Genomic DNA, 72,089 nt, shown 5'->3' with positions numbered 1-72,089 from the left:
ATCTCAGATGAGATACGTGGCCAATGACATTGATATTCTTATTTTAATAAATTTTCTAAGAAAACTCATTCATAAAAGTATCTCGTCTGAGATAAACTCATTCATAAAAGTATCTCGTCTGAGATAAACTCATTCATAAAAGTATCTCATCTGAGATAAACTCATCAATTGTAAAATGGACGTATAAAATCTGTATTTGGATCCTTTTGCATTAGTATTGCACCAACTGCATGAGAGCTAACACTAGGACAAACACATAAAACTAAATCCCACTAGGATTGCATGATGAGACTGGTAAAGAACTAAGCATGATTTTTACCTCATTAAATAATTCCTCACTCTCATCATCCCAATATGTGAAAATACTCTCCTGAGTGAGTCTTTGCAATGGTGAAAGTATTTGTGCAGGCAAGTGAATAAATCTAGCAAGGTACCTGACTTTTTGAAGAAATGTGACCAGCTGCTTTGTATTTGATGGAGATGAGAGTGCTAAGAGATCTTGCACATTTGACGGATCAACCTCAATACCTTGTGAAGAAACCAAGTGGCCCAAGAGCCTTACCTTAGCCTGGGCAATGTGGCAGTTCTCTGGATTCAGTTGTCCACCAAGTTGGAACAATATTTTCAAGCCTTCTACCTTTTGGCAATGTAAAGACCTGTTGCTATATATGCAAAAATAATCTGTGAAAACTCTAATGGATTCAGTTGTCCACCAAGGTGGAACAATATTTTCAAGCCTTCTTCTACCTTTTGGCAATGTAAAGACCTGTTGCTCTATATGCAAAAATAATCTGTGAAAACTCTAATGGATGCCCCAAAAAAGGTTGGAAAACATAGTTTATGAACCTTTGAAATGTGGCAGGTGCATTCGTGAGACCAAATGGCATAACTCCATAAGAAAAACAGTCCTAAGGGGTGATAAACGTGGTCTTCCTTTGGTCCTTCTCTACTATTCGGATCTGGAAATATCCTGAGTATCCATCACAAAGAGTATATCGTTCATGGCCAGCCAACTCATTCAAAATTTCATCCTGGAATGGTAAAGGGAAATGATCTCTTTTTGTGGCTATGTTGAGGGGTTTGTAGTAAACACAAACCTGCCACTTTCCTTTTTGGGAGTCACCACAAGAGATACCCATTTGGAGTTCTCCACCACTGGATTAATGAATTCAGCCTTCAACATCTTATTCACTTCTGTTAACAAGGCATCTCATTGTACCACACCTAACCTTCTTAACTTTTGAACCACAAGCTTTGCTTCTGTCTTTAACCCAATATGATGATCAATATCACTTACTCCTATGATTTTGAATAACGAGTTGATGAAAAGAGTGGGATACCTTTTAAGCATGTTGATGTAGGCCTCTTACTCTTCTGGTAGGTCTAAGGCAAGCATTTGTTTCAATTTATCTTCAATTCATGCATCTATCGATATTGTAGTGTCCCTAGCTCTTGTTTAGCATCCTTCCCTATTTTGAAAAGTAAGGCCCATAACCCATAACATCAAATGAACTATGATTGTTAGTGCTAAATGTTTCTTCCTCAGTCTGTGTGGTCGAGTATTCACTACTCTCTTCATCTACTGTGGTATCATACCTCAAAACCCTTGCAAATATCAAGGTGATTTTCTGGCTAGAAGACCCTTACATCCATATGGATTTAGCACCAACATTCATGTTCCCCACCTTTGATCTACATTCATGGCTGTGAGCCAAGGCCTTCCTAGTATAATCGGGTAGCCCTCCCCTTTCTAGAAGTCACATACATGTCAACTTCTACCTCCACTACACAAATAGTGACTCTCATGTCCTTAATGACACCCAAACACTTTACATTTTGGCCCCTCCTTGTACATACACCTTGTATATCTTGTGACCCTTAACCCAAGCATCCAAAATTAGGAGGACATCTTTGTGGATATTGGATTTGATTAAATTGATAGTCCTAACATGATTTTTCATAGGGATCCTAGTGCTAGATAGTTTTGCCCATTGCTTCCTCAAAAGGGGTGATAACTCCAAGAGTTGTGTATAAGTAATAATAGGCTTTTGTGAACTTAAATCAATGGAAAGATTATACTATTTGAGACCCTTACCCAAAGGAAAGTCTGCCATAGTAATCTTTTTCTTAGTTTGCTTGGTTTTCTTGACTCTCTTGCTGCTCTCGCCTTCCTCCTTTGCTTTTCTTTTCTTCACTCTAAATGGTTTCCTCTCAATCTTCTACTTTGTCTTCCATATGTTGTGCTCTGGCCATCTTGACTGCTATACTGGCATGGCCTCCAGTTCTTCTATGGGTTCTTTTTCAAGTGTGATGAGGCCTAACACATTGACCACTAAGTTTTCCGCTACCACAAGTGATTGTGGTGTTGATGGAACTTGTGGAATCGTAGGCTACCTGTTGTGGTGAAGTCACATCTCTCAGAAGCGTTAAGGTGGTCGACACATTGGGTACATACCTCCTTGATGTCTTCTTGGATATTGTGGGCAGTTATACGTCCCATGCCTTGGTTCATTACAGTTATAGTAGCAAATGAGCTCATGTTCTTGTCTTCTTTGGTCCTCTTCCAGCCTCTTGTGGTGCTTGTGATCTAGGGTTTTGCATCAAGAGCTTTCCAATTGTTGAGTTAATTTATAAATAAGATCATTTTGTGAGGTCTGAACAGGTGGTGGTGGTGGTGCTCCTAAGGCCACTAATGCTCTTTCTGCTAAGTTTTAAGTTTACTGATTGCCGAATTCTAAGCGAAAGACGCTCAAAATTTTGAATCAAATTTACCTATCCTAAAACAAAAGTCTTCCAAGAGGGCCCCTTCACTTTTGCATCTTTACTTGGAATATTCTTCCTTAGTGATCACTCACCACAAAAGAATAAGGCATATGAATACACATGGTGTATGGACTTAGCACTTTAATGCAAGGTAAAAGTAGTCCCCACTTGTAAGAGCACGTCACTCCCTTGTATCCATCTTAAGCAAGACATGCATGCACCTCCCAATAATATTATAATATTAGAAAATATTGACTTATTCACTTACTACATAATAATGCATATCAATAACTAAGGTATATCTCCCACCCATTATTGACTTCATTGGTGTGTACTTGGTTTGTTAAGAGTTCTACAAATATTTTCCCTTATAGGTTGAAACTTATTACTCTAGATAAAACTACCCAACAATAGAAATTAAAATAATTAATGTAAATATATATACATAGATTTTTGTTGCTCTAATCATGACATCCAATTGTTGATTTACCAATGCATCTACACCCCTATTTTTGCTTCTAGACACATGCTCAATTTTAATCATTTCAAATTCCTTCATTAGAATTTCGATTTGTCTCAACAAACCCAAGAGGTTAGATTTCTTACATGCCCAAACACCTTGGATTGTAGTCAACACAAACCTGCCAATTTCCATTCTTTTTGGGAGTCACCACCAGAAGAGATGCCCATTTGGAGTTCTCCAATGGATAAATGAATCCAGCCTTCAACAGCTTATTCACTTCTGTTAACAAGGCATCTCTTTGCACCACACCTAACATTCTTAACTTTTGAACCACAAGCTTTGCTTCTGCCTTTAACTCAATATGATGTTCAATATCCCTTACTGCTATGATTTCTGAATAACTAGCGATGAAAAGAGTGGGATACATTTTAAGCATGTTGATGTCGGCATATTACACTTCTGGTGATAGGTCATGAAATGTTAAGGAGTGAAGGTCTTACGCCGTGAAAGGTTAAGGCATGAAAGCTTAAGACCTAAAATGTTAATTCGTGAAGTGTTTAAGGCATTAAGGGCTTAAGACATGAAAGTTTAAGCCATGAAGTGTTAAGGCGTGAAAGCTTAAGCCGTGAAATGTTAACTCGTGAAGGGCTTAAGGCATGAAAGCTTAAGCCGTGAAGTGTTAAGGCGTGAAAGCTTAAGCCATGAAATGTTAATTTGTGAAGGGCTTAAGGCATGAAAGCTTAAGCTGTGAAGTGTTAAAGCGTGAAAGCTTAAGTTGTGAAATGTTAATTCATGAAGGGCTTAAGGTGTGAAAGCTTAAGCCATGAAGTGTAAAGGCATGAAGTTTTTTTTTTGCATTACATTAAATTTTGTTACCACTATATGAACAACTAGTTCTTGTGGCTACTCTCCTTTTTGAGATAATAGGTTCTTATGTCTACCGTGTAGCTTTTGCACTCATGTTGCTCATGCAAAGGGATGAAAAGAGCATTTTTAGTTTGTCCTTGATGTGCTCATAAGTCTCTGTGGTGCAGACGTGGAAATTGATTCTTGAATTTGAGGCTCAATAGTTGTCGAGGTAGTAGGTACAACTTCCGGTTGGTTGCCATTGGGGTTGACTAAACATACAAGCTCTTATGTACGTGTTATGTGCACGAGAGGGGTTGAGTGGCTTGCTTGGTTTTGCATGGGCCTCCATTCTTGTTGTTGAACTTTAGGTGAAGCTATTGGGTTGAAGGTGTTGATGAAGGGTTCCTTCCTTTGTTAGATCTTGGCAACCATATGATGGGATTACCATCATAATATCCTTGTTCCTGAAGCTTGTGCATAGGAACCCATCTTTGATGAACTTTAGGTGAAGCTATTGGGTTGAAGGTTTTGGTGAAGGGTTCCTTCCTTTGTTAGATCTCGGCAACCATATGATGGGATTACCATCATAATATCCTTGTTCCTGAAGCTTGTGCATAGGAACCCATCTTTGATGAACATTAGGAATTGGTGGCTGATGCTTTTGGTGCTGAGGGCTCTTTCTTTGTGCAGGCTTAGGGGAGTTTTTGATGCACTTGGAAATCTAAGATTTGGTATTACCTTGGTAGTATCCTTGTTCTTGGAGTAATTTTTTGGTACCCACACTTGTTGAGTTTCCAGAGTTCTTTAAGGAACTCGCTTAGTCTTTTGTGGAAAATTTTGTGAAGTGCTTTTATTCTTCCTTGGCCTTTGAGTTTTGGATTTAGGGTGGTTTTGATAGTGTGTTGTCCCTTGTTTTTCTTGGGTTTAGAAGGTTTTGTTTCGTCTTTTGGTTTCTGCTTTAAAACATGCTCTTCTATCCATTTTAAAGTGTTTTCTTTTACATTCTTTTTTAATGTTTCTCGTGCCTTGGGTTGTAAGCATGCAAGCACATTTAAGGGTACCGTGGAAAATTACCCATTTTTCACACTCAAGATGTTAAGAGTTGTATTCTGTGAGAGAAGTTGCATTGAAGCAACTCGTGTCGAAAAATATTGTAATATGTGATCAATGCCATATCATTCATATATGGGTTGCAAAGTGTCAATTACTGTGGGCATGGAAGTATGCTAAACTGTCCAATGTGCCACTTTGCATGGTCCACAACAACATAAACACTCAACTACTTCCTGAGCAATTTTTACCCTTTGGACTATTTCTGTTCAGGGCATGGGAGATGGAGGTTTTGAGTTAATTGTAGGTGCATTGGGAAATTACATTGTGTCATGACCAAAGGTTTTTTAATATATGCAGTATAGACATATAGTCACATTATAATTACATTGGGGATTAGGATGGTATTTTGTCCATCACTTTGAGAGGCATTAAGGATGTTTGGTTTTGAGGGGGCTCATCCTCTCTTGGAGATTCTAGTTAAAAGCTTTTAAGCAAGGTTATGTAGAATTCAGACAATGACAATTCTGAAATCATTTTTCTTTAGCCATTGCTTCACTTGGTTTAGATGAGGAACATCTCATATCATGATCATTCTCCATCATGTTGTCATGTCAACGTATTGCTTCTTTACAACATTGATAGAATGTTTTCGAGTTGGAGACAATGATCAAGTTGTGTAAGTTGTTTTGCTTTATGCCCACCATGAAACATCTCTTCAATTGAGCATCGTTTAGTTTCTCACATGACTCACATTGTGAGTCTAGTATTTTTATCTAAAACATAAAATCTCTAATGGTTTTGTTTTGTTTACGCTCAATTGAATAGAGCTCTTTTGATGCACTCTACCGATCACCATGTCTTGAAAAATCATGGATAATTTAAGGTTGTTTTCAAGGTCCTGAAGTTTGTTTTTTTCACCCGACATCAATGTGATAAACCATCTTTCCCATGTGACTAGTGTGACTATACTAAATTGTCTGCATATGATTGTCTCTAAATTTTTTGCATATTAATTGCTTATTTGTATATGATTTTTTTTGTTAAATATAATAAAATCAATTATATTTTTTTTGTGAATACAGATTAACCAAATGGTGGCTTAAGTAGCTAACGAAGGATATAGATCTCCGTAGGTTGAGGGATTAGATCATATGTAGAGCCCCAATGCATACTACAAGAGGAGACTCATTGATTTGGCGAGAAAGATTTGTCAAATTTCTTTGAGTACATCTCAATTGAAGAAGGTTTGAAGGGAGATCTTAAGGATGTGAAGAAGCTATGTCCTTCCCACTTTATACATGACACTTTGTTCTAGATAAGTGGTCGAGCAAAGGAGGGGTCCCATTGAAACTCTCTGATCTTCAAGATGTGGGATTGTTGGCCAAGGTCTTACTACTACTAAGGTTTATGCAGAAAGAGAGAGCAATGCCAAACACCAATTAAATGGCATTATATTTTATTCAACAGGTGTTCGTCTGAGATATCCTAAAGAGACGAGTAGATTGGACCTCTCATCCAAAGAATGTACAAATTGGTCTAGGTAGATCTAAGGAACGAGCAACTACCAGAAGAGAAAATATTCCCTTACCAGCATCATGAAAGCATCTCGTTATCTTGTTACACAACAAGCATGAGAAGATCGCCGAGATAGCTAGCCAAGGAATTGCCCTTGCAAGCCAAGAAAAATAGCAGAGAGTGTGACTAAGAGGATTGCTCAACTTGAAGCAGAAGTTGCATCACTGGGTGTAGAGAACCAAAAGCTCCATGCAGTGATTGGACGCTATCAAAGTCCAAGAAATGTGTCAGCTAAGCTATTCAACATTGATGATCTACTTGGTTTATAGTGATTTATCTCGATCAATAACTTTATTAATTGATAACTTTATCGATATATTATCGATCGATAAAGTTAGCGATCAAAATGTAAGTGCCTAAACGTATAACCCAGAATATGTAAGTGCCTAAACGTATAACCCAGAATATGTGATGTGTCACCGTATAATACGCCCATATAAAGAGGGCAAACATATAAAACGGACATTATTCGTGTATAAAACAAATCTCATTTACCGTATAATGCAACTTAGGAATCAATTGTTCCATCGTATTTTCCCATGATTTTGGAAATTTATACGGCCGTGTTTTTGTATGAATCACTGAAGCCATGTGTGGGTGCTAATGTGGTTAGGGATTCACTTAGTCCTTGGGCAACCCCCTTCCTAAATTAGTCAATATATCCAAGGTGTGGGCATCTAGAGGTTGGTACCTAGCCCTCCTAAAAGTTTATGACTTGTGGTAGTTCTAGGCAAGGGACTAAATCCCGGAGGAATTGATGTGACAGGGGGTGTAAAACCCAATGACACGCTTATTGTTGGCATAGAAAATGGTGTTGGGAGTTGCATTTGGGGCATGGATCTCAATGGCTCCAAGATTTCAGCCATTAGGTTTAGTCTGGGTGTAGCCCACATAATCCCTCTCTATCATAAGGTTTAGTCTGGGTGTAAGCCCACATAATCCAACTATCATTGCCATATCGTAACATTCTCCTTAATGAGAAAGCACATGTGTTTTTTTTTGTTAGGTTTTCTTACAGCTCGTTATAGCCTCAAGAGGCTTGGCGCACCCTTTGCTGCTTTGAATGAGTGTCCATTTACCTTAATTAGCTTAGGTGCTACATGCACATGAACGACCTCTTAGAGATATTTTTCTAGAAAATGTACATACCAATAGCATCCCAGATGGAAGAGGAGGTCTCAAAATGTATTTTCCATCACTGTCTCAATATGAATTTTTTTTCCAGAAAGTTTTTTCATGTTTCACAACCCAAAAGGAACTTGAAAAAACTATTGTAGTATTTTTAGAGTACTACAACTTTGTCTCTCTAATTTTTTTTACGATTTCATTGTTTAGACACTTAAATAGTAGCCCAAATATGGTTCGCAATCTTTTTTAGGCTGTTTTGGGTAATTTTTAGTGCTATAAGGGCCGTTTTGCTGTAGTTTTTGGGTTGAATTTTTAGGCTACTAGTCCGAAGCTGAAACGATGAATTTTATCCCTAGACGGCTTTTAGACGAGCACAAGCATGTGTTCATCGGACTCACGGTCTAGGAGATATATGAGTCTCCAAACAAGGCTGTTTTCTAGACTGTAGGGTTTTTTTGCTGATGGACCAGCAAAAAAAATGACGTGAACCAGCAAGGTTTCACGACATGAAGTAGACTTCACACAAAAATTAAATAAAATGTTCTTTTTTAGGCATGAAATGCTTAATCCGTGAAACACTAACTCGTGAAACTTCGGATTTGTATTTATTTTTTTTACCGCAAAGATTATTTCACATCGTCAAACCCTTATGTTTCATGCTGTGAAACAGGCATGTTTCACGAATTGTTTTTGGAGTATAGTGGGAATTTTGAATTTCCTTGTGTAGAGGGAATATTTCTTAAATATTAAATTGGAAAGATATGGGCATTTTTCCAAAAAGGCAAGTGGGAAGCAAAAAATTCCACACTTTTATGACACCCCTTACACCCTTCATTAAATGACTTCCAAAATGGACAATTTGACAACTCATTGGCATCTTCTCATTCAATGTTCATTAGCCTTAATGAGTTATGAAAAAAAGTGCTTAGGAATTAATCAAAGATTAATCCTTCTGCTAATCTTTTTCCCTTTTGGACTAACTGAGGGCTCTAATTAACCATGAATAAATTAATTCACAACATTGAGCACATCATTGGATACAACATGAAATTGCTAATCTATGTGTATCAACTAATGTATAAATGACTATATAATTAGAGATTAATTAAACTCTTAATTTTAGTCTCTTCTTTATGCAAAATTAAGTAAAATAGAGAGAAATCTCTCTAATTGATGTAATTAGGTGTTTTGATGCATCTAGACGCTCTCAAAACACTCAAAAACACTAATTTTGACCTTTTACATGATTGAATTTGATCCCAAAAAACACTCAAAAACACTAATTTTGACCTTTTACATCATCGAATTTAATCCCAAAAAACACATTTTCTAATCTTTTTGCCTCTTGAACTAGATTAATCACCCTTATGAAATTTTTGAAAGGATTAAGCTACTCCTAACACTCTAATGCAAATCAAACAAAAAACACACAAATTAAACAATGATTCTATGTCTAAGTTTAATTCTAATGGAAGCAAACAAAGCCTAAAACACTCTATGTGTAAGCCCTAGGAACATTAAAAACTAAATTAACAACAACAAAAACAATGATTTTAGCTAAAAATTAACCAAAAGGCATTCTTGATAAAACAAAAAAGTGAGCTATTCTACACCAATTCACACACAATCACCATTAAAACCACATCTTTTTCATGGACAATCACTAATCAAGACAATGGGCAATGGGTAATGTGTAGATTAGAGGAAAACAATGAAAAAGCCAAGGGGTGATTTCTCGGCATTGGCGCTAAAAATGTTATGGCTCAACTAATGTATAAATGACTATATAATTAGAGATTAATTAAACTCTTAATTTTAGTCTCTTCTTTATGCAAAATTAAGTAAAATAGAGAGAAATCTCTCTAATTGATGTAATTAGGTGTTTTGATGCATCTAGACGCTCTCAAAACACTCAAAAACACTAATTTTGACCTTTTACATGATTGAATTTGATCCCAAAAAACACTCAAAAACACTAATTTTGACCTTTTACATCATCGAATTTAATCCCAAAAAACACATTTTCTAATCTTTTTGCCTCTTGAACTAGATTAATCACCCTTATGAAATTTTTGAAAGGATTAAGCTACTCCTAACACTCTAATGCAAATCAAACAAAAAACACACAAATTAAACAATGATTCTATGTCTAAGTTTAATTCTAAAGAGAGCTACAAACTTAAAAACTACATTTTTTAATGTAATGGAAGCAAACAAAGCCTAAAACACTCTATGTGTAAGCCCTAGGAACATTAAAAACTAAATTAACAACAACAAAAACAATGATTTAAGCTAAAAATTAACCAAAAGGCATTCTTGATAAAACAAAAAAGTCAGCTATTCTACACCAATTCACACACAATCACCATTAAAACCACATCTTTTTCATGGACAATCACTAATCAAGACAATGGGCAATGGGTAATGTGTAGATTAGAGGAAAACAATGGAAAAAGCCAAGGGGTGATTTCTCGGCATTGGCGCTAAAAATGTTATGGCTCACCAAAACCCCCCTTAAAACAAGAGATTACCTAGTGAACCGCAACTATCGTATGAGGATCTTTCCAATGGCTGAGCTCATAACCATTAAGGTCTCCAAGCTCTACAACTCCTTGAGAAGCCATTCCACCGCATGTCCTGCGAGCATTGTCACACCACCACGTTGCATTACGTGTACTCATCCCTCCTCTCACCTCAGTTGAGTCGCATACACTCACTAGTATGCATTAGAGAGAGATTAGCAAAGATCTAGCTTGAATTTGAAAACCCCATAGTTTGTGTTGTAATGAAAAGTTGTAGTATCTCTAGCTTTTGATGCATATATATGCAACGTAGACTCACCTGCGACAAAGGATCCTAGAGGGTGCTGACCATACGGTGCTCGGGCTCTGGGTCACCGAAGATACCCACACGTGCGTCGTGGAAGATATTGGAACAAGGAGTAAGTTGTTTTCTGAAACCAGGCATGGATCTGGTTGATTGACCTTGCTGGTCCTCAACGGATGAGTCCATGGCTTTTTTATATGGATCTGTGGGTTGATCTAGCTGATCTTCCACGGAGATTCCATTCTATTATATGAATATATTGTCGGTTACTATGAGCTAGGAACTATGGAAAAGGCCCCTGAGCGAACAGGTGGTGAGCGTTCTGGTTGCCAATGATGCCATAAGTATACCAATGAATGAATGACTGGAAATAAGGATTCAACCAGAGACTTTGAGGATTGTCATCAGTGACATAATGGTTTTATTAAAGGATTGTTTTAAAGCTAGTTGATGCTAAGAAAAAGGCAATTTCATATTGGGTGTGTAAGTGGTGTGACTAGTTTTATGTTTGTATGAACTTCCGGCTAGGGGGCCTTGGAACTCTTTTCCTTGGTACCCGGGACAAAACCTAACCAAATTCTTAATTGGATCCCATCACTACAGTGGTTGGGCAGTTGGCTAACCCATGGGATCGGATGGGGTTAGGCTGGACTGATGGATCCGTAAATCGAGATTTAATTTCTATTATTACGATAGATGAAGTAAATCCCGGATAGAAATTGTTCTATGGATAGGAATCAACGGCTGTGCCTCTTGATGGGTAAAAAAGCATTGATCCCAATGATCCAAGTGCAAGTTTCTTCCTTGATTTGACCAAGTACCGTTAAAGGTGCAGTCAGATCAGTTTGATCAGTAATGATCTTGACTACGTTAGAGTAAAGAGTTATCCTGGTGGAATCGCCCATGCTTTCCGGGTAAAGGAAGTTTTTTCGGTTTCGGTTTTGGACAAACCGACGGATTAGTCTCTTATCCGGATATCCGTGGGCGAGGCACCGAGTGTGGGTCCCTGCCCCACGCATGAAGTGTTACTTCCGCTGCTATTACCTCGAATCTGTCGCATGGTGGGGACAGGGATCTCACAGTTGGTATCAGAGCAGGTTTAAAACTAATACGGATAAGCAAATTCTTATCATAAATTGATAATAAAAATTCAAAAAAATATTTTTCATGATGTATTTTCATTCCGTAAGCCTCTTTAATGAAGAATTTTTAATCAAAGGATTTTTTTATAGATGGAAGTTCCCTACTTATCTGGTATTCCCGACCTCACCCAGTCTCAAGATATGACTGCGTTCGCCTTCGAACATCTCATCTCTTCCGCTTCAACTCAATCAAGCCGAGCAAGACTCGCACGCCATTTCGCAGATTTATTTTCCTACCCCAGCGGAGAGAATACAGCATAAGTGGTTTGCAGGGCAATATGTCCACGCCCCTTGCGACCGCCGTACAATGCTGTGGCAGAATCTCTCATTGACTATGATTCTGTTAAAGCTGAAAATGGTGCGTGGTGTCATTCTATATCATTCGACGCCTCGAAATTTCAGACTTTCATGTCGAATTTATAGACTCCTTAGTCGATTTATCCCTAAGGAGAAAATAATAACTCCCTTCGCAGTTAGAGAACTTATGTAACAGGGCATGACTATGGCCCAGTATGGTCCTCTTATAGGTCTTCCGAGGAGATTTTGAACTCAGAGCCGAGTTGCTCTATGTACATATTGCAACTTTTATATAAATAAAGAAACGTTTTTCGGTAAAAAAAAATTCCTGTTGGATAAATGATTGTTTATGGGCGAACGATCTGCTGCTGTGCTGAAAAAGAAAAAAAAAATCTGTTATCGGACATATGTCATAGATCTCCATTAAGATCTTGTCTTGTATAAGAAATTGTTTTCCGAACTCTTAAGTCTTAGAATCTCGTGAATAATATCAAAATAAAAATTTAATAATATATAAATTTTGGCAGAATCATGAGACGAGAAAACCGTGGTCATCAGCCAGACCCTGTCTCTGAAGATGACGAGCTTGAACTTGATGTTCGCAAGGCTCTTCATAGGACTCAACCAGAACCCTTCAAAGAAGAAGGGGAGAACCTGGGCGAGGCTGTGGAGAAATGGGTGGAAGCCTTGGAAGAGTATTTTAACGTCACAGGATACAATCATCAGAGCAATTGGCTAATAAAGATCAACTGAGAAGCCAAATATGTCAAAAATTTATCAAGAAACACAAAAAGGTTGTAATTGTGTGATATAATTCATACAATTTGATATTCAAACTGAAAAATTCGTAATTTAGTAATTGGGTCTTCAAATGGAAGTACCGCAATTATATAGAATCCCTGACTTGCTTGAGGCCTAGACATGATGGTAATTACCTTATAATTCCAAGGGCCGTGACTACCCGTCTATACCAAGAGTATAACTGCAGCTCTTTACTGACAGTATATACGAGTAAATCTAAGACTTGAAATTATAAGCGTTAATGCTATCTAGAGGATGATTTCGAATATGGTTGATATGATTTTTAATTCTGTTTGAGAATTGATGAATTGATTTGGATTCTGATTGAAAAATGATGATCCCTGAAAATTGGTTGAAATGTAATAAGCTGAGCGAAACCTCAATGAGGATGAACGAGACGAGTCCCTATGATGATATTCATAACTGGAATGATGATAATGATTTCAGCAAATCACTATGAGATTAGTGGATTGTGCTGTCATAGTGCTACTGTTAATGCTTGACTCGGTATATCAAGTTAAGGGATGACAAATTGAAAACTTGCTTGACTGAAATTCCCGTGGAGGAATGTTCAGAAAGAAAAATTTTCGATTTGATGGACCATTATCGTGTTAAAGATATGAATGATATGATCTGAAATGAATTGTTATTTAATGATGAGTTCTATATAAGGGATATTTATCCCCGTATTCTGTTGGGTTGACCAGAATATAAGGAACCCCAGAATAAATTGGATCTTAAGAAAAAGAGTTGTCCTCTACTTTACGAGATGAGGACATCTCGCACTTTTTAAGTGGGGTAGAATGTAAGATTCCTCCCCAGCCTTCGAGGTATGCAGGATTAAGAACCTCCTTTTCTGATCTTATAAATTATGACTCTGTTTAAAAAAGGAAGACACTTTACCCAGAATACCTTCTCAGGAGCCCACTTGTTTTAAGGATTCAAAACAATGAGTTCAGAAGTGAAAATCGGTGTTTTGGATACCAAGGTTTTGGTTTCATTCGAGTATGGCCCAAAAGAATTCCTTTATCTCTTGGGAAGTATAAGAAGTTATCCCCCAGATATTATGAACCTTATATCTGAATTCAATGAAAGTAGGTGACTTAGCCTACAAGCTTCTTTTACCTCCTCATCTCAAAGTTCTTAATGTATTTCATAGAAATATGTGCCAAACCCAAATCATGGAAAGACGGTAAAACTTCAGTGACAAGATACCGTTGGCTTCTAAGTTACGCTAACTCCTTCCTTTATATAAGTCGTAACTTTTACCTGTCGCTCACAGTAATCTTACTTCCATCGATATCCCTTCTTATTAATCTCCTTCATGGCTTGGCAACAGGAATTAGTTTTATCCATGATGATTTCTCACCTTCAAGACGCAAGCGAGTCTGTGAAGAAGGATTTTATAGAACAGTATGAGCACTCACTTTTTCCTCACTTAGGAACTTCTGTAGCTCAGACTAAATGGCGGACCTATCAAGATATAACTAGGGTAAAACCCTGGGGTCAGCAGCACTTTCGTAACAATGTCCGCTTGGCCATGGTTATTGAAGCCTTGGGTTTGGGTCCCCGATACTACTGCGTCATGAGATCAAGACATCTTGGGTTTTCTGAGCGGGTCTTCTTACTGGCGTGTTTTCTTCCTCATCAGAAGATATGCCTTTACCCCGTTTTTGGCTTGCCTCTCAGAGGTCCTTTTGTTAGATCACGTCATACCACTGAGATAGGTGCCGCAATAACCAACAGAATTATTCCCATAGGTGAGTTACCTTATACGTGCGCAGCCTGTGAGTGCTGCTTTTGTGATCATATGATGGACGCGCTTATGGAAGTGTAAAGAGTTCTTCTATCTTTACTGTATATGTTCCAAGAATGAATAAAGTTTAAATCTTGTTCTTGTCTTAACCCTTACTCTCTTTGAGACTTTTTTAATTGGTGGTTAATCTTAATTAAAAAATTTCTCTCAGTCTCTTACTTGTGCATCTTGCGAAATTATCCCCAGTTTGCGAGATGAGGGCATCTCGCGTTTTTTAAGTGGGAGAGAATGTAAGATTCCTCCCCAGCCTCTCAAAATGTCCAGCATCTTCCCTTGTAATTCAATTCCCTCTTCAGAAATATAAGAGATCTCGTCTCTACCTGTTTTGTCATAGAGAGAGAAAATATTCTAGAGAGAGAATATTCAGATTTTTAATATTTTTGGATAGAAAATTATCTCATCTTATTAAAATAAGTTCCCCTGAAACAGAAATTCAAAAAGAACTTTCCAATGTGCAATTGGAATTAATTAGAAATGGGTATAAAGGACCTTAGCCTAAGGGTCTAGATTTTCAGAAATTTTTGGATTATGGTCCAATTAAGGTTCCTATGGGCCAATAGCATCAATCCATGTGTAGGGAGGAGATAAATCCAATTTGTAAAGAAGATACCCAAAAAAATGAGTAAATGCTCACATAAGATGAAGAGTTGAAAATGTACAATGTTTATTAGTAAAAAACTATGAGCAATATTAAAAATATGAGATATGTAAGGAAGGGGAGTTCTTTAAAGGAGGTGCATATTTCACATAAGATGAAGAGTTGAAAATGTACAAGGTTTATTAGTAAAAAACTATGAGCAATATTAAAAATATGACATATGTAAGGAAGGGGAGTTCTTTAAAGGAGGTGCATATTTCACTTTAGAGTTGAAAATGTACAAGGTTTATTAGTAAAAAACTATGAGCAATATTAAAAATATGACATATGTAAGGAAGGGGAGTTCTTTAAAGGAGGTGCATATTTCACATGCTTGAATGAGTTTTAAACTCATAAAATTTGAGATATTTCATCTCTCCTCTCTCCTAATTCAAGTCTAGTTCCAAAAAGTTAGCTTAACTGACCTAAAAATGGTCAAAAATTGACCAAACTGATTTGGAAAATTCTAGAATCAGTTTGTTTGGTTAGGAGCTCAATTTTTCCTATAAATAGAAGCCTCCCCCTTGTTGAAAAATATATAGTGTTTATGCATCGTTACTCTACTCCACCTAAGCCAAGAACTGTGAATTCATTTAATAATTCACTAGTTTTTGGAGCTTCCCTCTTTCTTCAATCCCCATTAGTGGCTCCATCAACATACTTAACCAATTGATTGGTTGGGGGCCTCTACCGTGAACAAAGAATCAAGCAAATTGTAAGGTAATTAGTGAATTTTGATCATTTTCTATAATTTCTCAATGTTTCTCTCTTCTCAACCCCTCTCAAGCTTGAGAAGCTTAATTGGTATGGTTTTTTAAATGCTATTGAAGTTAATTGGTGAATAGTAGTGAAGAGTTACATAATTTGATGAATGCTATTGAAGTTAATTAATTAATGATAGTAAAGAATTACATGAATTTCTAATTATGTTTAAATTCTAATGGTTTTTATGTAATTTCTCTCTCTCACTCAAGAAATGGTCATACTCATGACCCATTCTCAATCCAAATGAAGCTTTTCATAAAGCTTTTCCTTAACCCAAGATTAAGCTATGCTTGAGGCTAAATTAATGGCTTTTTTCTATGCTTTTAGTTTATGTATATTGATGATTCAATCCATTATGGATTAATGATCCAATTAGAGATCATTTTAATTATTTCCTTAATGATAAGCTTTATCCCTTAAAAAATTTGAGATTTATCAGTCATCATAGTAGCGGAGCTATGGCAAAATTTTTATAAAAATTACGCATAAAATAATTTCATTCAAAGCATAAAAAGAGGACTTCCTACCATATTCTAGGAATTATCATCCTAGATTAATTGAAAGAAATTCATTATAATCATGGAGAAATTAAATTTTTATATTATGCATAAAGGATAAGTTTTTATATCAAAAGTGTTACTTTTACCATTTTTATTTTCATGCATAGAAGTATGCATAATGGATAAATTTTTATATCAAAAGTGTTACTTTTATTATTTTTATTTTCATGCATAGAAGTATGCATAATGGATAAATTTTTATATCAAAAGTGTTACTTTTACCATTTTTATTTTCATGCATAGAAGTATGCATAATGGATAAATTTTTATATCAAAAGTGTTATTTTTATCAATTTTTATTTTCATGCACAGAAGTATGCATAAAGGATAAATTTTTATATCAAAAGTGTTATTTTTATCATTTTTATTTTCATGCATAGAAGTATGCATAAAGGATAAATTTTTATATCAAAAGTGTTACTTTTATCATTTTTATTTCCTGCATAGAAGTATGCATAATGGATAAATTTTTATATCAAAAGTGTTACTTTTACCATTTTTATTTTCATGCATAGAAGTATGCATAATGGATAAATTTTTATATCAAAAGTGTTATTTTTATCAATTTTTATTTTCATGCATAGAAGTATGCATAAAGGATAAATTTTTATATCAAAAGTGTTATTTTTATCATTTTTATTTTCATGCATAGAAGTATGCATAAAGGATAAATTTTTATATCAAAAGTGTTACTTTTATCATTTTTATTTCATGCATAGAAGTATGCATAATGGATAAATTTTTATATCAAAAGTATTACTTTTATCATATTTGAATTTCATGCATAAAGGTATGCATAAAAGTTTATTATTTTATTATAAAAGTGTGACTTTTATCATAATTGAATTTCATGCATAGAGGTATGCATAAAAGTTGATTATTTTATTGTAAGAGTGTTACTTTTATCATATTGGATTTCATGCATAGAGGTATGCAAAAAAGATATTCTTTTTATACTAAAAGTGTGATTTTCATCATAAATGGATTTTATGCATAACTTAGATGCATAAGAGAAATTCTTTTATTCTAAAAGTGTAATTACTTTCAAATTGAATTTATGCATAAGAAGATGCATAAAAGATTGATTTTAATTTCGAAAGTGTTAGTCTCCTTAAATGGAATTTATGCATAAATAAATATGTAGAGAAATCTTATATCAAATATAAGAATTCTCTTAAAAAAAGTATGAAATGTGATAAGATGTGATAAGAGGTGTATGAGATGTGATAAGATTTGATAAGATGCATATGGAAAGTGATAGGATGTGATAAGAGGTGTATGAGATGTGAAAAGATGTGATAAGATTTGTATGAGATGTGATAGAATGTGTTAAGATGAGTTAGGATGTGTTAAGATGTATATGGGATGTGTGTAGGACGAGAATGGATGTAATATGGTTGTATGAATGTGATATGGATGTATACATGTAGATGTATATGTATGAATGTGAATGTGGATATGGATGTGGATGTATGGATGTAGATACGGATGTGTATGTATGTATGTGGATGTGTATGTATGAATGAGGATGTGAAAATAGATGTATGTATGTAGATGTGGATATATGGATGTAGATACGGATGTGGATGTATGTATGTGAATGTGGATGTATGAATGAGGATGTGAAAATGGATGTATGTATGTGAATGTGGATGTATGAATATGAATGTGAATGTGTGGATGTGGAAATGGAGGTATGGATGTATGAATGTGGATGTGGATGTATGCATGTAGATGCGTATGTATGAATGTGAAATTGGATGTATGATGTGGACGTACGAACATGGATATGTATGTAGAATAATGAATATGAAGGTGTATGTGAGATAATGTGTAGTCTATATGAGTGAATGGATGAGAACGAATACACATTGAATGGAATGTGGAATAAGTAATGTGGTCCGAGAGTGGATAATATGGAAAGACAAGAGTTCGTTATAGAAACTGTATTGTGTGACTGTTTGTAAATGACTGTTTTATGTCAAGAATGCTGGAGAAACATTTTGACCGTCTTAAGGATTAAGGTCATGAAGACCGAACTGCTAAAGTTGCAACTGCTGACGGAGAGTCAATGGAGGACGTCTCGCGTACCAAGGTCGACCGAGGTCTTGACCAGCCTCGGTTCGATTTAAATGGTGAGCTTTCGGTACGGTGGATGAGGGACCAAGGAAGCGGCCTATGAGTGAAGCGCTAGGTCACCCAGACGAAGGATCCTAGAGGGTGCTGACCATACGGTGCTCGGGCTCTGGGTCGCCGAAGATACCCACACGTGCGTCGTGGAAGATATTGGAACAAGGAGTAAGAGTTGTTTTCTGAAACCAGGCATGGATCTGGTTGATTGACCTTGCTGGTCCTCAACGGATGAGTCCATGGCTCTTTTATATGGATCTGTGGGTTGATCTAGCTGATCTTCCACGGAGATTCCATTCTATTATATGAATATATTGCCGGTTACTATGAGCTAGGAACTATGGAAAAGGCCCCTGAGCGAACAGGTGGTGAGCGTTCTGGTTGCCAATGATGCCATAAGTATACCAATGAATGAATGACTGGAAATAAGGATTCAACCAGAGACTTTGAGGATTGTCATCAGTGACATAATGGTTTTATTAAAGGATTGTTTTAAAGCTAGTTGATGCTAAGAAAAAGGCAATTTCATATTGGGTGTGTAAGTGGTGTGACTAGTTTTATGTTTGTATGAACTTCCGGCTAGGGGGCCTTGGAACTCTTTTCCTTGGTACCCGGGACAAAACCTAACCAAATTCTTAATTGGATCCCATCACTACAGTGGTTGGGCGGTTGGCTAACCCATGGGATCGGATGGGGTTAGGCTGGACTGATGGATCCGTAAATCGAGATTTAATTTCTATTATTACGATAGATGAAGTAAATCCCAGATAGAAATTGTTCTATGGATAGGAATCAACGGCTGTGCCTCTTGATGGGGAAAAAAGCGTTGATCCCAATGATCCAAGTGCAAGTTTCTTCCTTGATTTGACCAAGTACCGTTAAAGGTGCAGTCAGATCAGTTTGATCAGTAATGATCTTGACTACGTTAGAGTAAAGAGTTATCCTGGTGGAATCGCCCGTGCTTTCCGGGTAAAGGAAGTTTTTTCGGTTTCGGTTTTGGACAAACCGACGGATTAGTCTCTTGTCCGGATATCCGTGGGCGAGGCACCGAGTGTGGGTCCCTGCCCCGCGCATGAAGTGTTACTTCCGCTGCTATTACCTCGAATCTGTCGCATGGTGGGGACAGGGATCTCACATGGATGAGATGTGATGTGATGTAAATGGATGTGGATGTGGATGCGATGAGATGTGAATAAGATGTAATGATATGGATGTGGATGTGGATGTGGATGTGGATGCGATGAGATGTGAATAAGATGTAATGATATGTGAAATGCCATGCTAAATTTGGACACACTTTTATTGGTGGTTTTATGCCTTTGTTAGAAACATGCAATGTTAGAGAATCTTCCTCAACTTGATCCACCACCAAGATATGCTTGTGAAGGATGTATCCTTGGCAAACTTTCTCGCCAACCTTTCCCAAATAACGTAACAAATAAAGCTGATCATAAATTGCAACTCATACATAGTGATGTATGTGGTCGAGTGTAGACTACTTCTTTGGGAGGAAACTTATCCTTTGTTACATTCATTGGTGATTATAGCAAGTACGATTGATCTCACCTTATGAAAGAAAAATCAGAGGTATTTTCTCATTTCAGCTGTTTGTTGCTATGGCTGAAAATGAAAGTGGCTTAAAAGTTTAAACTCTCCATTCCGATAGAGGGGTAAAATACATGTCTAATGCATACAAAGATTTTTTAGCACAAAAAGGCATTATGCATAAGTGTACAACTCCTTATACACCACAATAAAATGGTGCTCTTGAGAGGAGAAACATGGCTCTCATGGAGGTGGTTAGATACATGGTTAAAGTTCAACAGCTTACATACAAGTTTTGGATAGAAGCAGGTCTTTGTGCTACCTATTTGCTAAATAGGTGCCCCACTAAAGCTTTAAAGACTATCACTCCTTATAAGTCTTGGTTTAATTGAAAACCTAAGGTTAAACACATGCGTGTTTTTGGTTACTTGGCATATAATCATGTGCTAGCACAAAGCAGAACTAAGCTTGATGAGAAGGTAGTGAAATGCATTTTTATTGTTTATAGTGCTTAAAGTAAAGGTTATTGTCTCTACAATTCTCTTAGTAAGAAGATTATTATCAGTAGTAGCAGGGATGTTGTTTTTGTAGAGGATTCTATATATCCAATGATGGAATTCAACAAGCATGCCTATGCCATTCTCTGGACATGTTCGATGGATTATTACTTATGCTAATATCTGTTGATTCTCAATAGATTTTACCTATTGATCCTTGTTTGTTCAAGGGGGAATGCTTAAGGATTTGATGCACCAAGATTCAATCAGTATAGATGCAGTCAATGCTAAAAGATAAGCAATCAATAAATCTAGGGTTATGCCTAGATAATGGGTTAGAAGCACCGTGTAGGATAGTAAATTATCTACTTATTTACAGAATAGAACCAGATTTGGTGTTAGAACTACTTCTTCACCAAATATTACTAAGTTTGTATTTCTTAGTTCTCTACATAATATAGATGAACCTATCTTTTGAAGAGGCTCAAGAAGATCCAAATTGGGTAAAAGCCATACAAGATGAAATTCATGCCATTCAAAAAATGGTACTTGGGATTTAGTGGACCTATCCCTTGGCAAGCAAGCTATTGGGACTAAGTGGGTTTTCAAAGCCAAGAGAAAGGTAGATGGATCTATTGATAGATTCAAGGCCATACTTGTTTCAAAAAAGGTTATGCCTAGTAGAAAAGGATTGATTATGATGAAACTTTTGCTTCCACTTCCTGTATGGCCACTGTTTGTTTTGTTATTACTTTGGTAGCCCATCATGGATGAAAAGTGCACCAATTAGTGAACATAAAAAAAATAGCATTCTTGAATGGAGGAAGAAGTTTATGTGAATCAGCTAGTTGGACTTGCCCAACTTGGTCGAGAACAGAAGGTATACAAGCTTAACAAAGCTTTATATGGTTTGAAACAAGCTCATAGCACTTATTGTCATTCTCTATGTCAATGACATGCTAGTGATAGGCACTAATGAGGATTCCATTACGGCTTTTAAGCCTGACCTTGCCTCAAATTTTGAGATGTCAAATCTTGTTCTTTTGCACTATTACTTAGGTATGCAGTTTATATAGCAAGATGATGGTATATTCATTAAGCAGTCAAAGTACATCAAGGCACTACTCTAAGAGGTTCAATATGGAAAGATATAAACTAGTCTCTACACCAATGGAACCTGGTATAAAACTTAGTCTGGAGGATGTCGGTCAACCATTCGATATCACCATTTATGATCAAGTTGTTGGATGCCTAATCTATTTGTGTAACTCACAGTCACAACTTTCAAAGTTTACCCAAGCACTAAGCATTGGAAGCAGGTAGTTAAATGTATCTTCAGATACTTGAGCGGCACTCAAGATCTTGGATTGTTCTATGGCAAGGGGGGTGATTTAGAACTGTAGGCCTTTAGTAATACCTTCATTGATTTTGACTGGGCAGGTGTGATTATGATACATAATAGTCCACATCTGGTGGGAACATCTGGTGGGAAGTGCCTCTTTCTTAGCAATTCGTGCATATGTTGGCTAAGCAAGAAGTAATGAATTGTGGCAACATCATCCTATGAAGCTGAATACAGAGTAGAACTCACTGTGACAGTTGAATGTGTATAGTTGAGAAGATTGATGGAGGATCTTTATGTCCCTTTAGACACCCCTAATCCTACTCTCATAGGTAGCTCACCAGTCAGAGTAGTGCAATGGCAGTTGCAAAGAATCCTATGTTTTATGCCAAGACCAAGCACATTGAAGTGCATTATCATTATGTTAGAGATAGGCTCCATGCAAGAGAGATCAATTTGATCTATTACAGTATACATGACAATGTGGTAGATCTTTTCACTAAAACCTTATCATGTGAAAAGTTTGAGGCCATCTACAAAACTTTGGGCCTCTTCCCTTTCAGAGACTCTTTAAACCTCACATTTGTACCACAAGGGGTTTGTTACATATATGGTAGTACTATTGTGAGGCTAATGTACTTATGCTATGGGCACTTTTGTCCCACTCGGTTTTTTCCCATGCCCATCCAAGTGTGAACGGACACCTTAGGGTTAGCTAGTATATAAGAAATCGCATTCACAATTTAGGGTTACTTCTTATTTGCACTTTCTCTCTTTGTACTTGTAGAGAGCTTCATCTCTCTTCTTTGAGCTTGCCAATGTCTCTCACACTCTACACCACTGTGTTCTTTGTGTTTGAGCATGTGAGTCCAACTCCATTCTGTGAGCTATCATCTTCAAGTTCACGACATATACTTGTTTGCTAGTGCTTCTTCTCACACTTATCAGTAAAGGCATGGTGCCATTACCTGATTATATGGTTAATGTAATAATCCGGATAGCAGAATGCAAATTCTACACAATTCGACAGTTTAGAGGTGCATAATTTTTTTTCAAAATATTTATCTTCCCAAATAAATTCTTATAGACAAGTTTACCCTTCCGCTCAAATAATAGATATCAATTTTAAGCATCCATTCACTAAACTAGACCTGGATATGATCACAATTCCAGTTTCAACCAAGAAATTACTGAATTCGGATTTATTATTACTTATCCAAATAATCCTCATCATTAAGTGGGTTTAACTTTTGTCTACCAACAAAGGCAACCCATCTAGTGTGTTCGGTGCTAGCTTAGAAACATTGGGTGATAGCTTAGAAACATCGAGTGTTGGCTTAGAAACATCGAATGTGTCAGTTGTTAGCTTAGAAACATCGGGTGTATCAGGTGTTAAAAACATTAGGTGTTAGCTTAGAAACATCGGCTGTTAGCTTAAAAACATTGGGTGTTAGCTTAGAAACATCAAGTGTATCAAGTGTTAGAAACATTGGGTGTTAGCTCAGAAACATCCAGTGTTAGCTTAAAAACATTGGGTGTGGGGTGTTACTGGACTTTTAACTACCCATCGGGTGTGTCAAGTGTGCCAAACGTTAGCTTAGAAAATTATCCTTAATTTTATTAGTCACTTAGGGGTAGCTTAGGAATGAGACCCGAATAGTCATGACAAATCGTAGGTGTGAGGCTTTGTTCCCTCGATTCATGCTATTATGTAATGCACTAAGTGCTAATGGAAGAGATGATGACCTATCATCATCAGAGATCGGTAGAGAAGAAAGAAATATACAACTATGTGTGATGCATCTTTACAATTCTGTGTAGTGTTGTGAGTGCTCTGATGTTGAGTAATTTGTGTATCACATAATCTTGAATGTATGAATGATGGTTTATAATGTACTTATGTTTAATGTTTAATTCATGATTTTCATGTTGGTTTATCCACCAACAAAGGTATCTTGTACCTTATCTTCTTCCAAAGTGGTGGTCCATATAAACTCATAATTTTTGTGTTGGTTTATCTACCAACAAAGGCAGCTTATACCTCATCTTCTTCCAAAGTGATGGTCTGTGTAGACTCATCTAATAGCTTCACCTCACTTCCGTCAGCGTTCTTATTGAAAGTGTTAATGCAGTGCAAAACACTAACAACAACGAGGTCTAGTCTATTAGAAATTATGGTGAGGGATGGTGTGTGTGTGTGTGTGTGTGTGCTTGAGAGGGAGTGTATGAGCCTTGCTTTGTGTGCACGTGTGGAGGTTTAAAGGACCTTAGGATTTTGTATGGTATTTCGAGTGCATATGGTGTGTGTGTGTGTGTGTGTGTGTGCTTGAGAGGGAGTGTATGAGCCTTGCTTTGTGTGCACATGTGTGGAGGTTTAAAGGACCTTAGGATTTTGTATGGTATTTTGAGTGCATAATTGTAAAAGATGAAGTAAAGTATAGGTGGTGGTAGATTCCATGTGATTATGGGGTTCTACGAGCGAATATGAGATTGATGTGATTGAGAGATTCTTGAAGAGGTGGAGTGATTGATGTTGAGTTGATGGAGATTATTATGGAGATGATCGTGGATCTAAATTAATGTAGTACCATGTTCTTTTTTACAATGTATTTTTGCAATGAGATTATACCTTTGTTTATACTTACCTTGTTTGAGCTTAACCTTCATTTGTGTTACTTAATTCTCTTCATAAATCATAGATTTAGTCTCTTGCTACTACGATCCACCCTAGCCTCTTTGATTTTCAAGTTGGTATTAGAGACTCTAGGGTTAGATAATAGAAATTAAGATCCTTAGGTGGAAATAAGGGTTTTCTTGTTATTAGGATCAGTGCTATGTTCAGGGATCTATATTCCTTTTTTATCCCCTCTTTTTTTTTCTTGTGTAGTTTGAGGAGAGAGAGAGAGCGAGAGAGAGAGAGAGAGGGCATAAAACATTAGATATAGTTATAACAAATATGATCCTACCTCAAATGGTCGATCTTATAAAATATAATAGCCATCTCATAGTAGCTAGACAAACAACTTCATCTTAGCTCTAGTAGCTATAATTGTCTTGTGTGCTTCATCATCCAACTGTGAAAGTGCTATTGGTAGAAACTAGCTTAATTTGAGAGAAGGTTGTCCAATAGTAGTTAAACCAATGTAGAAGCTACGGTAGTGGCTTTATGTAAGGAGGAGGTGACTAGCAGCAAAAGTGCACAACTTGAAGGAGAAAAATGACAGAGTATCTCCCTTCCAATGGTGTTGGGGCAGTAGATAATCTTTCACTCCCCTAAGCTCTTCAACACCTTATACATCTCCACTCTATAGTCATCACAATTTTTTTAGCATTGCTAAGTTAACATCAAGGTTAGATATGTCCCTCTTCTTCACCTATGCAAGTAATGGAATGCAACAAGTAGCCCATCTCTAGTAGCTCAAGGGCAATAAACAAAGCTTCCACAACTGTAGATCAAGTTCCACACGACATGCTTCCTTATCTCATTTGGTGCATTGATCACACGGCATACACAACATGCTTTTTTAGTTTGTTTGATGCATCGAACACATGTTTTTTTAATTCGTTCGGTGCATTGATTACATGCCCATTAATTTTCTATTTTTGCATTATATTTTGGTGGGTGTGATTAGTTTGAGAACCTTAATTGTAAGATATGAAAACTTGGTAAAATAAGCCCATGTTCAGATGCATTTAACATTGTAATGCCTTGATTTATAAAACGTAGTGTCTACACTCATCATCATGGGTTTCATTAAGTTTAGCACTAGCATGGTCATAGTTCAAAGATCAATAAAAGGGATCATAACAACAACCTTTGATTTGGAATCATCTTCATTGATAAAAACTTTACTTGTGATCGCATGTTCAAGAAGTGCATCCCATCCTAGCATTTCAAGAAAACATTAGGACACATTGACATTTTGGTAGGGCCTTTTGGCACTGAGGTAGACCATTACTGATTTGCACACACTTGGTTGAGCATTTTTCAACCTACATCAACATTAACCTTCATGATCAAGGGGAAATATGACTCCCATGTTTTAATTGTGTTTGGGTGCCTACGCAGATTTGTGGTCCGAAATGGTTGTAATCATGTGCATCGATGTGTGTGGAGAGCTACTTTGAGCTCATGGGTTTGTGATGAATGAATAAATGTGTAAGGGCATGGATCCTACCTCGTGTGCCCATCATGTCCATAAAAAGTGTAAGCTCCAAATTGTCATGAATGAATAAATGTGTATGGGCATGGATCCTACCTCATGTGCCCATCATGTCCTACCAAAAGTGTAAGCTCCAAATTGCCAAGGTTTTGGGGAAGGTCAGGACTGGAGCCAACTCACCTAAATTTCTCTAACCAATGAGTATAGAGTACAGGGGTGAGGATGCACGAGTGCTAGGGAATTCATCAACAACAAGGAAGTTTTGGAAATTGTGGTGATCACACTACTAGCAATTGGGAGCTTTAGTGACAATGTCTTAGCATTGTTTTTATATTTTTTGGCCAAATGTCACTTAGTTACAGTCTTAGTGACCATAATATATGCATTTTTTTAAATATTGCTTAGCGATGCTACTAGTAATGTTTAACACTTGGTCTAGGAACTCGAGAAAGATTCACACTCTCCTTCGTCAAATCATTTGAATATTTCAATTCTTGCCTTTCTTTCATTACCTCCATTGATGCAAACATGTACATGTAAAGGAGAAGAAGAACCCCTATAAAACTAATGGATTATGTGCTTTATGAAGGCCATCCCCCCCTCGTCAACACACATCCTAGTGAGAGATCCTTGTTGTTTTAATTTTTCTTATTATTCTAATTATTTTCTTACTCAATTTACTCTATTACAAAATGACAATTATTTGCTATTTAAAATATCCTCCAAATGCAGACTATTTTCTCTCTTTTAATTATTTTGTAGCTTTTTTCTCCTTCAACCTCCAAAGAGGTGAATCCACCAAGCTTGTTTTTTTATGTGTATGGATCATTTCTATTGTACTACTATGTATAAGTTTAAATTTGATTTTTTTAAAAAATCCCCTTCGTAACTTCTCCTCCTTTTCTTTTCCTCTCTTTCTTTCCTCTCTCTCGCTTCTCCATGTTTAGCAAGCCGACAAGGACTCTATGTGTGGAGGGAACGCTAGTCTTGGCCTTTGGCAACTTAGGCAAAATGGGGAGCTTGAAGCTACCATGTGGAAAGAGCTGTTGGGCTAGGCAATTATAGGAGACTTGTCTTTGTAGGACATTCAAGTGTTGTGTGGAGATCTTACTATGCTTGTTGGTATTGGTGCTAGCAACAAATGCATCTTTGATAGAGTAAGTATCGAGGAAGCTCACGAAGCATTCAAGGATAGTCATTGATGAAAGAGGTACTTAGAGGACTTTTTGAGGAGGTTCTTCAAGGGATGTCATGCATAAAAGGACCTAGAGGTATATGGAGGGAGGTTTTAGGAAATGGTGAGTAGTCGAGTGTGGGGAGAGAGCTCGTTGCATAAGGGCCAAGAGCAAAGGAGAGGAGATGGATGGAGGCTCGTAGTAGGGGTGTTACATGGAGGGGTTGGAAGACATGTGAGGAAAAGGGGCTCTCAAGGGTGCCATTGAGACTTGACGGAGGCGTAGAAGGGAGGGATTGGAAGAGATGCAAGAAGGAGCTATGGAGGGCACTTTTGAGACATGTGACCCTTAAGAGAAAGGTAACCTTGTAGACTATGTTTTTGCAGAAGAGGGGACCACAAGATGCAAGTATCATCATCCATGGTTTTGTTTTCCCATTTTTTGAGCAAATTTTTCCCTAGCTTCAATTAGAAATGGAAGAACTGAACCCGACAGGAATGCGAATGAATAATATATTAACGAGAAAACCTAGTCTCAACACACAAAGAATGGAGCGCGTACTACGCATGGATGTAAAGGTAACATCCTCCTTTCAAAGTGTGCCAATTCGAAGACGACCTACAATGTTTGTCTCCATTCTCTTTGCGTTCTCTCACAAAACTCAAAAGCAATTCTTTGCCTTTGCTCTCAAGGGACTTAAAAGCGAGCGACAAGGTTGTTGGAGAATCTCTGCCAACTCATCCTACTAGCCTTGAACCTTCAAATGATTAAAATTTGAAGGTTGTTGCCCTACCCGTGTTGTGTGCATTGTTGTGGGGGATGGGTGCCAACCCCACCACAACTCCGAGATGCCTCTTCTTCTACAAAACCTTGACCTCTTTCTAACTATGCAAGCCTTACTCTTAAATGTCATCTCATATGTGCCATTCAACTTCTTATACTAGCAATTAGAAGTGTGTTACGTGTGTAGCCACCCCACTCAAATAACGTCTTGTTGGCCGTTTGCAATAAAGGGACAAAGGCAAAAAAAAATTTTGAGGGTGTAAGGGTCCTACTACTTTGATAAAGGTTCATTTTCACCTTTGATTAGGGTTTTCACTCTAGGGTCCACTCTCTGCCTCTCCTTTCTCCCTTTGTATGTGCCATTGTCATCCCATCTAGATTGCCCTCCTCTATTTAAATGCTTGGACTATGACCAAATCCATAGCATAGCCCAAAATAAGGTATATTAAGATAATGTCTCTCTTCACCTTGGGTAGCCTAACATCCTTGTAGAAAAGGAAGGAAAGAGACAAGGCCATGCGGTAATAATATCTTGTAAAAAAGCAAGGAAGCCACATGGTATTTAAAAATAGCTAGAAGGATCTGGGTCAAAATATAGAGGGCCTACGCTCTGTCTTATCAAACAGGTGGATAAGAATAAACACGATTAAGCAAACCACATATGCTAAAACCTTGCGACAGCATTGACGAGGGCCAGGATGTAGAAGATCTTGCGATTACTCGTAGTGCTGTCATTAAGGTGGACTGCTTGTTTTCTCACTTAAGAGGCTAAGCCTTACCATGGCTTTCCTTGCTACAAATATGCTAAAGAAGATTGCAAAATCGGCTTCGAGAAACGACAAGGCGGTCACAATACGGAAATCTGCAAGCGTAGTGATGACACAAAACCCCCAAAAGAACCACGGTAGCCTAGGTGAGATTACAATAAGCCAAAAACCTACAAACGCCTTGCTTTTTTTTTTCCAGGTCCTCATGCTTCCCGAAAGCCTTCCATAGTCCAATATGTCTAAACCAGTGTGAGTTCATCATTTCCCTCTCAACCTAATTAATCTGCAACAAAAAAGTGGCTGCTGTTTATGTATTTTCGTATTTAGGGCTTTACTCAAGGAAATATTGCTTGATTTCCTTTAGAAGGTCATAGACGTTCTACAAAAAGAGCCGCTAGAACTTGCTTTATGGAATTTTCTTGCATGTCATAGGCTTCGATCTCGGAGGCTTCTTACATCTGGGCATTGATTCAGTTGAGTGTCCACCATGATGGAGAGAATTGAATAGGTGATCGAGGATAAAAGTGCAACGTCATGCACCTACTACACATAATCGATTGCGTAGGCACTTGACTATCTTGAACATATGTAGCGGCGGCAAGGTCTCTTTCCAAATTAAATCACCTTCACTTGCATCTTAAAAGCTTTTCACCAATCTAGGAGCGATAGATAAGGGCCAAGAAATAAGCATAAGCAGGTACTCTCTCTCTCTCTCTCTCTCTCTCACACACACACACACACACACACACACACACACACACAATCATTAAAACTAGGTGCACTCCATGCTCTGAAGCTTGCAAAACATGGTATGGGTTGCAGTGTCCATCTTTAGTCAAGTGCTTCAAGATGTTTATACGTGGACGAAAGGACACACGTTCTTTCAAAGTACGTTGACAACGCATAGGTGCAAGCAATCAAGAGGATAAGGGTACCCAAGCATTCTAGTTGGTTATTTGTGAGGCTCAATTAACGTACTTGTATGAGTTTTGTAGTTTAAAGTGCGATAGATCTCCTATGCTTAGAATCAAATTCTTATTTGTAAAATACTATACCAAAGTTCCAAAAAACAAATCTAAGATGATCCGTACTAAAATTAAAGTTCCAACAATATGGGACCAAAATGTTTATTTGCTATTAATTAATTAGTGTAGTTGATGAAGGATGGAGCGAATCGGAAACCTTTGGATGAAAGGGTGCTAGAAACCTTAGCGAATAGGGAAGAAAATGCGTTGTCCAAAAACTTCCTATAACCGCCTCGATGAAGGGTATAAAAAGGGCTTAGCCTCATGATTTACAGCCGGGGCAAAGCCCCCGTGCGAGAGAGAGAGAGAGAGAGAGAGAGAGAGAGAGAGAGAGAGAGAATGGGCAACGAATGACATTGTGTGAGAGAGAGAGAGATGCGAACAAGAGAGAGAGAGAGAGAACGGGCAACGAACGACCAACCCTTTTTTTTTCGCTATGTTTGTTGATTAATTAAAACTTTAGACCCACATTAATTAATTAGCGCCCATAAGGGTGCTCATTAATCAGTGTTTGCCCTAGCTCGAATATGGTAGTTGCAAAGCTCTCATACGTTCAATACCAAAGTGCTCAATCAAAATTTCATTTCTACACATTATTTGAATCCATTACAGGTGGTAATTAATTAATGTTTACCCTAGCACAAATATGGTAGTTGCAAAGCTCTCATACGTTCACAATACCAAAGTGCTCAATCAAAATTTCATTTCTACACATTATTTGAATCCACATATTACAAAACTCTCAAACAATTTATTTACGGGCGCTAATTAATTAATGTTTGCCCTAGCCCGAATATGGTAGTTGCAAAGCTCTCATAGGTTCCACATATTACAAAACTCTGAATCAATTTATTAAACGAAACATTACATGACTGCGCATTCTTGTTACTAGTACTCAACCCACGCGTTGCTACGGTATGTAAAAGACATTAAGAAGTGAAACAGAGGAATGGAAGCCGGAATACAGAGGGATTTTTTCCTCTTATTGTTTAGAAACCGAGGATTTCTCTTTTCTCTCCTCTCCTTGTACCTTGGTTGTCCATGGCTAATATGTAATAGATAGATAGGGTGAGTTATTTTTTAGTTCTTTTCCAAGCCAGTGCCCCACCTTTGATGCTCCTTGATTACCATTATGAGCCTTGGCTCACCTCTCGAACATTCTCTACTACACACATATATTTGGAAACCTTGATTTTCTCCTTGGGGAAAAGATGACCCTCATTATTTTTTTTAAAGATGACCCTCATCTTTAAAAAAATAATAATATAAAAACAAAGAATTATTTTTAATGGCCAGCGGCCTTTAGCTCACCACCTCACCTTCCGTCACCTCCATGCCCCCCCCTTCCCTCACTGGCCGCGTGGAGGCGGGGCCTTGTGTGGTAGCCGATGCACGAAGGAGGGACCTTGCTAGCAACCTCCATCACCTTCTCTCCCCATCATCATGAGACCTGCCACACCTCTCTTCGCCACCATCATCTTCCTCTCGGAGGCAACCTCTCCATGGTATCTCCTTACCATCGTCTCCTCATCACCTCCACATAGGCCGTGTGGCCTTCTTCACCTCCCCCCGCCTCCTTGTCAACCTGTTGAGCCTCCTCCGTTTTCCTCTCACCTCCACTCCTTCGCAACAACACCCCCCGGCTTCTCAACTATCACCCTGACTTCTAGGTGATCATGAAGAAGGGCAGCACAGGCTCCTTCTCGGCGGGCGCAACTCTACCTCTTCAGCTTGCTCTCAGCCCTCTTCTGGACCTACTACGGCATCTTGAAGCGCGGGGGAATATTCGTGGTCACCATCAGCGCCACCAGTTGCACCTTCCAAGCCTTCTACCTCTCTATCTAGCTCTGGTTTACCACCACCGCCCAAAGGGTGCGTTCTCTTCTGCAGCTCCCTTAACCATCATCATAAGCTTCAACTAATTCGCAGCTAGAAAGGTTACTTATCAATCACAGTCAATGCAGTAGTACTGCTCTTGCAGCAATGTCTCACATGGAAGTGGCTATGACGATCGATTAACGTTGATAATAATCTGATGGTTAATCCTTTGTGTCGACGTTCCGCTCAATGCTGCCAGCTAAGCTAGGGCATTAACTTTCAAAACACTAACTACTTCATGGGAATACAGAGTGGCACATGTGTCGTTTGCGTGCTTCCCAGTAAAATGGGAATACAAACCGTCAATCGAAGGATTTTTTCTTCTTATTTTTTAGAAATCCAGGATTTCTTATTTCTCTCAAGTCCTTGTGCCTTGGTTGTCCATATATATATATCTACAAATTCTCCGCACTCTCCTCTTTGAGAGGTTCTCAGGTTGGTGACTTGTGGTACTTTCGGTTTGGCCACTTAAATGTGGATGCGCTTTATATATATATATATATATATATAGATATAGTAAAGCTTTAAAATATATATATATATATATATATGCTAGTGCAGGTTGCACTGCTCTCTCAAGCGATGGAGGACTATGAGGTATCACTTTTTAGTTTGCAAAAATCAGCAAATTTTGCTCACCGCAGATGAAACGCTTCTTGTTTTCCTCAGGTGGACGAGAAAAAGCAGGCGGCAGCGGACGTGCTTTCCCAATACTCACTGTTTGCGATGACTTGCATTGGAGAGGGTGTACGGCCAACCCAACTGCGAATGCATCTTATGAAGGTTGGCTTTCTGCTTTCTTATATATATACATACATATATTTCAATTTCTGCCTTTTGGGTTTCTTTTCTGCGCCTTTTCTTGGTACTTTTCTTCTCCTTTCTGTGGACGTGATTATCTCCCTAATCAGGATTTTTTTTTTGGTTGCTTTGTCCATGCAATCAAGGGTGCCTAAACTTAGGGATATATGCTTCTAAATTCTTAAATCCGCATGGTTATTGGTCTCACTTCATTTCGTTAAGCATCAGGTCAAGTGTTATGCATGTGATGAAGGCTTGGGTCTCTTTTCGTTGTTTTCTTCTGATTAAGGGTGAATACATAGAGTCATCCTTGTTTCGTTGGATTTCTGGCATGTTTTTGTGTCAGTATCTTTGAGAATCTGCCTGGGTTTCAATTCAGTGCCATCATATAGATCATACATGGTCTGCTAGCTTGGCTACGAGGTTGAAAGACTCTTCTTCTTCTTCTCTCTCTCTTCCCCCCCCCCCCCCCCCCCCCCCCCCCCCCCCCCCCCGGCGCCCCGCGCCCGGCGCCTGCCGGGTTAACCTGAAGTTTGTATTTTTTGGGAGGGGCCCTTTCAAAGGGATGTATATTCTGAATCTGCAATGGAAGTTTGGGTGCCTACCTACATAGCACTTCACAAAGGGTGGTGGACAGACTGCGTCATGCGAACAAGCAAAGCCCACCCTTATGTACGCACTGCCCACATGACCAACAACATTACTTCCCACCTAAAAAAGCCCGGCAAGCAATCAACCTGCTCAGGCAAACATTGTAAGACCTTCTGGGCTGCACATGGGCCGGCTTTATGTCTAAGGTGGCCCTAAGTGCATATGGATTTTAGATGCTTCGGTAACTTACTTCAGCAGAAACCTTAACAGAAAAACTAGGGGCAGAAGAACCCTTTACCACCAGAAATCCTAAATGCTAATGTGTTGTTCTTTTTATTCTTTAATATTGGGTTTCTTAATGCAGGTTCTTATTTTTTTCCAGGAGATCTCAGGTATGCCAACCTCCTTGAAGAAGGATCGGGTTCAACACCATTCTTTGACAGTTGTGCCTGCTGTTAGAGTCGACAAAGCCTCGTCTTCTGCTGCGGATGGTGAGAAGGAAAAGAAAGCTATTGTTTTAGCTTCAGTCATATACATAATCTGCCTTGGTTAAGCTCATCAAATAGGTCTCATCATCTCTGAGTCAAGCCAGCAAGTTTATTGGTTGTGCATCTTAGTATGTCTAATTTTGTTGGTTGTTAGGGTGTTGCATGTTATGAGGTGGAAGCATAAGGTGTCCAATGCTTAATTTTTTGAGTCTTGTCCATAGGATTAGAGGCTAGGGGACAAACTCTTTAGGGTTAATTTAGCACACCCAAGAAAGGGACTGGCTAGAGCTACGCAAGACAATAATGTTGAAGATTGGCAAGAAGGGATTCAAACCTTCAAAATCAGCCCCTGAGCAGTACCAAAAAAAGACAAAGAAGAAAGAAGAGAATACCACCAAGTCAAAGAGAAGATCACTTTTTGCACTCTATCCAAGGAGGAGATGGAGGGAGAATAGATGCTTCAAGTGCCATGAGGTGGGCCACTTTAAGATCCAGCAGACAATAGACTCCCCTAGCACCTTGTAGTTTTAGTTTGGATATTGAGGAAACATTGAATTAATAGGAGGGAAACACTACAATGATGTTCGAGGGGGTTTCTGTTAGCAGTCATCTCCTGTCTGTATATTTACACCAGGGCCTTTGTTGTGGGTGTGCCGGCCCGATCTAGGTGTTTTCTCATTTTTCCCCACTCTCCATATTTTTCCCTACTTTTTCCAGGTGTGGTAGGCTGTCCTGTGCTTCTTGGCTGGTCCAGACACTGGCCGATTGGTTCTACTGCTTCCCGACCTTCCTTGTGTGCTGGCTGACTGTGAGTAGCTGGCCGACTGGAGTTGCAGCAGGTCATGGACATTCATGTGGCTGTCGGCTGTCTTTCTACTGGCTGACGGATAGGGGCCATATAAAATGGCCCCTTGCCCCCACACACTTTGTATTGTGATTTCGGGATTTTCTTGTGTATATAGCAGAGTTACACGCCTCTCTCTCTCCCTCTCTATTGCTGTGTTTTTCTGTAGTGCACTTGCTCTTGTGTTTTCAGATCTTGTTTTCATCTCCGTTGCATATTCTGACATGGTATCAGAGCTCTAGGCTCTTGGAAGATCTTGGGAACTGTGTGAGCAAGAGGGGGGCTGTTTTGTTGCTGATTGGAGGACTGTTTTGGACCGTACAGGAAGAGGAGAAGCAAGAGGAAGGTGGGCTGATTTGCTGGACAGCCACTTGCAGGTTTAGTTCGTCATTTATTCCCACCGACCCTCCCTTTTCAGTTACACCCCCGCAATGGTAGATTTACTTGAGATGGCTGAGAAGCATGTGAAGATCCCGACACTCCCCACGTTCCCAGTGGACCGTCAGTTGGACGGGAACAACTACGGCATATGGAAGGTAATGATGGGATCTGTTTTGGAGTCTTACGACCTTGCTAATTTCATTGTTGTTGGGGTTACCCTCTATTCGAAAGGAACGCGAGGCACAGGCACAGTTATGGGATCGTGTCAATGCTAGAGTCCGTTCTTTCATTTTCCTCAATTGTAGTAATCAATCATATCAAGCATATGACGCTGGCCAGAGGTATATGGAAGCATTTGGCTTCTCTTTACAATAGGGTATCGCCCATGAAGAGGATCTCCTTGGAGGTACAGATGCGGGTGATGAATCTTGTAAATTTGTCGACGATGCGGGAGCACATTAACAAGCTGTAGGCTCTTTAGCCGGAAGTTCTCCATGCTAGGAAAGAGATATCATAAGAGGATATGGCCATAATGTTGCTGTCACATTTGCCCTCTCAGTACTCAACATTTTACTCTTCGTGGATTACAGTGGCAAGCTCAGCACCATCATATGGGAGGAGCTTGTGTCCATGGTCTTGGACCAGGAGGAAAGATTCACGAACCCTCCACAGGGCAGAGGTTATGAGGCCTTAACTAGCCAACGGTCAAAAGGCCGGAATAACAACAACAAGGGCAAAGGGAAGGCTTCATCGGAGAAGTCTTCTGAGAAGAAGCCGGACACAGACCGAGAGAAACTGAAGGCCGAGAGGACCTGCAATGATTGTGGCAAGAAAGACCACTATTGGAGGAAGTGTCCTAAGCGGACTGGGAAGAGTGCTGATTCTTCAGCTTCAGTTGCAAAGACTCCAGCCTTTGTGCACTTATAGAGATGATGGACTCGGATGCTTCATCTTCTTGGAGTGAGGAGGCAGTTGGCTTCACGGCAAAGGATACTCGGGAGTGGATTCTCGACATTGGTGCTTCCAGACACATGACTCCTTCTCGTGACTTCTTTCTGGACCTGAAACGACAGTCAGATCGCATTTTAATTGGTGACAATTCCACAATTCCGATACATAGTGAGGGCCGGATGGAGATCATTCCCGACGGCAAGGGAGGTAAGCATTCCTCTCGTGTTCTTTACGTCTTAGCACTTGGTTTTCATCTATTGTCAATGCATGAGGTATGCAAGACTGGCTTCCAGGTGGAGTTTGAGGAGCATTCTGTTGCTCTACGGGACCGCGAGACTGGCCAGGTTATTTGGGAAGGTGGCGTGGAGAATGGTATCTACAAACTCTCCGCACTCTCCTCTTTGACATGTTCTCAGGTTGGTGACTTGTGGCACTTTCGGTTTGGCCACTTAAATGTGGATGCGTGGCGGCGAGCTTTCCGGGACCAGATGGTGGTTGGCTTGCCAGATGTTGGCAGCAGGCAAGGACGTTGCAGTTCTTGCATACGTGGTAAGTAGCACAGGGAATCCTTTCCGAAGTAGGCTTCCAGGCGGGCTTCGAAACCATTGGAGTTGGTACACACTGACTTGTGTGGACCTATGCAGACAGCATCCTTGGGAGGTTCTCTGTACTTCATGCTGCTTGTTGATGATTGTTCCAGATTCACATGGGTCTATTTCCTTTTTCAGAAGGGCCAAGCTTTTGCTCGGTTCCAGGAGTGGCATGTGATGGTGGAGAAAGAATCTGGATTGCAGGTGAAGACTCTCTGGGCTAACAAAGGAGGTGAATTTTCTTCCAATGCTTTCGTGAGATTTTGTGCGGAACATGGCATCAAGAGGAAACTGGCCAATACAGGTTCGCCATCAGAGAATGGAGTAGTAGAACGAAAGAACAGGACTGTGGTGGAGATGGCGAGGACGATGCTGGAGCATCGTGATCTTCTTCATCCACTTTGGGGAGACGCTGTGGCTACCGCTGTCCATATCCTCAACCGGTCTTTGACGACTTCAGTACCTAACATGACTCCCTTTGAGGCATATTTTGGCAGGAAACCTGATGTCTCCCATTTCCGTGTGTTTGGGAGCGATGTGTATGTTCACATTCGAAGAAGCACAGGGGAAATGTCATGACCCTGTGAAAATGGAACAGCACAAGTGTGGGCATGGTGGTTGCTGAGCAAAAATATTAAAAGATTCACATTTGGGGTGCCCGGACAAATGAGAATGATGAGTGGACACTTCAGATGTGAAGGGGGACAAAAACATTAATGTTTTTAATGTTTTATTGATGGTTGCCCCTAGGCCTTAGTGGCCCCTAGGGAACTTTAATGTTTATTAAAGTTGGGGCCCTAGGACATTTTTGGAGAGAGGCCACTCCACTTTTGGAGTTGCATGCCTCTCTCACCTCTCTCTCTCTCTTGCTTTTGGGAATCGTGCAAGCTTGAAGCATGGAGAAGAGGGAAGTCGACGGTTGATTGCTGTGTGAGAGGAGCAAACTGTTTTGGCTGTTGTTTCTATTGCTGTTTTCTGTGCAAAGCTGGCCGTACAGTCCACGTGTTGCAGGCCGTACAGTCTAGGAGGAATCTGCCCGTTTAGAATTGCTGTTGCAGGTACAGGCTGCGCTGACAGTAGCTGAAGACGGGTACAGAACTGCTGCTACAGGTTTTGCTGCTGGTACAGTTGTACGGACAGCTGTACGGACAGGGCAGGTGCTGGCGGCGCTGGACAGAACAGGTACAGGCGGCGCTGAACTCAGGCTGCGCATAGGGTTATACAGGTGAAGAAACCTGCAGGTACAGCCGTACGGACAGGTATAGTGGTGAACTACTGACCTGTACGGACATGTACAGTCGGTTCCAGATCTGTCCAGTTCTGAGCAGTAGCAGGCAGTGTATCTCTAGCTGCAGGCTAAGCTTTCTCAGAGTTATCTGATACATCAGACAAGTGGTTGCAAGAAGGCAAGTACAGATTGGTACGATTGGCTTCGCAAGTGCAGAACCACGAGCTGATTTGGTAAGCTCTGAACTTGTTCATCTGTCTTTCTTTCCATTGGCTTATGTTTGCAGAGTATTGCTATCTGGCCCCTTGTGAGAGGAGGGGTATGGCAGATTGAAAAGGGTGGAAACAGAGATTGGACAGTGAATGTATGTTTGTGTTGAGTTGTGGAATCATGTGCATGAGATATGCCAGATGTATGCTCAAGGCTGTCCTGCTGAATGGTCTTGGCTGATCAGAGGGAAGCACAGAGTGTTGCTTTGAGACACAGATCTGTGTGTGTGAATCCTCTGTGCTAAGAGGCATTGTGGGCTGCCAGATTGGACATACAGGTGTATTCTCTTGGTTGGTTTTGTTGTACTCAGCCTTACATATTTTTGAAATTGAATAAAGAAATACCGCAAGGGGCGCCAAGCTTTGGGGCCAACAGGTGTCGTTCTATTTTCAGATTTGAGGCACTCTAGCTCCAATCACATTTGTTTTATATCTGGACTACAAGTGGAAGGGTGACTGCTAGTCTACCGCACTTTGGTTTCTACCAGAGGCCGGTTTCAAGGTTCCGTTGTTGCCGGGACCAATCATCAACTTTCTTAAGGGGGTGAGCTCGTGGTTGACTCGAGGAAAGTCATCGCTGAAAAATTCAGCAACATGTCTGATACAGAAGATGAGTACTTTTATCATGGAGAGGAAGAGCAAGAGACCTCTCCTGAGAGAAATGTATCTGAGGATATTCTTGCAGGAGAACAGGCTGCAGATGTTGAGCAATATGAGGATGTAACACAGCCAGAAGATGTGCTTGGTAAAGAGGAAGATGATGCTCAGTTTAAAAATCGTTTGGCTGGTGTTATGGATGTGTTTATGCAGCTCACACAAAGTGAGAAGTTTGCTGAATTTATGAGATCCCGAACAGAGCCTGAAAAGAAGAAGAAGAGGGTGCGTTCTAAGAGCCTTCCTCAGGGTCATAGTGGTGCCATCCCACGGGATCCATCTTTTGGACAGTTTTCGAACATGCAGCATGCTTATGGTGCCAACTCTCAGAGTTCCTTCTTTGGACAGCCATCTATTCCTCAGTAGACTATGCATCCAGGTTATTTTGGTGGTGGCTCTGTGTTCCAATCTATGACTGGGGGTTATCCCCAGGGAGGCATGGGTATGCTAGGGCCTTTTGGAGCTAATTTTCAGCTTGGTATGCAGGGGAATATGTATGGTGGTATGCAGTCCGGTATGCAAGGAAATATGTTTGGGGGCATGCAACTTGGAATGCAAGCAAATATGTATGGTGGTATGCAGCCAGGTATGCATAATGGTATGTTTGGAAACATGGCTGGAATGTATGGCATGCCAGGTGTGGGAATGGGTAATGTTGACCCTATGATGGGCATGAATGTTGGGGGCAGCAATCTTGCGAAGCCACTTCCATACGATAATCTAACGCCTATGGGAAAGGCGAAGGATTATAAGGAAGGGGGAGCTGCTGTGAAATTTGATACATTCAGTGGAGCCAAAGATAAATTAAAAGCACTTACCTTTTTATAGCAGTTTGATGCTGCTTTTTCTGGTGGGAATTACACAGAGTCCTCTAAAGTGAGGAAAGCTGCCACTTTTCTCAAAGGCAATGCTTTGCAGTGGTGGTCTACTCTTCTTCTGCAGGGCATAGCACCCACTACTTGGGTACAATTTAAACAGGTGTTCTCTTCCGTATGGCTCACATCTACATTTGAGGTAGATGTTATGACTGCATGGCACAAGTTGGATGCTTCAAAGTGTGAAAATTTGGAAGATTATAACAAGAAGTTTTGGGAAGCTTTACTCCTAGTGACTTCTTACCGTGGAGTGCCTTTGTCTGAGCAGGTAGAGAAGTACTGTTGTGGGCTGCCCAAAGAGGTGCGAGATTATTGTATCAAGACTCGAGTAACGAACTTGTCACAGATGATAGAAAATGCTATGACAGCTAATGCGTTACTCACTGGAGGATCATCTGGGTTTAAAGGAAGTAAGAACTCGAGCAGGAAAGCTGAAAAATCTGGGCATACTTCACGTGATGCTAAAGGGTCTTCAGAGACGTGGTATAAGAAGTTGCCAATGCCCAAGAGAACTTCTGAGGAGAGACAGGCTTTGAGAGATGCTCGGAAATGTTTTTACTGTACTGCAGAGGGACATATGTCATTTAATTGTCCCAAGAGAAAGTCCCAAAAGGACTCCGACAATAAAGGAGAGCCCAAGTCAAAGAAACCAAAACCTTCTGCAGGGTTAGTTCCTGATCTTGTGGGGGAGGTGGTGAGAAGACAGAGTTGTGCAGGGCATGGGGCAAAGTGAGATCAGAATGCCTTGATATTCTTTGACACATGTGCTAGAGCCAACTTCATTTCACCAGATTTGGCTGGCCGATTGGGGATTCGTGCAGAGGAGATGGGGCCGTTATATGAGGCTAACATGGCTTGTCCAAGGTATGCATAACCGGGAAGCTCAGGCTTCATTTGCAGGGTTATGTGGACAGCGAAGAGTTTTTCATCATGCCTCTGGATGGCTGTGATGTTTTGTTGGGTATGCCATGGTGCCACATAGTACATGCGGTGGTGGATACATACAATAGGAAAATCACTCAATCTCATAGAGGGAAAGAACATGTTTTGGATGTAAAACTTAAAGGGGAATCTGTTCCTGTTGTATCAGCTTCGGCAATTTCATTAGTAATGAAAAAGCATCTTTCCGCGTACTTGATTTATGTAAAGGATGCACAAGATGATGAGTCTAAGTCTAATTTGTCTATGTTAGATAAGGACAGGACTGATTTCTTATGTGGGTTCCAAGATTGTTTTTCCGAGTCATTGCCAGGAGAACTTCCTCTTGAGAGGCCAGAAGATCATGCCATTGATCTAATTCCTGGTAGTACTCCACCAAATAGACCGCCGTACCGTGTTAGTGCAGCCCAACAGGAAGAAATTATGAGTCAGGTACAAGAGCTTTTGAACAAAGGGTTGATACAGCCTAGCTCATCACCCTTTTGCTCACCTGTACTCTTAGTGCAAAAGAAGGATGGTTCTTGGCGCATGTGTATTGATTATTGGGCGCTGAACAAGAATACCATCAAGAATCGATTCCCCATACCGAGGATCGATGACATTTTGGACCGCTTACAGGGCTCCACAGTCTTTAGTTGCATTGACTTGAAAAGCGGGTATCATCAGATACGTATTAGACCCGAGGATGTGCATAAGACAGCATTTCGAACCACGTTTGGGTTGTATGAGTTCTTGGTTCTGCCCTTTGGTTTTGACAAATGCACCTGCCACATTTAATAGAATTATGGATAGGATTTTCAGGCCTCATAGAGCGTTTGTGGGCACATTCTTTGATGATAGGATTGTGCATTCACAAATTGAGGAAGAGCATAGAAGGCATTTGGCCATTGTGTTTGCAGAACTCAGGAACCATAGGCTGGTTATTAATGGCAAGAAGAGTGAGTTTTTCTTGCAAGAGATACACTTCTTGGGGCATATTGTGTCTAAGCATGGAGTTCGTATGGATCCAGCGAAGGTGGAAGCAATTCTTAATTGGCCAGATTTGAGGACCGTGCATGATGTACGCAGCTTTCTAGGATTGTGTTCCTATTACAGGCGGTACATACGGTATTTTGCTCAAATTGCTTCACCCCTTCATGCCTTGACAAAGAAGGCAACTCCGTTTAGATGGGCTGATCGGGAAATTACAGCATTCAAAAAGCTCAAAGAAAAGCTTACTTTGGATCTAGTTTTGGTGTTACCGGACCTCCGAAAGGCTTTTGTTGTCTAGTGTGATGCATGCAGAAGTAGCATTGGGGCAGTTCTCATGCAAGAGGGACATGTGATAGTCTATGAGAGTAGAATATTGCAAGTCCGAGAAGCATTTACAGGTTTATGAGAAAGAGATGTTGGCTGTAATTCACGCTCTTTCTACATGGAAACACTACTTGCTTGGGGCTGATTTCACTGTGCAGACAGATCATCAGACCTTGCGTTATTTCCTCACGCAAACTAGGCTTTGAGAGAAGCATATGCATTGGGCAAACTTTTTGTCTATGTTTCACTTCCAGATTGTACATGTGGAAGGCAAAAAGAATGTAGTGGCAGATGCTTTGTCACGCAAGCCACAGGTCTCCGCAGTTTCACTTGCTTATCATCATGAGCTTGATGAAATGAAAGAGCAGTATGCCCATGATGAGGACTTTGAAAGGTTGTATGATCAGATGTCTAAGGGTCAGCGGCATGAGCATTATACTCTCAGAGATGGATTTCTATTGATGCATGGCAGACTGTGTTACCAGGCCATTGCGACTCAAGGTTATGATTGAAAGTCATGCTCCACCGTATGCAAGTCATAGAGGTATTGACGCCACGGTAAAAGCAGTGGAGACTTTCTTTTATTGGCCAACTTTGAGAAGAGATGTTGATGCCTTTGTCAGGCAATGCATCGTATGTCAGAAGGTAAAGTTTGACCGTCAAAAGACACCAGGGTTACTACAGCCTTTACCTATTCCAGATAGACCTTGGGAGAGCATTGCCATGGATTTTATATTTGATCTTCCACGGACACAAACGGACAATGATGGCATTTGGACTATCATATGCAGGTTCAGTAAGTAGGCTCATTTCATTCCCGTGCGTAAGACGATCAAAGTGGATCATATGGTGAAGTTGTTCATGGCGAACATCTTCAAGTATCATGGCTTGCCTACGTCTATCATTAGTGACCGTGATCCACGGATGACGAGTTTGTTCTAGAGAGGATTGTTTGACAACATGGGTACAACTCTCAAATTTTCATCGTCATTTCATCCACAAACAGATGGTCAGTCAGAAGAGGCTAACTCTACAGTGTTGGATCTTCGTCAGAGCACAAGCAACAATGGGAAAAGTATCTTCCTTTGGTGGAGTTTGCATATAACAACACTGTTCATACCTCGACAGGCAAGGCGCCTTTTGAGATTGTGGAAGGAGGGAAGAAGGTACCACCCATTTTGCACACAAAGGATAAGATATTTGAGGCTGATCAGTATGTGGAAAACATGGATGAAGCTTATCGGAGAGTTAAGTTGCCACTCCAGAAAGCTCAGCAGAAGCAAAAGAAAGCCGCAGACCGTCACAGACGTGCTTTAGAGTTTGCATTGGGTGATTGGGTTCTTTTGCGCTTTGAAAAGGCTAGACTCAAGAAGATGAAGGGTAAAGAGCGCTTATTCCCTAAGTTGAGCATGCGTTATTATGGGCCTTTTTAGGTATTGGAAAAGATTGGTGAGGTAGCCTATCGTTTGAAGCTACCAGATCACTGGAGGATTCACAATGCTTTTCACGTGAGTCTCCTTAGACCTTTCCGTGGGGATGTGCCTGAGGATGTATCAGATGAGGCTTAGCCGGAAGTTGAGGAACTTGATGAGGTTCTGATTCCAGAGCAGATACTGGCACATAAGGAAAGAAAGGTACGAGGTAAAGTTTCCTGTCGCTATCTTGTGAAGTTCAAGAACTATTCACCGATGGATGCAAAGTGGATGGAGGAAGGTGACTTAACAGATTCACCTCAGGTTTTGCAGCTTTATCTCGATGCCTTTGAGTTAGAGCCGACTCTTGTTGTGGCTCATTCAGGTTCAGCAGAGCATGGGTTTGGAGCATTGCCTGATGCTCAAGAGGGGGGTAGCACGTCCACTCCCTTGATATAGACAGGCTCAGATGACATCTAGAGGTCGCTTGGTGCAGTTTTTTCTCTCACCCGAAGGTACTGATGGCTGACAGTACATCTGTTTATGGGACTTCTATGATATATGTTTACTAGTCACATGGGATGTTGTGGTCGTGTATGGTTCACAGTGGTATACAGCTTGGACTATTACTATGCCATTGGTTTGCAATGAATGTTGATATATGTGCATGGCTTAGAGAGATTGGGACGTTGATCTTGCCATATTGTATATTTCACTTTGGATATTTTGCTGTATCACCAGAATGCAATCGAGGACGCTTGCCATTTTTCAAGAGGGGGGTATGTCATGACCCTGTGAAAATGGAACACAGCACAAGTGTGGGCATGGTGGTTGCTGAGCAAAAATATTAAAAGATTCACATTTGGGGTGCCCGGACAAATGAGAATGATGAGTGGACACTTCAGATGTGAAGGGGGACAAAAACATTAATGTTTTTAATGTTTTATTGATGGTTGCCCCTAGGCCTTAGTGGCCCCTAGGAAACTTTAATGTTTATTAAAGTTGGGGCCCTAGGACATTTTTGGAGAGAGGCCACTCCACTTTTGGAGTTGCATGCCTCTCTCACCTCTCTCTCTCTCTTGCTTTTGGGAATCGTGCAAGCTTGAAGCGTGGAGAAGAGGGAAGTCGACGGTTGATTGCTGTGTGAGAGGAGCAAACTGTTTTGGCTGTTGTTTCTGTTGCTGTTTTCTGTGCAAAGCTGGCCGTACAGTCCACGTGCTGCAGGCCGTACAGTCCAGGAGGAATCTGCCCGTACAGAATTGCTGCTGCAGGTACAGGCTGCGCTGACAGTAGCTGAAGACGGGTATAGAACTGCCGCTGCAGGTTCTGCTGCTGGTACAGTTGTACGGACAGCTGTAAGGACAGGGCAGGTGTTGGCGGCGCTGGACAGAACAGGTACAGGCGGCGCTGAACTGAGGCTGCGCACAGGCTTATACAGGTGAAGGAACCTGCAGGTACAGCTGTACGGACAGGTACAATGGTGAACTACTGACCTGTACGGACAGGTTTCAGATCTGTCCAGTTCTGAGCAGTAGCAGGCAGTGTATCTCCAGCTGCAGGCTAAGCTTTCTCAGAGTTATCTGATACATTAGACAAGTGGTTGCAAGAAGGCAAGTACAGATTGGTACGATTGGCTTCGCAAGTGCAGAACCACGAGCTGATTTGGTAAGCTCTTAACTTGTTCATCTGTCTTTCTTTCCATTGGCTTTTATCTGCTTTAGAGTTGTGCTTTCTGGCCCCTTGTGAGAGGAGGGGTATGGCAGATTGAAAAGGGTGGAAACAGAGATTGGACAGTGAATGTATGTTTGTGTTGAGTTGTGGAATCATGTGCATGAGATATTCCAGATGTATGCTCAAGGCTGTCCTGCTGAATGGTCTTGGCTGATCAGAGGGAAGCACAGAGTGTTGCTTTGAGACACAGATCTGTGTGTGTGAATCCTCTGTGCTAAGAGGCATTGTGGGCTGCCAGATTGGACATACAGGTGTATTCTCTTGGCTGGTTTTGTTGTTCTCAGCCTTACATATTTTTGAAATTGAATAAAGAAATACCGCAAGGGGCGCCAAGCTTTGGGGCCAACAGGTGTCGTTCTATTTTCAGATTTGAGGCACTCTAGCTCCAATCACATTTGTTTTATATCTGGACTACAAATGGAAGGGTGACTACTAGTCTACCGCACTTTGGTTTCTACCAGAGGCCGGTTTCAGGAAAGCTCGACTCAAAGTCCCAAAAGCTTATATTTGTGGGATATAACTCTCTTTCCAAGGGATAGAGGTTATTTGATCCAGAGAGGAACGAGATTGTTGTCAGCAGGGATGTGGTCTTTGATGAGTATGTTCCGGTTTTCACTGTTGATGAGTCGCCACTTCTTGGAGACCCAGAGGATTCTGATGATAATTTCTAGTCTATTGTTCCAGTTGGACAACCATTGTCAGTTGAGGAGGTTGAGTCCGCAGCAGGAGGCTCTTGAGCCCCGCAGTAGCAGGAGGCTCCGCGTTCTATTCGAGTACCCAAGTGGTTAGTGGACATCCTTCGGGAGTCAGGTGTCGTGGAGCTTCCCTTTGAATGGACCACTGAGGACGGACCTCGAAGATCGCACAGAGTCTGTGATGAAGTCATTCAGCGGAGCTTTTATAGGTGAACTATGCCTTGATGTCTCGTATCATGCGGGACAAAGAGCCCACTTTGTTAAGGAAGCCCTTACACAGGATACTTGGAGGAAAGCCATGCAGGTGGAACTGATGCCATTGAGAAGAACAACACTTGGGAGTTGGTACCGAGGCCGTCAAAACGGTCAGTCATTGGTGTCAAATGGGTCTTTAAGACCAAATATGCGTCAGATGGGTCGGTGGACAAACACAAAGCCAGGCTTGTGGCTAAGGGTTATGCTCAGCGGCCAGGCATCGACTATGAGGATATCTTTGCATCGACAGCGAGGATGACCACGATTCGGACTGTTCTTGCCCTTGCTTCTTCTCAGCGGTGGCCCGTGTATCAGATGGATGTCAAATCTGCGTTCCTTAATGGTGACTTGCAGGAAGAGGTGTATGTTGAGCAACCTCCAGGCTTTGTGGTTCCAGGATAAGAAGGGATGGTTTACAGGTTAAGGAAGGCCTTGTATGGTCTTAAACAGGCTCCTAGGTCTTGGAATCAGAAGATTGATTCCTTCTTTCTTCGGACTAGATTTCAGAGATCGGTTGCAGATCCCAACTTGTATCTCTTTCGAGAACGTGGCATGGTTACGTTAATCATCCTTTATGTGGATGATCTCATTCTCACCGGCGGTCATGTGGAGCACATTAGAGTGACGAAGGTTGCCTTGTCAAAGGAGTTTGAGATGACCGACTTAGGCTTACTTCACTTCTTCTTGGGATTGGAGATCTGGCAGACCCAAAGGGTTTTTTTGGTCTCTCAGCAGCGGTATGTTCATGAGTTGCTTGAATGGAGAACTGCAAGCCTATTACGTCGCCGAGATGGACCCGAACACGAAGCTGGTAGTGAATGATCCTTGTGAGCCCGTTGATGCCTCTCTGTACCGAAAGCTGGTTGGTTCATTGATCTGGTTGCTGAACACCAGATTGGACTTGAGCTTTTCTGTGGGACTGTTGAGCTCATTCATGAAGACGCCGTTGAAATCTCATTGGGACGCGGGATTGCGGATCTTGCGGTGTCTGCAAGGCATGAAGGATCTTGGACTCTCTTACATAGGAGGGGGATTGATGGATGGAGTCAGACTCCAAGGATGGAGTGACTTATATTGGGGAGGAGATCCAAACACGAGGAGATCCACATCAGGCTGCATTTTTTCCCTCGGCTCAGGAGTGGTTTCATGGAGCAGTAAGAGGTAGCCAACTATTGCCTTGTCTCTGACAGAGGCGGAGTATCGAGCTGCTTGTAGTGCTGCTTGCGAGGTTGTGTGGCTACGGAGGTTGCTTGGCGAGATTGGGTTTCCACAGAAGGAGCCCACAATCATCCAGTGCGATAACTAGAGCTGTATAGCTATTGCTCGGAACCCGGTCTTCCATGCCCGGACCAAGCACATAGAGATACAATATCACTTTGTTCGTGAGAAGATCATGACTGGTGACATCTTGCTTCTTTATTGTTCGACAGGTTACTTCTACACTCAAGGAGTATGGTTTGATGGAGTTTCTCTCGTACAAGAATCGGTGCTTGCCGGACCTTGCCTCTGCGGAGGATGTGTGCCGGTGGAGGAAGACTGACGGACAGATCTATGGCTTTCTCCTCCTGAATTGTCAGGATTCGGTTCTTCAACACTTCATCTATGCTCCTGATGATTCTTCTACTTTCTATGTGTGGCAGTTGCTTTGTGACCTGTATGGTGATGCCACTGATCGGCAGATGGTTTCTACTTCTGGGTGCCATGCCGCCAGTGATCTTGTGGATACTTCTTTTGGAGATGTTCCTGCGGCGAAGGATAGTGGGCTAGTTTTGCTCATTGCATCCGAGGAGTTTGTTTCTCTTGTTGCCTTGCCTTCAGTTTCTGTGCATACTTCTCCTTGGCAGGATGATATCTCTGGTAATGTTTTTGAGGAAGATAGTGGGCTATCTTTGCTCACATCTTCTGAGGGGGATTTGTCTCCTATTGCTTCGCCTCTGACTCTTTCTTCGTCAACCAGTGACCAGGATGTGTTGCTGGTCCCTTTGCCTTCTGTGGAGGAGCCTGCTTCTACTCTGTGTGATGCCTATTGAGGAGGCTACTACTACTTTAGTTACCACTACTGTGAATGTTCCTCTTTCTCTTACTCTGTGTAAGGGTTGCATTTAGAATGCGTTTTTTATAATTGAGGATGTTTTGTACTTGGGAACGTTTCATAACATTTGAAACTCCAAAACCTTTTGTGTTTGGTTGTTTTTTCAAAAGTGTAAGTACTGAACGGATGAAATGTTTTGTACGTTTTTAATTTTAAAAGCGTTTTGAATTTGGCACACTGGGACCCTTTGTTGCTCACCTCTTTAATAGGGCACTAGTGGAGGGCCTACCAGCTGAGTATGCACACCATCGTACCTCTCCACAAAGCGGGAGACATGCTAGACCCTAGCAACTATAGGACTATCATGATTGGTCATACATTGGCCAAACTTTATGGCACAGTGCTCGAGGCAGAGTTGAGCTCATATGCAGAGGAGGAGGGACTGCGAGCACCAGGGCAGGTTGGATTCCGACGAGCTTTCTCCACTATTGACCATATATTCACTCTGAGATGTCTGTTTGACCAGGCTAGGGGGTGGGAGAAGAGATTATACTGCTGCTTTGTGGATTTCCGCAAAGCATTTGACACGGTGCCACGAGAGAGAGACTCCCAGCGCCTACAGTCATTGGGGATCCCATCAGAGATGGTTTGGGGCATCTATGCTTTATATGAGCAGGTCTTCGGGCGCATACGATGCCCCGGGCGCATACGATGCCCCGGGGGGCTATCTGATGTTATTGCGAGCACCATAGGTCATGGTTGACATATACGTACGTACGGATCCGATCCGTACCGTACGGCCGTACTGTACGGATCCGTATGTGTACGGATCGATCCGTACGTGAGGTTTTTTTTGGCTGAAAATCGTCGTGCGTTGTCTGATTGGGCGCCCGCCTGGCGGCTGGCCTTTGGGTACATACTAGGCTTTGTATTGTATACACTTATTGCAGACTCCAGAGAGCGTGCGTTACAGAGAGGCGAGAGCAGAAAATTATCGAAAAAGACCAGCGAACACATTTGCACAGCCTTTGATTATTGGGCTTTGTATTGTATACACTTATTGCAGACTCCAGAGAGCGTGCGTTACAGAGAGGCGAGAGCAGAAAATTATCGAAAAAGACCAGGCGAACACATTTGCACAGCGTTGGAACTTTGGCGTGCGTGTAGGTAAACTGAGCATCTTCCTCTCTCTCTCTTTCTCTCCCTCTTGATTCTTATCTCTTTCTCCGCGTCACGCAAGACCTCTGGCTTGCCGCTTATAAGTTATTCCTGAGTCCTTTGCATATGTGCTGCGCACTTGGCAGGTGCAGACAAAAGTCTCGAGAGCCATCATGCCTAAGCCAACTAACCCGTATTGGCAAGAGCACACCAATGTCATCCGCATTGTCAACACGCCAGGGCAAGTTGGATCTGGCACGCGACGATGGCAATGCAAGTATTGTAACTTTCAGCTCACCAGTACCATTTCTCGCGTCGTTATGCATTTGACAGGCATTGGCACAACCAATAACTGTGCAGGGTGCAAGGCAGTACCAAAGGACATTAGGGATAAGTTGATTGCTGAGAATTTTCTAGCAATGGGTGCAAGGAAAAAGGTGAAAGGTAGTCAACAGACACAGGATGCTCTCCATGATGCACTCTTGGGAGACTTGGGTGGTTCTTCACAGGTTCAGGAGGAGCAGTCCTCTGGCAGTAGGAAGAGGGCTCGTACCATGCATGAGCAGCAGGACTATGCGGAGGATGATGGAGAGATGCATGCACCAAGGCAGACTACCTTGCCTTCTCGAGTGGCCTCTCGTTCTTGGGTGAAGGAGTGCCAGAAAGTGGCTGAGATGGAGATTGCTCGCACTCTCATTGAGTGCAACATCTCCTTTCATGTCTTGAGGACTGAGCAGTGGCAGAGGATGGTCAGAGCCATAGCCCAGGTTGGACACACAGAGGATTGGTCGGGGTTGGAATACAATAAGATGCGGACCACTATGCTTGAGGAGCAGAAAGCATTGATAGATAAGGCATCGGTACCAGTGAAGGCAGGTTGGGGGCAGTTTGGGTGCACCATCATTTCAGATGGCTGGAGTGACATTCGTAGGCGACACATCATTAATATTCTTGTGTCGTCTTGCCTTGGCACGTACTTCTTGCGTGCTGTTGATGCAGGAAAGGCTGGAGAGCGGATTACAAGTGAGTTTATCTATGAGCACATCCGGCAGGCTATACTTGAGGTTGTCCCAGAGAATGTGGTGCAGGTTATTACTGACAACGCCTCCAATTGCAAGGCTATGGGTGAGATGATTGAGGTAGAGTTTAAGAACATTGTTTGGACTCCATGTGCAGCTCACTGTCTTGACTTGTTGATGGAGGACATTGGGAAGTTAACATGGGTGTTGCCTATTGTTTCCGATGCCACAAAAATGACTACGTTTTTCCGCAAAAAGCACAAGGCATTGGCTATCTTTAGGAGTCACAGTACACTTGACATGGTGCGGCCCTTGAAGACCAGATTTGCATATATGTATCTTGTGTTGCAGCGACTCTATGCAGTGAGGGATCCACTTCTACAGACAGTAGTGGACCTGAAGTGGAGAGAGATGCATCACGCACAGGAGGAGTCCACTAGATACATACAGCGGCGGGTGCTTGATGAGTCCTTTTGGTCGGAGGTGCAGGCTATGATAGCAGCATTGCAGCCAATTTATGTGTTGCTGCGTGTCACAGACATGGAGGGCTCCACCATGGGCCTAGTCTATCATATCTTCTCAGAGATGAAGACACACATTAGAGGCTGCAGATCATTGGCGCTTGATCGGTATGTACTTGCTTCTGTAATGATTACTCTATTAAATATTTAGTATAATACTATAATGTATAATACTATAATCAAAATTCAGCCTGTTAACTAATGTTGCGTCAATGCTTTTACAGTCGGGAAGAGATCTTGGCTATTGTAGACAAGAGATGGACATTTATGAGTCGGCCCATTCATGAATTGGCTGCATTGCTTCATCCTTTCTACAAGAAGCCAACTCTTTTTAATGACAGGAGTCTCTCTCTCTCTCTCTCTCTCTCTCTCGCTCTCTCTCTCTAGCACGGCATGGGAGACGTCCAGTCAGAGTACTCACCATGGAGGACATTGAGGATATCCGCCATCGACCGACGAGAGACATCTTTGGGTAGTGATGTGTATGATGCTTACCTTTGTTGCTAGAGTTTTCCTCCCAGATGTTATTCATTAGGAGCTCCTAGTACCGTACTTTTCCTCACAGTTATTTCAGTTTCAGTTAGTTGTTTTTAGCTTTTCTTACACAGACATTGTATCAGATCCACCAATTGTTGTAACCTTTTTGGTCTCATAGGTCATTTTGGCCTTTTGAAGACGTTAATATATCATTTCATTTCATTTCATCTCTCTCTCTCTCTCTCTCTCTCTCTCTCTCTCTCTCTCTAGACATAGATCTGCATAGCATGCTTGTACTACCCTTCAGCATATAGAGATGCATCTTGCCTTAGCACTCCATCCACATCCCCACCCCCCTTTATATTGTTTGTATATGGGCTCCACCGATCCATGATGATCCACAGTTGTATCCAGACACATGCACATTTTTCTTTTCTTTCTTTTCCTTTTCTTCCGATGATCGGAAGAACACAGATGTATTATTTTTTCTCATAGGCCGACTTTGGCCTCTCGTAGACGTTAATATCTCTCTCTCTCTCTCTCTCTCTCTCTCTCTCTTCTCTCTTTTCTTCCATACCAGCACTTCGAGGGCCGATCCACCCATCATACCCAGACCACAGGCTAGTGTAGGAGCTCGGTCGAGAGGTGTGACACTCGACAGAGCCATTGAATTGTGCAGAGCTTGACGCCCCAGACCCCATGGCCCTCTCCCACGGCCACGCCACCACAGGAGGATCCGGGCCATCATCTCCCATCATCGCAAGACCTTCTCGTGCCAGCTCAGTTTTACCACCTTGAGCACCATGTCACAGCGGCCCATGAGGGGTGTATTAGGGTGATATGAGAGCTCTCTGCTCATGTACCTAGATTAGATTTTAAAGTTCTAGATTTTTGTTATCTTTCTTTATTACTATTTTGTATCCAGGATGATGTACCTCATGGATATGATGTAATCTTTTGGTCTCATAGGTCATTTTGGCCTTTTGAAGGCATTAATACAACTCTCTCTCTCTCTCTCTCTCTCTCTCTCTCTCACTATTCACAGTCTCTCTTTTTGTTTCTCTCTCCTCTCTCTTTGATTCTCTCTTTACTTTCTCTTTCTTTTTGTTTCTCTCTCTTTACTTCTCTCTCTCTCTCTCTCTCTCTCCCTCTCTCTCTCTCTCTCTCTCTCTCTCTATATATATATATATATATATATATATATATATATTATATGCTCTCTCTGTCTCTCTCTATGTCATGAATCTCTCTCTCTCCCAATTAATTTTTGTATCAAATTCATTGCAAAATTCTGAAATTTCAGAGACATCTTTTCAATTTGATGCCCAACTTTGGGGTTTTTGTTCAATTTGGGACAAAATTCCCAAATCGATTGCCCAATCTGAGGAATTTCATGGTTTTGGACAAAACCCCGAAATTGGACACCCAATGTGAGTCGAATTGGACAACCAATTTGGGGGTTTTGTCCAAAACCATGAAATTCCTCAGATTGGGCAATCGATTTGGGAGTTGAGTCCAAATTTGAACAAAAACCCCAAATTCCAATTATTTGATCAACTATGTGTAAATTTGATCCCAAAATTTGGAGGTTTATGCCAATTTGGGACTAAATCTCTGAATTGATTTTCCAATTTGAGAAATTTGGGGGGTTTTAGACAAAACCCCTAATTTTCTCGACCAAATATAGTTAACTTTGATCCAATTTGGTGCAAAACTCCAAATTGTCCACTGGTGTGAAATTTGGGCTTACAGATCTCCAATTGAAATTCAAATTCTAATTAATGGGAAGAAAGCCCCATCCGTACTTGAGGGTTCACAGCTTTTGTGAGCCAAAGGGCGAAAAATGGCATTGCCGCTATTGTGGCGACGAGTATTCAGTCACTTGTACCCGGCTTATTGCTCACATATCAGGGCTTGGCGGGCGTGGGATTGGAGCATGCAAATTAGTCCCGCGTGAAGTTTCTGAGAAAGTGATAGCTGAGAACAATTTTTGCAGACTTGAGGCAAGTGCTATAGCAACGACTGCCATTGATGAGGAGTTCTTGGATGCACCTATTCGAGTGGGAAAGGCTCAGCCTAGCTGAAAGAGGTATCGCATAGATGATGACAGCATGCATGCAGGTACATGTGAATCTTGTGTTGGCAAAGGGTCTTCTACACATAGTACACATGGAGCTACCGATGCAAGTCTCGCAGATTCCTCGCACTCAAAGTACACTTCCTTCTCGTGTCTTTTCAAATTCTTGGGTGAAGGAGCGTCAGAGAGAGCAGCAGAGATAGAGATTTCACGCACTCTTATTGAGTGCAACATCTCTTTTAATGTGCTTAGGATGGAAAGAGGATGGTTCATGCAATTTCAGCCATAGAAACATGGGACGGGGAACGGGGACGGGGACGGGGACGGGGAACGGGACGGGAACGGGGCAAAAGGCCGTCCCGGGGACGGTGGAAAAAACGGCAATCTGAAAACGATTGTTTTTTTGCAATTTTTTTTAACACACTTGATTTACACTTAGAAACCAAGACATTAAGCACAAAATTGCACCAAAAAGAGGAGAAATGCATAGTCGTATTAGCAAAAAACTATAATGGGGCGCCGATGGCGTGATAAACAAAAGTGAGTGTACAATGATCAATCTAAACAAAAATGCCAAATGGCATAATGAAAGGCCCAAGGAGGGTGTACACTCAAGGCAAAATGACTAAGTGCCAAGATACAAGACTCAAGAGACTAGGCAAGAGGCTGAAAAGGGTGAAGATCAATCGTGACCTCCTCGGTGAAGTCCTCCATAGGCTGGTCCTCAAGTGGGAGGGGAGGGGGAGGTGGGGGGGACAATGCCTCGGGCACAACCTCAAGCTCCTCTAAAATCTCGGCCCTCTGCTGATCAGAGAGATGTGGGTCCTGCTGTGCCTGCTCCCATTCGGTGAAAGGATCTGCCTTCTTTGTCAAGCCCTTGCAAAGCATTCGCAAGTTAGCACTGACAAACACCAAATCATTTGCATGTTGTACACCAAGGCGGTTCCTCTTCTTAGAGGCAATGTGGCTATAAACTGACCAGAGTTGCTCTAGGCAACTGCTACTGCAAGCCTGTGAGAGTACGCGCACAGCAAATTCTTGCAACTTTGGAGTTTCCGCACCATAATCCTCCCACCAAAGTGCAGACCCTACCTTGAAGCGGTCCGCCTGTGCATCTGCCAAACCAAAAGCCCCCCGCTTCTCTCTATAAATCTGCAATTGGTCCTTGATTGTGCGGCGATCCTCCTCACTAGTGTAAAGGCGATCCAAGGTTTGTCGAAGGCCTTTGCTCACCTCTTTGTCCTTGTGTTACCCTTTGCCTTGAAACTCAGGATCAACAATGTAGGCAGCAGCATGGAGGGGAGAGTGGTAGGCTTGCCACCTTTTCAAACATAGGGATTTGACCTGTTTATAGTGAGGCTTGACTTTGAACATTGCTTTTAGCTTCTCTGTCATGCGATCCATTGCCTCGTACACTTTGCCAATGCATGGTTGAGTGGAATCCACCACCCTAAGGAGATCAATAATCGGTTGCACCATCTCCACAAGCGCCTTGGCCTCCTCCCACCATGCCGCATCATCCGCCCTTTCCCTGCAAAATTTGCCGACCGTCGTGGAAGCCTCTGAAGTGCGTGCAAACTCATCACTGAGGAAGAGTCCCCTCAATGCCCCGCTACATGTACACAAGCGGCCTAGCATGAGAAAGTTGAATGCAAACCTCGTCTCGGAATACTTAAGAAGAGAGAGGCTTGACTTCTTGGAAAACTCGTGCTGCACCCTGTGATGGTTGAGGACAAAGGTCACTATTTTGTTGGCACCCTCAATGACAGGTGCAACCCAATCCAAGGCCCCTATGTCTTTGATAAGGTTGTTGAGGCAATGGGCCATGCAAAAGCACACGGTGATGCGAGGATAAGTTGCTTGGAGAATTGTCCCCGCCGCCCTATTTGCCGGTTCTCCATCCGCACATATGGCAATGACATTCTCCGCCCCCACCGTCTCTAGTGTTGTTGCCCACTCCGCAGCAAGTATCTCGGCACTCTTCCCCGTCCCGGAAGCATCATGGGAGTCGACAAAGTATGTCTCCCCTCGTGAGTAGGCAACAACTCCATGGATGGAGCGCTTTCTAGTGTCACTCCACCCATCAACGACGAGGGTAACACCATTTTCAGCCCATTGCTCTTTTATGTGGTTGGCCGCCACCTCCACGCTTGCCTTCTCCTTGTCAAGGAGAGAGGTGCGGATGGTCTCCGAAGAGGGGGGAACATAAGAGGGTCCATACTCCGCTATCAATTTGCACATGGCCCGAAAGTATGGAGATCTATCCAAAACACCATATGCAAAACACAAACAAAATTCAGATTTTTACCATCATTTAGTCTTTTAAGTTTTAGTCTTTAAATTTTAGAGCATGATATTTGAATTTTGAATAGTACATGAGCATAGTGCCAAGGACTTACTGTGCCGCCCGAAATGCTATGTGGTCATGAAAGAAGAATCGTGCCACCGCCATGTCCACCTCCTCTTTCAATTGAGGGTTCCAATTCTCATCAAGAGTACTTTGGCGTCCCCGGGAAGCGGATGCCTCTCTTGATGAACGAGGTACATGCGGCGTTGATGTCCTCACAAAGGATGTGGGATCGACGGCCACTTGAGGATTGCGTTTTGCCAACTCGGCCGCCTCATAAACCACAAGCTTTTCAAGGAGCTCCTTCTTCTTCTCGGCCGAAATCTCCTTGCAAAATTGCACTTCGTTGCCGGGCTCATGCAAGAAGTGAGCACGCACTTTGTGGGCACCGCCGGTTCGCTTGTAGCCGCAAAGCTTACATACCCATGGTCTTGAACCACCCCCTTGACCGTATTGCGAGCACTCTACCTCATCCCACCAACTCCATCGATGTACGGCGGGCCTCCTTCTTCGTGATGGAGCGGGTGTTGAAGTGGTGGAGGCGGCGGCGGACCCGGGTTGAGGAGAGGAAGGGGTTTGAGAAGAGGATGCCATAGTGATAGAGACTAGAGTAGAGCTTGAGATGGATGGTAGAGCTTGAGAAAGAGTCAAGATGGAGAATTGGGATGGAGATGTTGGAGAAGGAGAGCTTGGACAATGGAGAGGGTGAGCTTGGAGAGGGAGAGCTTGGATGTTGGAGAAGGAGAGCTTGAAGAGGGTGAGCTTGGAGAGGGAGAGCTTGGATGTTGGAGAAGGAGAGCTTGGAGAGGGAGAGCTTGAGCCTTGAGCCTTGAGCCTTGGGTCTTGGAGAGGGAGAGCTTGGAGAGGAGATGGCTTGAGGAGAGCATGGAGGTCTCTTATATAGAAGATGGGGAGCCATGTGGGAGAGCTTGAGCCTTGAGGAGGAGTTGCGCATCACCAAACGGCTAGGAGAGACAGCCGTTGAAGCCCCGCCAACGGTCAAAAACTGCCGCCAACGGTCAGTTTGACCGTCCCCGTACGGACAGGGAACGCCGTTCCCGGAACGTTCCCGGAACGCGTTCCCGGCGTCCCCGTTTCGCTGTCTGGCTTCCGTCCCCGTCCCTCCGTCCCGCGGACGTCCCGCCCCCGTCCCAGGCGTTCCCCGTCCCTAGGGTCCGTTCCCCCCGTCCCATGTCACTATGATTTCAGCTGTAGGTCCGTTTGAGGGTTGATTGGGGGTCGATTATAACTAGATGCAAGGATGTTTGATGAGGAGAGGGCTAGGATTGATGTTGCATTGCAGTCAATATGCGATAGCTGGAGAAAATTTGGGAGCACCATATTATCAGATGGTTGGGCTGATATAAGAAGGCATCATATGATTGACATATTGGTGTCTTCTTGTTTTGGCACATACTTTCTACGTGCCTTGGATGCAGGGAAGGCGGGAGAGTCTATTTCAAGTGACTTTATTTTTCAGCATATACATAAGGCAATCATAGACGTGGGACTAGAAAATGTTGTGCAGGTTGTTACAGATAATGCGTCTAATTGCAAGAGGATGGGAGAGTTGGTTGAGGCAGAGTTCCCTACTATAGTGTGTACTCCCATGTGCTGCGCATTGCCTTGATTTACTGATGGAAGATGTGGGGAAGCTGTCATGGGTGCAGCTTGTCTTGGCGGACGCAAATCACATTACTACATTTTTCCGCAAAAAGCACAAAGCACTCGCCCTCTTCCACTGCAAGAGTCCTCAGCTTGACATGGGGTGACCTTCCAAGACTCGCTTTGCTTATGCATACATAGTCTTGGATAGGTTGTTGAGACTGCAGGATCCTCTCCAAGCATGTGTGGTTGATAGTGCATGGAAAGCGGAAAGGTCATGGGTCACTTCAGAGCCTATCAAATATATTCGGCACAAGATTGAGATGGCAAGGATAGTAAAGATTTTGAAGCCACTCTTTTTTCTACTGCGCATGACAGATATGGAGGGATCCACCATGGGATTGCTTTATCATAAATTTAGGAAGATGCGGCTTGAGATAGAGCAATTCAAAGCCGTTTCCATTGAGAGGTAGCCACACATAAAGTTTAAATCTCCCATTAAGATTTTTCATTGATCTTTTACTCTGTGTAATGTGGCCACTTTGTGTAATGTGGTCACTTTGTTTTTTTTTTTTTTTTGTCTTGGTCTCCCCAGAATTCAAGAGATTTCACACATAATCCACATGCAATGGGCACTGATGGCACGACCTATTCATGGAATAGCAGCTTTGCTGCACCCGCTGTACCGCAAAGATGATGCCACAAATAATCCAGAGCTCCTGACAGCAAGAGACCTCTACTTAGAGACGTCCTACACTGAAGAGAATCATGTGGCTATCAACAAGCAAATGGTCTCTTACATTCATAGTTTGGGTGCATCTTTTAGTAGGACATCCTCTTTGAAGGAAGAGGAGATGAAGGCTCCAATTGATTGGTGGCTCACATATGGATACAATACGCCCCATTTGCAACAAGTAGCCATTCGCGTCCTCTCTCAGGTAAATGTTTGTTGTGTTTCTTCCTCCAAAGTTGCATGCCGCGGTTTAAAGTCATGAGTCATGCTTGATGTCACGTGCACACCCATTAGGTGTACAGGTGGCATGGCATCATTAAGGATCCATAAACATTAAATAGGACATTCAAGCATTAATCCATATATTTTCCAGGCATTCACAGCCTGAGCATCAATGTTTGGGGCTTGTATAGAGGAGTTCAGCATCCCGCATTCAGTATTCAGCATACAGCCAGCATATTCAGCATATACTCAGCACCTAGTTCATCATCTCCTACCTCTCCTACATAGAGGGAAGCCGGCATCGAAGGGTGGATCTTAGCATTGGAGCAAGGAACAGTCCTCATCATCAGCATTCAGCCTATTCCTCTCATCCCGAGAAGGATCTTCATCTAGGACAGCATCATAGATCTATTTAGATCTCATTGTAACCCATTCATCTAATATAGCTGCATTGCATTGCATTGCATTGACACTATTTGTCTTATCTCTTAAAGCATCATTAAGTGAAGTTTAGTTAGCCTAAGGTTACTACGTTCAATCTCTCACATGTCACACTTGATATTAAATATCAAAAACCTTGTAGGACTGCTCCGCTAGTGCGTGCGAACGTAATTGGAGTGCATACTCCTTGATTCACACAAAGTTACACAATAGGTTAAGTACTCGTCAAATGGAGCGCTTGGTTTATTGTCAAGCAAACCTTCGACTAGTGTGAAATATCAAGAAACTCGATCATCCCGTGCCGGTAGTTAGGAGCTATAGCTATTAGTCTTGTGAGTCATGAAATGTCACGTGTTGTCTATTGATTCTTTGTCTTGTCTCTTGTTGCTAGGTTGATCCCCTATTATTAGAGCACATCGATACAGAAGGTGAGCTACAAATGACAATGAGAGATGAGCAAGAAGAGATCGTTCGGATGTTGCATAAAGAGCTTGAGAGCATTGATTGAAGGGTTACATGAGCTCGGTCTAGGACCTATGGTATTGAGCTTGTTGGGGTTACTACAGGAGACGACCATATCCAGTCCCGCGTACGTGGCAAGCGAGCCTCTAAACGAGGAACTCGACGAGGATGAGGAGGTCGAGGATCTGCAGCCGACCATGCGGAGGCATCTATAGCAGGCGACCACGAGGTTTCACCTCCATAGGATATTGGGACATCTACACGTCCTATTGATTTTTGTCCAGGTGTATCATCCATCGCCGAGCTTGAGTACGATTCGGATGGAAATGTGTTAACAGATGGAGATATACCGTCTGATTCATCTTCATCCTCGGGTTTAGATGCTGATGAGTGATCGGCACGCTTTTGCAGCATAGGTTGACCGAGGTACTTTTTACTCTCTTTAGGAGAGGTTTTTTCCCTGTGTAGTACTATCTACTTGAATTGTCAAATTCCAATCATGATGTATTTGGGTATGTCTAGACATTGTTTATGTTGTGAGTGCTACATTTGAAATTCTTAGATGGGCGAAACGCTAGAATGTGATATGTGTTGACACATCACTTCCTGTCTATCAAAGGATATTAGATATAGAGTCTAGACTTTGAGCTTTCTTGACCAATCACACACAGACACACACACGTCTCACACACACACACAGACACACACACACACACACACACACACACGTATGATTTTAACATTAAAAAGTACGTAACGTTTTTTACGTACTTTATTAGTCGGCAACGTTCTATACCATGTTTTAAACTTGTACCGTTTCATACGTTTGAAACTTCCTTGGCTACATATGGCTTTCGTGAGAGCATGTCGGCAACTACATTCTTCTTTCAAGGGGTATGAATGATCTGAAAATGAAACATGGAAAGAAAGTTGGCCATCTGCATATGCTTCTCAGAAAGCTTTGTTTGAGTAAGAAAGAATCTCAAACTTTGATGATCTATCTTTATTGTAAATTCAGCTCCTAATAGGCAGTGTTTCCATACCTTTAGAGCATGAGTTACAGCCATGAGTTCTTGCTCATATGCTTCTTGGCACCTTGCAAACGCCTGCTCTCATAGGTTACTGCATGTCCCTCTCTTGATTAAGGACAGCTCCAATACATTCTCCCGATGCATCACATTCAACTGAGAAAGGCTTATGTAGATCAGGCACAATAAGCACAGGTCCTGTGAGTGCTATAAAAGCATTGGACTTCTCGAATGAATGTAGCCTTCTTTTTAGTTAAAGCATGCAAGGACGATGCCTTATAAGCAAAATGTTTTATGAATCTCCTGTAATATGAGCGTAAACCAAGAAAACTTCGTACTTCATGTACATACTTGGGTTGAGGCCAATTTATTACAACTTGAACGTTCTCTGGATCCATACGTACTCCATCTTTAGAAACAATATGACCCAAATAATGGATCTCAGAAAGGAAAAATTCACTCTTCTTAGCATTTATGAAGAGTTGGTGTTTCCTTAATTCTTCAAACACAATGGTCAGGTGTTTGATATGTTCTTGGTCATTTCGGGAGAACAATGTGCCAGTAAACTTGCGGTGTTCTCGGAAGATGCTATTCATAAGCCTGTTAAATGTAGCTGGAGCAATGGTAAGATCAACAGGCATGACCAAATACTCATAAAGCCCAAATGAAGTACGAAAAGTAGTCTTATGCACATCCTAAGGTACAACTCTGACTTGATAATATCCACTCTTTAAGCCTATCCTACTAAAGCATGAAGCTCCTTGCAATCAATCCAAGATATCATCAATGCGGGGAATAGGAAAACGGTTCTTAATGGTTATTTTGTTAAGAGTCCTATAATCAACACGCATCCTGAAAGAACCATCCTTCTTTTGAGTAAGGAGAACAGGAGAGCAATAAGGAGATGAACTAGGTCAAATAAGAACCTTTTCTAAGAGCTCATTCACCCGTGTCATGATCTCTTCCCGTTGGTTAGTAGTCACTTTGTAAGCCGGCCTATTGGGAGGAGGTATGAGATCAATGATATGATCTTCACGTCTAGGGGGTGGCATGCTAGTCAGTAAAGACTCTGCAAAGCAATCACTAAACCCACGAAGAAAATTCAGCCTGCTTTCATCTAGAGCATCCACATGTTCATTATTATGTTTTGCTCTTTTGATACAACTGGAATAGTGTCCCCAGCTACTCGCATCAATGATATGCTTCTTATGCTTGTGAGTTATCACTATCTTCTTATTCTTATAATCCGGCTTTGAATTCAAACGTGCATGCCAAGGCATTCCCAATAACACATCACATCTCTCCCTACAATGGAGCAATCAAAAAGTCCTCATGATCCACATAAACCTGTATATGAATGTGAAGTTTCCCAATCACAGGGGTGACCTTCACGGTCTTATCTGCAAATGCGGAACATGCATCAATCTCTATTCCCATATCATCCATGCTAAGGCCCAAAGAAGCAGCCATTTGAGATGAGATGAAGTTGTCTGTGGAGCAGTTGTCAAACATGAAGAGGGCAGGCTGATCCTTGAGTTGACCCCATGCTTTAAATAAGTGTCTCTCAACTGGAGCATGAGAAGTCTTCCCGTGTACATCCGGTATAGTATTAACTTGCGGCTTCTTTTCCTTCTCACTTTCCACTTTGGGCAATGTCTAAGCACATGCTCTTTACTGCCACATTTGAAACACTTACCCTCCTCCATATATTCAATTTTGTCCTGCCTAAAAAGGCCCTGATTGTCCCTTTTTTCCTTCTTTTTAGGGGGCTGATTTGATTCAGCATTTGCAGCCCTTTTTTGCCCCTTTGCATCACGAAATTCGGGCTTCTTTTGCTGTCCTGACTTGTGCAATTTCAGACTAACTTTATGGTCCTTACCCAAACATGCATTTATCCTTTCTGTGAGATGGTTCACATGCACTTTTTCAGCTGCCATGGCTGAAGCAAATACCTCCTGAAAATCAGCACGAGGATAGAGGTCTAGGCTGTCTTGAATGATGGGATGTAAGCTAGCTTCAAACCTTCTTAGCTTCACTGCCTTAGAGATATGTAGAAAACGTAAAACTTTGAGGGAAACTTTCCAAAAGCGTGCATGATATGATTGTACCTTTTCATGTTCTTTTTGCCCAAGTGAATCCCACTCCTTAATGATATCTCTCTCGAAATGGGGAGGTAGAAACTGCTTGCGGAAGGTCTCTTTAAATTTTGTCCAAGTCTTCGGTGCAATGCCCAAAAGCTTTTCGGCTAACTAACAAGAACTTGCAGTTCCTTTAAGATGATGACCCACTTGTCGAAGCTTTGACTTCTCTGTATAGTCTTCTTCCATAATGGCTATCTCAAATTGAGATATAAAAGCCAATGCCCTGTCTACATGCAAATCCCCATGATAATCATCAAATTTTACCGGTTTATTACCGGTTTATTACGTGTTTTAAACTCTACACTCCCTTGATGCTTAGGGGTGGAGTCCTTGGATAAGGCATCTCCCATAATACATACATCCAGCTTTCCTTTCCCTTTGCCTGCATCCTTAGGCCCTGCATTACCAGCACACATTTCCCCTTTGTTCTTCTTAGCATTTACATTAGGCACCTTGCCTTTATCATGCATAAATGTGGCTTTTGGGGTTCCATGCATAGGCTTTCCTGCATATGCTTTGGGCTGTGCGTCACCATGACTCTCTTTCTGCATTTGCATGCCTCCATGAGGTCCACCAAAAAGAAATCTAGGCAAAGGTACCACCCGTGGTGCTGGTGAATGCACAAATAGAGTGGGAGTGTCCTCTTGTGCATGTGTATGAGCTGTCCGGGCAGCCCCACTTCCTTGCTTATCTCGAAGAGGTTTCACAAATACAAGGTTGGCATCTTTTCCCAAAACCACTTCACTTTTCCTTATGAGGTAGGAAAGGGCTAAATCTTTGGGGTTTACCTGCAATTAAGTTGCAAAATCCACAAATAGAGAAGACTCTTGCTCTACATGAGAAGTGTCAAGAACTTGTTTACCTTTTTCAACCCGTCTAGCTTCCGAATCAGCTTTGCTCTTCTCAAGCATTTCTTCTTCCATGCAAAGCCGGGCTCAAAGTTCTTCCCCTTCCTTCTCTTTTAGTCTAAGAGCTTCCCCATGGTCAAATTCCAATTGAACCTTAGGTGTCTCCCTTGAGAAGTACTCACATGAGAGGGTGAACGGTCATCCATCTTCAATTAGCAACCTTATTGTGGAGCTACTCCTTGAAACTTGATTAGTATTTTACCAAGGAAGACACTAAGTACAGATAGCTTTACCAATACAACCACACTCACCGACACTCAACTTAATGAGTTTAAAAAATTTGGAGAAGTTGACAACACAATGAGTCCGGAATGGGCCGTTCCCCCTCCCCCCCCCATAAATAAAACTTTATTACAGGGAGTATTTACAGATACATGTAGAGGATGCTCTTCCAAGTATAAAACAAATCCTCCGCCCAAGCCCAAGGCAAGGGTTGCTTCGAGCTGTACACTAGGCAAGTGTGGATCTCATGGAAAGGTCCAGTCTCACATAGTCAGCAATGTGGATCTCACAAACCTTCCTAGTCTCACACTAGACCGGTTGCACCTAGAGAGTCTTAGTCACTTGGTCTTCAATCTCAAATAGAATCATTTGTTGCAACATCAATTACAGTGCACATACCTTCTCTTCGATACTTCTTCAAAGTACTTGTGTCTGTTAAATATTAATGATTAATGTGGGAATAAATAAGTGCTAGGTGGTTGAGTAAACTAGCACTGAATGTAAGCCTTAAATAAAGTGGTTCCAATGTGTGTGAACAACCGCTAGTTAGTTTAAGTCTCTTGTGTAGGAGTAGCCTCTTAAAAGACATATGTGGTGGCATCTTACTTGGAATATGTGGTGGAATCTTATTTAGCATATGTGGTGGCATTACATCTAGCATATGCTTAGAATATGTAATGAGGTCTCTCCTATAAAAAGGACCTACTTGTATAGTGAATTCATGCTTTCCACTACATCTTGTACTCCCACAAATCCCTTAATCTTGTTGATCATCTTGTCAATTATTATCTCTCCCTCTTCTCCTCACTTTTGTGTGGCTGCACTCTAGACACTTGCCATTAATTGGTATCAGAGCCACTGCTTTATAGCCCGTGGAGCTTTGCGCCTATATCCAGCCGCCATCTCAGAGCTAGGCGTCACCCAACTCCGCCGCCGGCCAACCGGGTGACGCTAGTGCCCAGCGCACCACCTCCACTGGCCAGTTGGGCGGAGCCACTGTAGCGAGCCACCTCCGCGTTTCCGTCCGCCGCTGTCTCAGCTACCAGCGTGTAGTTCGGGTACTCAGCTGTGCCCGATTCCGCCGCCTCGGCTGCCTGCACACGGTTCTGTCGCCTCCACCTGCTTTGCAAGGGCCTTAGCTCGCTATCCAGCCCACATCTCTAGCTCCATCTTGGTCTTGCTCTCCACTTCCAAGCTCAGCCTGCTCTATTTGGGAGAAAGAGGAGAGAGAGTGATCGATAGCATCTTTCTCACAGAGGTTTGGGACTTTCTTCTTGTACCTTCGTTATTGTCGAATACAAAGCCTTTGTGCTGTATATTTGGGGATTCTTGTTCATTAGGGGAGTTTTTCTAAGGTGGAAGCATCATAGGCACTCTTGTTCCTGTGCACTGCTGTCGGAGTCTTGTGTTTACACTTTCAAGTATGCACCCTGTTTTTGGTATACTTCCGCAATTGCACCTTCAATCTCGAAATATCCCGATGCCTTGTGTGCACACTCCCGTAACTCTCTTTTTCTTGTATTTTTCCAAGAGGTCACATCAAGGGGGGGCTTATTGTTCCTAGTTCTCTCTCCAGATTTGGAAAATCTCGTACTATTGTGACGATGTCGCAAAGAGCCACTTCCAATGAGCTTTCTGGATTCGGTGCCTTCATGACAACCAAAGATCGACTTGATGGTCCCAACTACTCGTTATGGAGTTTCATGCTTAAGAATCTCTTAATTGCCAAGGGGCTATGGGAGATTGTCACGGAGCAAGAGCCTCGTCTTGTTGCACCAACTCTTGGCGCCTCGACATCAAGGGCGACTTAGACTATGGCACAAGTTGTGTCAGGCATTGCAGCACCGCCTCCTGGACCCAGTGAAGGACCAAAGATGGTGGGTTGCCCGCAATGCTCAAGCAATGCCCATGATCAGTCAAGCGCTCGATTGTACCTCACATCCGATCTTGCAGCTCTGCAAGGGCTGCTTGGGTGGTCCTCGAGACCATGTTCCAGTCCTATAATGAAGCACGAGTCATGTACTTGATGCGGGAGCTGGATGACCTGACCATGGACGAAGGTGATTCCATTTCAGATCATCTTACCAAGGTAACAGACCTTAAAGAACAGCTGCTGAATATAGATGAGGTAGTTGATAACAGGAAATTGATCACCACCATTCTTAACTCCTTACGTAAGTCCTATCTAAGTTCCCATACTTCTCTGAACTACTCTATGAGAGGAGGAGGCAATCCTATATCCTTCGAGGAGTTGTTTGGATTACTTCTCCAAGAGGAGCAGACAAGGAAGAACAGATCCAGGGGTGATGCAAGCAAAGGAGACCTAGCCTACTTCTCCAAGGACAAAGACAAAGTGGACTCGTCCCAGGGTGACACCAAGAAGAAGAAAGGAAAGTCTCACTACTGCCACAAGCCAAGACCTCGCAAAGCTGAAAGCTGATGAAGCTCTGCAGATTCCGCTTCTTCTACCTCCGATGATAAGAAGCAGTAGCGAGAAGATAAAGTAAACCTAGTCCAAGATGATTGAGCCTTCTAGCCACATTATCACTATGGGGGGGGGGGGGGGGGGGGGGGGGGGGGGGGGGGACGATAAATATTAATAGTGATTAATGTGGGAATAAACAAGTGCTAGGTGGTTGAGTAAACTAGCACTGAATGTAAGCCTTAAATAAAGCGGTTCCAATGTGTGTGAACAACCGCTAGTTTGTATAAGTCTCTTGTGTAGGAGCAGCCTCTTAAAAGGCATATGTGGTGGCATCATATTTGGCATATGTGGTGGCATCATACTTAGAATATGTGGTGGAATCTTATTTAGCATATGTGGTGGCATCACATCTAGCATATGCTTAGAATATGTAATGAGGTCTCTCCTATAAAAAGGACCTACTTGTATAATGAATTCATGCTTTCCACTATATCTTGTACTCCCACAAATCCCTTAATCTTGTTGATCATCTTGCCAATTATCATCTCTCCCTCTTCTCCTCACTTTTGTGTGGCTTCACTCTAGACACTTGCCATCAGTATCAAGAAAAGAACTCAAGGAAGAGCTTCAGCAAGTCCCACACCTTTGTTACAGAGAGGTTCACCAACAACTTGTGTGTGAGAAGATGTTATTGACAAATGGCCACTCTTCCCTGTATGCAAACCTTGTGTGTGAGAAAGGAATTGAAGATGTTGGCCTGCCGTGTCACCCTGTATGCAGCCTTGCTGTAGTGAGAGGGTGGATGAAGATATCTACCTAGAGTACCATAATGTATCCAGCCCTGTGCCGAGGGAGAGAGATGAGTACTCTGAGGACTATGTGTGGGAACCAACTATCTCTTTCCTCTAAGGTGCAGCCAGGCCTTCCTTCAGTCCACTGGCTGGACGAAAGAGAGAGAAAGCATCGAATGCTTCAATTTGCTTGCGTGCGAGAAAGAGAGAGAATTTCGAATGCTTCAAGCCTCCTGCGAGAGAGCATCAAACGCTTTTCGCCACTTGTGAGAGAGGGAGAGTTTCCAATGCTTCAGCCTGTCGGTGAGTGTGAGAAAATCCAGTCGGTGCACGAGAGAGAGCAAGCCAGCCGGTGGCCTACGAAGATGTCCGAGTCCAACGCTAGCTTGCAATCTTCCCTCACCCACGTCGATCACCTTGCTGGAGACAATGGCAAGACATACGCGGCCAGCCATGCTTTATTATTATTTTATTTTAAAATACTACAAGCCTTCGTAAATGATACAAGTCCTTTTATACAAATGACTTAAAAGTTTGGGTGTGTGTGGGTGAACACTCCACCTTATAAAATGTAACTAGGCCTTGGTTTTTGAACCTTTCGATGGCCAGTTTTGGTGCTTGCGAAAAGCCAATCGCAAATCAACAAGAAAAGGCCCTATTTAACAAGGCCTTGTGTCTCAATGCAACAACATAGAGCTTTCTGCTCTGAGCTTCTTACTTTCTGTGTTATGTCTTTAATCATGTCTTATAAATCAATAATAGGCTGAGAAGTTCTCACACAGGAATTGGGATAGGGATTTGGGTGAGAAGTGGAGAGAGGGGGGAAAGAGTAATGGGGGAAGAAGAGGCAGGAAGAGGTAATTGCTTCTCTAGTGCCTAGATCATGGCTTTCTACTGAAGCAATTAATCTCCTTGTTGCTTCATGAGATTCATGAAATTTTGGAACATCTCGCTTGTATCTAGTCCCCAATGAGAGTAGTGTTGCCATTGCTATAGAAGTGACAGTCCCTTCCTGGATCTGTTGTTCTCTCTCATCATCAGAGGTTGCCATAGTGGGAGTAGTCAAGGTTCTTCCTGACCGCAAACAATACGTGTTGGAGACATTTTCAGTTGCATTTTGGAGGCTGAAAACCAACCGTCCTTTGAGGGACAGGAGTCCCATTGGAATGAGGAGTGCTTCCCGCATCTACACAAGCGATTTTTTTTTCTTTTTTTCTTGGCTGAATTTCTTCACCAAAAGGCAAAGCTCTGACACCACTGTAACACGCGGAAGCTTATAGACAAGGATTATACTTTGATAAATAACTTTCAGCCCTTTGTTCTTGACGATGCATAGCACAATGTAATGAGAATAAGAGTGTAGAGAGAGAAGAGAGACAATACAATTTTGGGTCCCAAATACCCTCAAGGGCCTCCACTAGGTATGGTGTATTTGCTTTATTAAATGAATAGAATGACAGACTGCTGGCTGTAAATAACCAGGACTGAACTGACTTGGAGATTTTCACTTGGCTGAGATGTCTTTCCAGCCTGAAGATGACCCTTGATTTTCACTTTCCACCTTGCCTTTAGCTGCTCCTTGGCTGTCTCAGCCCTTAAACTTTGGCTGTTGTAGAGAATATAAGATGATTGATGCAAAAGACTGAATATTGCTTATATAGGCAATCCATATGCTGGTTGGTTTTCTCCACTGCTGTCGGCCTGCTCATGACTAGGGAAAATAGTATTAAATGCTAGTTTATTCACACGTGTGATATTGGCTGCCCTTGCTGCTGGCTGACTGAGGGAAAGCTGGCCTATTGCTCCCTAAGGCTGGCGACTGGGCCCAATCCACTGGATGACCCTTGGTTGGCCCTTGGACAAGCCCTACATGGCTGTCCATGAGAAAGACTCTTCAAAGCCTATCTCCTGAACTAGATTGGTGCTTGTGCATCCGGCTAGAAGCCTAATAAACCGGTACACCTCTACATCGATCTTGAGGGTTGCACAGACGTGTGGACTACATGCACACCTGACCATGACTCTCTACAGTGGATCCTTGGCTGACTTGTCCCGGACAAGGGCTCACCAAAGGGCCAGTTACCACTCTTAAGACTTGCACCTGCTGTACAGAGATGTCCATGTGGCATCCTAGTGCGGCTATCCTCATTTTTCATTTTCTATGTGTACTGTAATATACTAGGTTTGAATGCATGTATAAGTTGCAGGATTGAAGGATCATGCAAATGCATGCTGAGTTAAAAACCTTAAACGGGGGGGAACACCTTGATAGCGGTTTTGTTTTGTTTTTTTGTCTTAAGTTTTAATTGTTTGCAGATTTTCTACCGAATGTGGTAGAGCCGTTTTGACTTGCAAGTAAAGCTTGAGTGTATGCATGCCACACCAACAAAGAACTCAAGCTTTTGACGTGGGCAAAGGGCTATTTGGAACTCATATGGTGTGAACAGTTTTCTTTGTCTTAAGCTTATGTTAAATCTGTGGTAAGAGCTTTGGCATTTCTCTCTCAATTTGTTATCTTAGATATCTAATGATGGTTTTTACAACTTGAAACAAGAGCAATTATGTGCTTTGCTCCCAAGGAATGCTATCATGGAAGGGCTTTGAAGGCATTCGAAGTGTATCCCTAGTATGATGAAGCTGTCATATATAGCAAAGGACACTTATTATGAGTGATGGGAGGTGGTGCTTCTTGTAAATTCTTGGGTCCAAGGTTATCCACATTTCATGATATTGTACGTGAGATTTAATATATCAAAGTGCTTCAGTTTAATTGATTTTTTTTTTTGGGTGCGACAGCCACGCAGTCAAGGGCATGCCGAAAAAAAAATGATTTGTTTATCGTATAAGGGGCATTTTTCGGTTGTGATTCTACGTAAAATTACATCCAAGATTGATGCACAATTCGCAACACATCATCCTCTTCAAAGCATTGGATTTTATGCACTCCAAATCACCATGATACTCCCATGAGATGTCATCCAACATCAATCTTCTCCGAAGACAAAGGAAAATGGGATTTTGCACGGAAGAAAAGAGTATCGTTCAAAGACATGTAGACAAGTGAACAGATCGAGTGTTTACATCTTGGTAAATGCTAATGCGTGTGCTCGTTTTTGCTTGTTGGGAAGGCTAGTCATCTTTGCAAGCACATTTTGCATGCTGATTCAAGGGCATGTTGCCTTGCCTTGCCCTTATGTTTGTGTCTGTTATTGGGATTCAAAAGCATGCTGCCTTGTCATATGCAAAATTTAAAACCCTTGTCATTGAAGCTAAGGTGTAGGGTTGCATTCCCTCATTAACCACTGCATTTCCATTAGTTTATGTTAATTCATGTAGACTTTGTCGCGTATATATTAGTAGCTTGAGAAGTTCTATTGCCTATAAGATCACTCTAAAAATAAAGATCCAATATCCATATAAAAATTGATCTTCTTAGTTTTTTGAAATGAAAAGGGAGATGAGGTAGGTCTCAAGGAAAGAGGGAGAGGGGAAGAAAGAAGAGGTAGTTTTTTTGAGAAGTTAAAAGAATGAAAGAAGAATAGAAGTGCTAGAAAAAAGCACATTTTTCAATCAATCAAAATAAGGACAACTCTTAATCCGGTGTTTGTTTTTGTAATCTCTACATGTTGATTTTTTAAGTCTGATTTATGAAAAATCATTCCTTGAAATAAGGCTATTTAAAATCTTAGCTAATTTTCCTTAATTTTGCTTTGTAAAAATACAGTAGAATGTTGTTTTTTTTTATCATCAGTGGTCATGGGCATGTAAGCTTGCGGAATCTTTCCACAGACTATAGGTGACATTTATTAGTGCATTTTCAAGGTAAAATTGTTTTCCCACGACATTGCAAAAATGCATTTAATTATGGTAGGTAACTTAGCCAAGGAAGAACTTAACTATGCCGAAATAGGCAAAGTTGAGTATCTCATTCAAAACTTCCTCTCTTAACTTGTGGGCACGTATGAATTGAAATGAGCATAATGCAAAACTTCCTCTCTTAACTATGTTGTGAGAAGAGCTTGTAAGTCACACTTATACACTTGAGTACCCCAGAAGGGAACATATCTCTACTATGTATGTATTAGGGCACTTTTTATGTAGCCTATGAAGATATGAGCTTTTCAAATTCAAGTTTTCAAAATTGAAAGGTTTACAAGATCTCATAACTCAAAAGCTTTCAAGCCAAGAAAGGGTACAATTCTTGGTCTTGAATTCTTTTGGAGAGGAAGTATACTACTTCTCCAGCCATATAAAAATATGGTTACACACACCGCAGCCCACGCGCACGCGCACGCGCACGCGCACTCGCACGCGCACGTGCACGCACACGCACACGCACACGTAAATATATATTGAATATAAGTATGCATAATATTACAAAATTCTTACATTACTTACAATAATTATTTGCTTAAACAAGTACAAGCACTTGTAAGGTCCATGCTTGCATGTTGCTAAATACTCAGTATCAAGGTGCTTGAGCTTTAACAAAGTTCATACCAACTTTTTCAAGTGTTACAAGAAGATATCAAGCTTTTAAATATCAAGTTCTCATAACTCAAAGCCATGTAAGACGTTAAAAGCTCAAAGGCTTTTCAAGAAACAATATTCTATGATGACTTTGAAGGTGCACATATTAAATTTTCAAATAGGTATCTACCATCTCTTTAACTATATACTATTAATTCTCAAGTATAGTTAAAATGACCAAATTTATATACCCTACATGCTGCTTTCAATGATTATAGAAAAGAAGTCGCTTGAATCAAAGTTGAGCAAGATGCTTAGAGACAACATTTGCCAACCACAATCCCAATGATGTCCCTCCATCGTTAGCATGCTAGATTAATGTGGATTTATAAAGAGAAGGCTTTTCATTTATTCCTAGAATGAAATCACTACACACATTTTGAAAAGCATTTCTATGTGTGAAGTCTTGTGTAGTGTATCCAAAGGATTCATAAATGGATCCTTGCCTGAAATTGCACTTAAAAAAACACTTTTATGCCTTAACATAACTGTCATTACAAGAATAAAGTGGGCTAATGACACAAAGTTGGCGACAAATTGGGCTAATGACACTTGCAGCTAGGGAGGGCAATAGAGATCTCATAATTATCATGTAACATGCGTTTGGTTGCTGCCTTGCGAGGTTGATGAGACATTGGTAGAACCATGTGCAACTCTAAAGGCCATGATTTGATCTTTCAATCAATTGTTGATGGTAGTACACGTGTGGGTGAGGTTCCATAACTATTTATTTGTCATTTAGATTAGTACATGACTATATATATATATATATATATATATATATATATATATATATATATATATATATATATATATATAGAGAGAGAGAGAGAGAGAGAGAGAGAGAGAGAGAGAGAGAGAGATTTCTATTAACGTCTTCAAAAGACCCAAAGGGTCTATTAGACCAAAATGATGTATGCATGGTGTCCATGAAATCTCATCATGGATGAAATAAGAAAAAGCAATAGTA

General features: G+C 41.6%; 1 protein-coding gene across 5 annotated transcripts; it reads left to right on the top strand.

The window, feature by feature from the left end:
• Positions 1-32,459: 32,459 nt before the first annotated feature.
• Positions 32,460-69,359, top strand: LOC147631091 (uncharacterized). 5 transcript variants are annotated; one of them, XM_086809423.1, is made up of 6 exons: positions 55,574-57,685; positions 57,812-58,154; positions 59,004-59,040; positions 59,179-59,303; positions 59,413-59,500; positions 68,906-69,359. In XM_086809423.1, exons 1-4 carry the CDS (start codon positions 57,540-57,542, stop codon positions 59,244-59,246), a joined length of 594 nt encoding a protein of 197 aa, XP_086665549.1. In that variant the 5' UTR covers positions 55,574-57,539; the 3' UTR covers positions 59,247-59,303; positions 59,413-59,500; positions 68,906-69,359. The 5 variants fall into 5 exon arrangements, 4 of the variants coding, with proteins under 4 accessions (XP_086665551.1, XP_086665550.1, XP_086665549.1 ...); XM_086809425.1 differs by lacking the exons at positions 55,574-57,685; positions 57,812-58,154 and adding exons at positions 32,471-32,577; positions 32,650-32,763; positions 33,755-33,863 and having other exon boundaries at positions 59,004-59,500; XM_086809424.1 differs by lacking the exons at positions 55,574-57,685; positions 57,812-58,154; positions 59,004-59,040; positions 59,179-59,303; positions 59,413-59,500 and adding exons at positions 32,488-32,577; positions 32,650-32,763; positions 33,755-33,863.
• The last annotated feature ends 2,730 nt before the right edge of the window (positions 69,360-72,089 follow it).

Source organism: Cibotium barometz, chromosome 15, assembly GCF_041138505.1.
Source record: "Cibotium barometz isolate CiBa-2024 chromosome 15, ASM4113850v1, whole genome shotgun sequence".
Taxonomy (NCBI): domain Eukaryota; kingdom Viridiplantae; phylum Streptophyta; class Polypodiopsida; order Cyatheales; family Cibotiaceae; genus Cibotium; species Cibotium barometz.
This window is presented reverse-complemented; position numbering and strand designations above follow the sequence as displayed.

Coding starts and splice junctions, on each gene's coding strand:
- LOC147631091 (XM_086809422.1), top strand. CDS start 57,540: ATGGCAAGGATAGTAAAGATTTTGAAGCCACTCTTTTTTCTACTGCGC. Junction 57,686..57,811: donor AAAGCCGTTTCCATTGAGAG/GTAGCCACACAT, acceptor TGGTCTCCCCAG/AATTCAAGAGATTTCACACA. Junction 58,155..59,003: donor CCATTCGCGTCCTCTCTCAG/GTAAATGTTTGT, acceptor TCTTGTTGCTAG/GTTGATCCCCTATTATTAGA.